Consider the following 71,537-nt stretch of genomic DNA (forward strand, 5'->3'; position numbering starts at 1 on the left):
TTTTTATTTGTTTACCAATATACTTATTGAACATATCTAAAAGTGGGTGTCACAATGCATTTTTTAAAGATGATATAGTTGTTGATAATGAGGAATTAAATCGGAAAGTACAGATGTGATTCGTGAAGGAGTGTGTGCTATGCGGTAGAGTATCATGGCTCAAGTGGTCTTTTTGTAGAATGGATGTGATTTATCTTTTATGTTTAACATTAAAAAAACTTTTTAAATTAATAAACGTAAGTACAATGTTACATGTGTTCTGGATGCGAACTAATATTTTTTATGGGATCAGTCGAATGACAGTTGGAAAGATGATAGAGCTTCTTGGAGGGAAAGCAGGGGTGTCATGTGGTAAATTTCATTATGGTAGTGCTTTTGGGGAAGAAAGTGGTCATGCTGACAAGGTTGAAACCATAAGGTATCATGTTTCTTTCTGGTAAGTTTTTTATGGTTTATCTATTTAGTGCGCTCATCGTTTTCTTGCTTTGGCAGTGAAACTCTTGTGAAACACGGCTTCAACTACAGTGGCAAAGACTTCATTTATTCAGGTATTCATTTCACTTAAGAATTCTCGGTTGTAGTTGCAAATGAAAGTATCTTTTCAATGAAGAGTATTATGTTATCAATGATAGATATTTTGTTTAGAGTGGTTATGGTAGTACCTAATATTGCAGAAGCTTTATGTTAGGATTCTTAGGAGTGTCAATAGGCATAACATTGATCAAGGTTGTATCCTCTTGAATTTCCATTGTACGCTTGCTGTAGGAAATTACTTTTAAACATTTTGTTTTAAAATGTTGATAATAATTTCGTAATTTTCGTTTTAATTTAATTGGGCATGCCCATGGTGTTGACTGTTTGTAACAACAATGTTGTCAATGTACACAACTAAGTATAAGTAAAACCAAGTAGTCATACTTACTCCTTATCTTAGCAAACTATTGAATCGAAGTGCTAAATCTACCCTACTAAGCCGTAGGGAATTGCTTGAGCCATATAGAGATTTGCAAAGATGAAAAAGTTGTCTTGTATCGACATGCTCTGTGCAACAAATCTAGGAGGTTGCTCCATATCAAATCTTGATTGAGATTATCATGGATGAATGCATTTTGTGGAAAAGGTGTACCGTAATACAATTCAAAAACCTGGGATAACCTTTAGCAACTAGTTGAGGCTTGAGCCGGTCATCAAGATTCACTCGAACTATGAAGATATGCCAACGGCCTATGACTGTCTTCCTTGGAGGAAGGGAAACATGGTTCTAATGTTCCACACCATTAAGTACACAACTTTGATCAAGTCATTCTAGAAGTGAAAAGGCTTAACCTATGGTCCCCGGAATGTTGATGTAACATGGATTTACAAAAGTGGCTAAGTAATGTTGAGCACATACGAGTGAAGAAAACAAAAAGAGAAAAAAGTCTCTTCTACCCTACTTCACTCTTCTCATTATCTCTGATAACAAACATAGGCTAAAGGTTACACTTCTTAGGATTGGTCCAAGTCATGCATACTTAACCTTGAATTTCCTATCTTACGGTTTTCAAAAAAGATTAATTTTTTTATGATATTGGCAGTACCAATCTATTCTTTTATGCTTTTCTCAACTAATCTCATCCGGGCGGTCTTAGTATCTCTCTTGTTCTGAGATGATATATGTTTATGCTTGTATTCCTCTGCCTAGAAGTCTGAATGGAGCTGCTAATTGTTTGTGTGTTCTGTTGTACCAACAATCAAACCCTGCCCTTGTCATTTTTTTAGGCTATGTTTGGGAGTTTGGAGGGGAAGGGAGGGGAGGGCTTTGGAAAATAGGAAGAATTGGGTGAAAAGGATAAAAAGATTTTGGGTAGGAGGGTTTTGGAGGGTTTGAGTTTATTCATAACACCAAAAACCCCATAAAATGGGGGAACTCAAAAATTGTATTGAAGGAGGGTTTTGGAGGGTTTTGAAGGGCTTACATAAATTTTTCAAATATCTTTTAGGTTGTTATAGTATTCTGAAAATTAAAAATTTAGCAATGATAATGACTCTTTTATCATTCTAAACAAAATCATTTTTTTAAAAAATGTCAAATATTTTTCTATATTTTTTTTAAATTTTCGTTTTTAGAAGCCTTCCCCTCCCCTCCCCTCCAAACTCCCAAACATAGCCTTAGTGTCCCAACTCACAAGTAGAGGGATTACAAAAAACAAATACCATTTTGAGGTTTGGCTTTGGAGGCAAGGTTTTTTATTGTCCTTAGACAATATGGAAAAAACTACCATAAACTCACACAAGGTGGAAGATCCTAGTATCAAACCTGGGACACCATAGAAAATATCCAGCTTAACTATGTTGGAATTGCTGGTTGACAAATAATATACGTAGGTTTAACTACTAATGAACAGTGACATTGTTTTTTTGAGATGAGGGTGAGGATATAAATAAGGGAATAAACTCAAAGAAGGTAACATCTACCTAGACAAAAGTTTAATTGAGTAGGAGAGTAACACCATAACTTTTTTGTTACTGTGTTATGTGAAATGAGCGAAAAAGAATTGTAAAGCTAACGTGGGCATTATTTGGTAATCTTTATTATACTAGCATTGTATTCCTAATCGACTAAGGAAGCAAATCAGGGGCCTTTTTGGTGCTCTGCTTATATGTGATTTTGACCAAATTCATGAATTATGACAGGTTTATGAAGCATAATTGGATTGATTAGATTTTACAGGCTTTGTCATGGGGCTATTCTGAATAGTATTGAATTGTTAATCTCTTATTTTCTGTTGACAATTAAATATTTAAGTGATACTTCAGCAGTATGGTATTCCTCTTTTGTATTTATCAATTTAAGAGGTGTTTTGGTTTATTTTTTTTAGGTATTACTGGTTGCCCATTACAAGCATATATTTTTATGGGGCCAATATACTATCAGAAATTAAAACATATGGTGAGTTTGAAATCATTTTATTAAAAATGAAGTTAGTATTATGTTTCACAGTAAAGGTTTGGTCATTTTAAAAATACTTAGTCCCTTTGCACTTAATATCCATTTATATTGCTGCTAGTATAGTGATCTAGATCAAAGTGAAAATATTTATTTTATTAATTATTAATACGATGGCATTCTAATATTGCTTAGGGAAGTTTATTATTCATCATAGTGGTAACTTACCTTATATTCATACCAATAAACTCACCAGCAAAACTTCTGTTGATGATCAGGTGCTCGATAAGATGCATGCTCGTGGTAGTGGCCCTCGTACCCTGCTAACTAGACAACCTACAGAAGGGAGAGCTAGAAATGGAGGTGTTCAATTTATGCTTTTGAAGTGTTTTTGAATTAATGAGGGACTTGTTCGAAGTATTATTTGAGAATTACCTCAACTTATTTATTGTTTCTTGTAAAACGGGATTTCTTGATCTCCTGGATTTTATTTTATCTTATTTATATCTTCCCTTAAAGTGGAATGCTTTGAGATCTCCATTATTAAAGATCGGTTAACTATTGAGTTTAACATCACTTTTTCCCTATATTTTTAGGTCTACGAGTCGGAGAAATGGAACGTGATTGCTTAATTGCGTACGGTGCTAGTATGTTGATTTTTGAGCGACTCATGTTATCGAGTGATCCTTATGAAGTTCAGGTGTGTGGAAAGTGTGGGTTGTTAGGATATTACAACCATAAGTTGAAAACTGGTGTTTGTTCATCTTGTAAGAATGGAGACCAGATTTCAACCATGAAGCTACCATATGCATGCAAACTCTTGATTCAGGTAATGAAAGTGTTGGATCATAGATATATACTAATTACTATATTTTATACCTTATGAATGTATGTTGATCAATTTAGTCTGAATTTCAAAATTCCAGGAACTCCAATCGATGAATATTGTTCCACGCTTAAAACTAGCAGATGCCTGAATTAACATAATGCATTCACCTCTCCAGTCAATACAATCCTGTTCGATATTAGAAGTCCTCCAAGCAATTAGTTTTTTTACTATTTATTAACAATTTTGTAAGGTTATTAGTTGATGCTGCACACTGTAAAAAGATAAGTTATTTTGACTTATCTTGTTTCATTTATATGTTTAAATTATATTTCATTTATATTTGTTTAAATTATTAGTTTCATTGATAAGTTATTCTGTCTAATTTATTGTAAGCTTCAGTTAAGGTATACATGTTTTTAAACTTCAATTTTAAACTTAATTTATTGAAATCTGAGCGCTGCTTTTATCTCCCAATCACTTTTAGAAAAACTGAATCCCTCACACATTCACCATTTTAGAAGGATAAAAAATACGCAATTATTTTCATGCATTGTTCTGGAAATGTAAAAAAATGTTCGTTACCTTTTCAGAATAGTGAATTCGAATGGTTCTTTCCATGGTTCATAAACGGTAGGGGGAGAGAAGTAGCTCTCTTGAGATTTTGGTGTCTTGATCACAATGTGGAATTTGGAATTTTAGTGTTGTCTTAAATGGAGTGTGTATTTTTGTACTTCTAAACCAATGCATATAATGTCCAAACATTTGGGGAAAAAAAGGTAAGGAAATGTGTGTTAACTCCATGAATTTTTTGATTTTTTTTTAATACTTGTGCATTTTACTAAGAGCAGTACCTTTTTTTTACTCTTAGTGCCACATCTTTGTGACAAATTCAAAATGCTTACTAAATACTAAATATGGAAATATATTTTTGGATGCACTAAAAACTCATGAAAAATTCAGAAGTTCAAATAGAAATAGAGAATGAAATTTAACATCAATCATTTATTGTAATGATATATATTAAAGATATAACATTATATAAATAATTGTTAATGTAATTTTAATATTATATTTCATCATCAAGTGATGGTTGATGATGTTTCAACATCTTTAGAATATTTTTGGTCAAATGTTACGACCTTTGCATCCACCTCGATCAGACCTTTTGTTTCATATTGATGAAATGTACGTTCAACTCATCCTTTCTGCTAAATCATTCAATTGAGGAGTTTTAGGAGGAGTATTTACATGTGCAATACCATGATGCTTGCAATAGGTATCAAATGGTCCACTATACTCACCACCATTATCAAAACGAATACATTTAAGCTTCTCTCTTGTATGCCTCTCTACCATAGTATGGAATTCTTCAAACTTCTCCAACACTTGGTCTTTTGTCTTCAAGGCATAAATTCATAGTTTCATGGAGCAGTCATTAATAAAGGTAACAAAATAATGTGCACCACTAAATTTTTTTTACCTTTAATGAACCACAAACATCAGAATGTACTAATTGAAGCAACTTTAACTTCTTTGAGGGAGGATGTCTCTTGAAAGATACTCCAATTTGTTTATCAGCCATGCAATGATAATACTTCTCTAAATCTTCATTCTTTAATTTTGGAAGAACATCTTTTTTGACCAAAACATTCAACCTTCTTTTCATTAATATGACTAAGTCTTTGGTGCCACAAAGATGCTTCCATGTTGATAGCATTCACATTGTCTCTAGCAACCAAAGCTTTTGTTCATATAGTTTAGAAAGCTTTTCTCCTCTTGCTACATTGAATTTCCACTTTCTAGAACTAAAGTGATTGTCATAACCACAATCATCAAGCATATGCACATAGATCCAATTAAAGCGGACATTTGGAGCATGTTTAACACCTCTAAGAAACAATTGCATTTCCAAGTTGGTTGGCAAGAAAGCATCACCAACACCAATTACCTTAGATACACCATCATTACTCATCTTCAACACTCCAAAGTAACAAGAAGTATTAGATGTGAAGAAATTCTTCCTTGGTGTAACATGTAATGTAGCACCACTGTTAACTATCCACATGCTCTCGCCTGATACGAGAGTAACAGGCTCATGATCACGTAGAATAACAAGATCATCACTAGTAGCAGTAGTAACGTGATCATCATTGTGATCTTCATGATCTCTTTGTTCAGACTTACATTTCTTGTTTTTTATCTCTTTTTCACTAATAACAATATTTTTGTATGTGTCCTATTTTGTGACAATAATGACGCTCCAGATTCTTGTATCTTGGCTTGGACTTGCTTATGTTATTCTCCTTACCACCCTTCGGTTCTTTTTCTGACTTCTCCCCTACTTTTAGTGGTAAGTACCTCTGATTGAAATGAAGAACCCTGTGCCTTCCTTCTCATCTCCTCATTTAGAATATCACCCTTAGCCATTTCTAAAGAAACAACACCTATAGGAGCAGAACTTGTGATTAAAATCCGAAACGTCTCCCAAGACTTTGATAAAAATAATAATAGAAATAGTCAAAAAGTTTATCTTCAAATTTGATACTCATTCCTGAAATCTGATCAAGGAGCCCTTGAAATTCACTCAAGTGATTTGAAATAGATGTCACCTCCTTATTATTCCCTGATTTTGAGGCATATAAGGACTTTATCTTCTCCCACACTTTTTTTCACGTGTCTCATTAGCAATCTGAATATAAACATTATCTTTTACATATTATCGCATAAAATTACATGTCTGTTGATGTTCAAACTTCCATTCTTCTTCAGATACAAAATCCGACTTTACGAAACTAAAAAACAGTAAATGTAATTTCTACACAAATAGTAAGTCTTTTATCTTTCCCTTCCACAAATGGTAATTAAAACTATTCAACAATATCATCTTCATATTTGTATTTGACTCAATTATTCAAACAAGTAAAATATCCCTTAACAAATAGCTTACCCTGATGGAAAATTAACACAATAATAGTCCAATACGAGCAAATATAAAATTCCCCTAATTTGTAAGAATTTATTAAGATCAACAAAAAAATATACGGCAGAAAATAAAACAAATAAAGGCACAAAAGAACACCAATATTTTAACGTGGAAATCCCTCAATATGAGAGTAAAAACCACGAGTTGTTCAAACCAAATAAATAGCTCCAATATAATCAAATAAGGGTACTAAAGAGTATTAAAGTGATTTAGAAACTAATGCTAAAAACTGTAAAATCACAAAGCAAACTAGCTTACAAATAAGAATAAAAAAGCTGAAAAATTGCCCATATATGCAGCTTCAGTGAGAAACAATTATCTCTCAACTCAAACTTCGTTTTAAAGATCCCAATATCAGAAAGTTAGATACAAGTGTTGCGAAACTTTCCTCCAAATTTGAGTTCATTCTAACTGTTAACTAATCCAGAATTGTCGATTTAGTGAGATTGATTGCAGTAAAACACAAATAGGTTTCCTCTTCTTTTCTCTCTTTTGAATCTTTATTTACTCTATAGCTCTCGATCCTAAACGGACGCTCTCCACTTTAATAAGTGAGACAAATGAGCTAATCATATTTAAGTCTTTCTCCACATAGGAAGGGAGATCAAACCAAACATTGTTAGAATCCAAAATGTGGGTAGTTTGGTAATAGCTTTGGTGGTATTTCGATAACTCTTTTCCTTACTTTTGATTCAATTATGTTTATAATCGTGTAAATAAATAAAATCGAGTTTTGATAGTAAATATGTAATTTACTAGTTTTCTTCTTTGTTTTGAAGGTTATTTTGCATTTTGGAAAACTTTGGATGAAAGTTATGAAAGATATCACTTTGGAGCAAGTTTGGAGCCATTTCGGAAAGTTTTGTTCAGCAAGTTCTGCTAAGCGGCCATCTAACGCGCTTTCCAGTGGTGAACCAAGCTTCCTGTTCCGCTAGGCGGCCGTCCAGCGAGCTTTCTGTAACACCCGTAAATGTGTTTTTCTGTTTAGTTGTGATGTTTGTTGTATTTTCCTAAATTTTACCGTTTTTGAGTCGTGTCAGTCGGTAAATATTAATTATGTTAATATTTTACTTATTACTTTCCATGTGTGTAATTATTATGTTTTGGTGTTAATTGGTTAGAATTAATGTTTAGTAACATTTGAGCCAAAATTGGAATTTATGAGAGTTGAGTGGGTGAAAATGAGAAGTAGAGAAATAGAAAGAGTTATAGAGAGGTAAAATATATGATGTCTTAGAATAGAAAAGATAAAGAGATATTTTAGAGAGAAAAGAGAGAAAACTTGTGAAGAGAAGAGAAAGAAGAGAAAAACAAAGAGAAGAAGAGAATTGTAGAAATCCAAACCAAGCTAGAATCAAGATTAACCAAGGTAAGGGGGTGAATCTAATTTATCTTGAATGTATGGTTCCTATAGTTTTGTTGTGTTTTTGTTCTTGTTCTTGTTCATCCTATGCTTGACTAACAATGATAGATTATGAGTTTTGTGAGCTTTGAAGTTATGAACATGATTTTGTGGTGTGTATGTGTAGTATGATGATAGATATCTTCATTGATCATGTTTGTTTTTCCATTTCTCCATGTTTTCTTGCATTAGAAGGAAAAACTAGGTTATGAGAAGTTTAATGATGTCAACCATGCAAAGTTGGTTGTTTATGTTGCATGATCACACTTTTATGTTGTGTTTGTGATTTGTGGATGTTTAGAATGATGTATATGTGTTAGAATAAGGTTTATAAGAGTCTGGGTGTTGAAAATGGTGATTTTTAGGTTTCTACGAAGCTTAGGTCGACCTACACAGAGGTTTGCGTCGACCTGTGCAACCTAAAAGGCAAAAATCTGGGTTTTCTGCTGAATGCGTCGACCTATTGGGTCAGCGTGCACATACCCGAGGGTGGAAGGACTTCAATGCGTCGACCTATGATTTCCATGCGTCGACCTACTGCTTTTTCCAATTTTTGACAGATTTTGTAACGGTCATAACTTTTGATCCGTAACTCCGTTTTTGACGCCGTTTGAAGCGTTATGAAGCTTATTGAGTATGCTTTATGATAAAGAAGAGTGTGTTGGTGGTTGAATGATTTTTCATAAATGTATTTTTGTGAAATGATATTTGCTAATCAAGTATGTTCTGACGGTATATGTATGCTGTGTGAATTTGAACGACTGAGTGGCAATTTTGGTGATGTATCCGTGTGGATTAATATGACCGGTTTGATGTGGATATGTGACCGAGTTATATTATTGTTGTTGTTGTTGTTGTTATGTAATCGAGTCGTTTGTGTGCACAACATAACATTTCAATACGTTAATGGCGGAATGCTGTTAACAGATGGCCTGCGGGCATTGGTTACCAGTAGGAGCTTAAAGCTCGGTAACGGTATATTAGCCTGAGTGGCAAGAGGTCATCAGTGGGAGCTACATGCTCGATGACAATAGCCTGCGGGCTTCCTGAGTGGAATAAAGTCCCAGCATAATGCTCGGCAAGGTGTATTTGTCATAATGACAAGGAGGAGTTTACTCCGGATTTGGTACCACATGCATATGCATAGTCGAGTCTCATTCATCATCGTCTGTCTTTATAATTTATGTTATCATTCATGTGTCGCATTACTTATATATTGATTGTGGTTGACTTAGTGGATTACTTTGTTGTATGATTCTTGATGATACTTGTTGACATTACTATGTTTATCATGCCTTTTCATTATAAATTATATTCTCACCCTTCTACTTTAATGTTACCTACTCGTGGGTAATATGCAGGTGATCCGCAAGTGTAGGTGCTCTTTTAGTAGTCGTCCGTTTTGGTGTCGTCCGCTCGTGATACGTAACACCTAGGGGGGATCGAACACTTATTTTGTAGATGATGCTTATAGGATCCTTTTGATGTATATTTGATCCTTTGGATGTATTCATATTATGTACTTTGGATACCTTATCATACGTAGTATTTTGGAGGAATGTTGTGGATATTCTGTTTACCGATGCATATATATATATAAGTATGAATATTATCAAGTGTTTATGAGAATCTTTCCTCTTTGATTATTTGTGTTACGCATCTTTTGCGAGTATGTTATATTTTTGTGATGTGGTTACTTAAGTGTAATGCCCTAATTGTTTATATGAATTTAATTTTTATACTCTGATATTTGTACCTATATGCTTGGGTAGAATTGGGGTGTTACACTTTCCAGTGGTGAACCAAGTTTCAGTTCCGCTTAGCGGCCTCATCCCGCTTAGCGGATCCTTCGTGATTCAAGATATTTTCTCTAGTCCGCTTAGCGGCCCTCTGTGCGCTAAGCGGGACTAATTTTTGAGAGATACTACTTTTAGGCACTTGGAGATATTTTTATGTAGAATCCTTATCTCTTTCTCATTCTACCAACCAACCGCATTCTAAGGCAAGAGAAGAAGAAAAAAACTCATAAGTTATTCAAGATTTCTCAAGCATATTTCTTCATCATCTTTGGATTCTTATGCTAGAAAAGCTTGCTTTGATGTTTGTTGTTGAAGCTATGGAGAGCTAAACTTCTCATGTGTCAAGATTAGAGGTAGTTAGATTGTAAAGTATGTATTTTGCTTAACCTTTTGTGTATGAATCTTGTTGATGATTAATATATGGTGAATATCTTTGTTATTCATGTTTATATGTTGTTTTGATGCACTATTGAGAGATATGTTTCAAATCTTGATCAAAAGATATTCATCTATCAATAATCAAACTCTAGAGATAGATTTGTGACTTGATAATCACTTGTATTGAGCTTTTAAAGATTATCATGTTGATTGTTGGCATGAGAGATCATCTAACGGTCGATATGATAACATTCACGATATTTCTTTAGAGATAAACGATATCGAGAGGATACATGGTTATATTAATCATTAACATGTTCATATGCGCGGTTAGCTACATATATACAAAGCAAGTTAACAAAAACTAATCTTGACACAGTTTTCTCAAATCGTTTTCAAACCATATTTTATTGTCTTTAATTACTTTTCATGTTTTTTTACATCTAATGTTACCAAACTATTACTCAACCTTGACTCAAAATACACTAAACTGTAGAATGACGGTAGTATCACATCAATCCCTGTGGAAACGATAAAGGAAATACTTACCCTTTTAACAAACATTAAGTACTCTCTCATTCACACTCTCAAACTACTTTTAACTAATTCACTAACTTAAGTATTAGAGTGCTAACCTTGTATATCCACCTCCGTTCCTTTCTATCAGAAGTGCGTTTCCATGACATTTAATTCATGTTTCACTCCACCATCACCTATTTTTGTTTCTTAAACGGAATAACGTCACCGTCTACGAGAAATTGATAACTAATTACCGAATTGCGCGATATGATAGAAAATGACTCAAACACATCTGAATCAAATGCGATTTTTTACAGTTTTAATTTGGTTTAGTTCGGTTTTGAACACCCCTAGTATATAATATATAATTAAACTTATTATTTTATATAATAATAAAAATAAAAGCACATGATCCCAAGAGCAACCCGCTTATTTTTCTGAAGTGCGCGCTTCATCATTTCCTAAACCAAGAAAAAGTTCAGCGCATACATCATAACAACCAACACCGCGCAATCAAAGAAAATTGGCACGCACTTCACCACCGCCACCTTCCTCCGTCGCCACCACCGCCACCACCGCCATATCAGATACTGCATTACACGGAGCGGCTTCCAAGAATCCGCATTATTAGAGTTCTTCAACTAAGCGCAATTCCATGGATAAAGAATTTCTAACCGCTCCAGTCAACACCGCTGTTGACAAGTTTCAACTCATTCCCGAATTTCTCAAAGTAACTAACAAAATAACTAACTAACTAACTCCTTCGTTCCCGAATTTCAGAAATAGTAACACTGTGATCGTTTTTCACTAACGGATGATTATCATCGAATTCGTTTTTTCAGGTTAGAGGATTGGTGAAGCAACATTTGGATTCTTTCAACTATTTTGTTCAAACTGATATCAAGAAAATTGTTCGTGCTAATGATCGCATTCAAGCTACTAAGTATCCACAAATATATATAAGGTTTGTAATGTGTTTGTTCAAATGCTTAGCTTATGAATGATAGTTAACTTGAATTGAATCCGATATTTTTTAATTGTTCTTTATTCTTGAGAAGTTGGCTCGAGCTTTTTAAGTTGTTTTACTGATGTGCTAATGAACAACATGACTCGTTATGCAGGTTTTTGAAGGTCAAAGTTGGGAGACCGTCGATAACGATAGATGGTATGAATGAGATGATTAGCCCACAAACATGCAGGCTATCTGATCGAACGTAAGAATCATGATCTAATGTTTTTAATTGGATACTGCGGAGCTTTTGATAGCATTCTAATAATGCTCGAAAGTATTTTCTTGATTTGCCTGTAAAGTTTTATCATGTTTCAATTTCTTTTAGTTTAGTTATACTACTATTTGGAAGTGGTAGTCAGACTAAATGTTATTTGTTTTTGTTGTGCTTGACCTGTTGTGAATTGTGCTTCGTTTTGTCTAATGAAAAGATATGCGGCTCCGATAAAGGTTAACGTTGAGTACACTCAAGGAAGTCCTCATAACCTAAGAATAGTGGAAGAGGTGATTGACACCTATTATTAGTAGGCTTAAATATGCAAAATATCAAGAGTTTTGGTTTGTCCATGAACATTTTGTTTTTGTTTATAGTCCTTGCAAATATACCATTTCTTTTTTCTTTGTTCCTTTTTGTTTTGTTTTAGTCCTTGCAAAATTTATAGATATTAAAATTGGTCCCTATGATCTATTAAATTGTTGATTTTAGTCTTTCAAAAGAAGGGCTAAAATGAATACTACAAGGACAAGTTTCAATATACAGAGGAGTAAAAACAAAGTATTGTATTTTTGCAAGGACTTAAAACAGGAAATATTTTTACAGGGGCTAAAACCCAAAGGTGGTATATTTGTGAGGACTAAATATATTTAAATCTTATAAGTTATATGATCTGAGTTTGACTAAGATATATTTTATTAACTGCAACAATATTTTTTCTTTCTGCAGAAAAATATTCTAATTGGAAGAATGCCCATTATGTTGCGTAGTTGTCGTTGTGTTTTGAACAATAGAGATGAAGCTGAGCTTGCAAGACTTGGTTTGTTTTATTCATTTAATTGTTCTATTTATCTTTTGCATTTCTCATCATTTTAAATAAAATCTTACCTTTAGTTTTTTCTTTGACTAGGCGAGTGTCCCCTTGATCCTGGAGGATATTTTGTAATCAAAGGGACTGAAAAGGTGTTATACTGTTATTCTGATTCTAAATACTTCTCGATGTTAGGGACTGACTTGGGAATGTTTTTTAATTCATGTTTTGAACGGTTAAAAAAATAGTGTCAGCAATAATTGATGAATATCATTATAAGAATAAACTGATAAGCATTTTTCATTGACTTGTAGTTGTCGAACTTGTGCAAAATCAGGTGTTTTACTAAATAATCCTTGATAGTAGCTTTTGTTTTTGTTTTTGTTTTCTAATCTTATCCAAATATGTCCCCCTTTATCTTTCTTCTAGATAGTTTTCATTTATTTTGTTTAAAGAAATATTCCACGGATCTGTTTCAGGTAATCCTAATACAAGAACAACTTTCGAAGAATAGAATAATTATAGACACCGACAAGAAAAAAAAGTAAGTAATTCTCTCTGGTACGATGAAGGCTTATTTTTCATCTTCCTATAATATACATAGATTAGGAATTTAGAGAACTGTAATATTTTGATTTATAACTGTGATGAATTTTTTTTACATACATGGAATATTGAGATGTTACTTATTTTCAAAGATTGTAGGTTTGATAAGAAGGCAGTTTAAGGAACTTTAAATGTTATTCTGATTGTCTGTTTAGTTAGGATTTATCTAGAATTTTAATTTATTTATGATTTTAATTTAGGTTGAACCGACGGGTACTTTTCTCCTCAATGGTAGTTTAGGTTTATAATCTTGTTTAAGAAGAGCACATTTGGGTTATTTGTTCTGAAACTGTTGAACTTGTTGGGTTTAGATAAAAGGATGATAGAAAATAATAAGAATGCTGAATATTATTGATAATTAACCAAGAATATCAATTCAAGAAAACAAATAGAATACCAAAAGCATATGACTAAGACGCATAATAGTGCCAATATATAAAGGGGTAAGGGTTGTTGTTTTCTGGAACCACGAGGTTGAGTCTAGCCAGACTCACCAAACAGTAACAATAAAAGGGGCTGCACGCACTGTCATGTGCAGGGAGATGGCGGGGCGTGAGCTCTACCTGCACGAGAATGGGAGGCACGTGGGGGCACATGATGATGAGTTTGGGCATGAGATTTGGGATAGGTCGGATCAAAGGAGGTGCGGCTTGTCGTGGGTTGACTTCACCAAGTTCGCCAGAAATATTAATATATTTTGAACCTTTTGAGAACTCGAACACAGCTCTAGCTATGATGTTTAAGTTGTGGGATTTTAGAGAAAAAGATAAGAGAAAATAATAAGAATGCTGAATATTATTGATAGTTAACTTAGGAATAGCTTGATACTCACTTGATATTTATAACCATGTGATCACAATCAAATATACATATCTACTGAACAAAAAATCTAGGAATAGCTTAGGAATAGCTTGATACTCACTTGATAAAAAGATAAGAGAAAATAATAAGAATGCTGAATATTATTGATAGTTAACTTAGGAATAGCTTGATACTCACTTGATATTATTGATAGTTAACTTAGGAATATTATTGATAGTTAAATCCCTTGATTATTGGGATAAGACCAAAGAATCTAATCATAGAGATATTTACTGAACAAACTATCATTTAAATCTAATACATATCTTAACAAAAACAATAGTCATGACAAGCAGCAGCTTCTAGCCACTTGTTCCATGTGTGTAGATCTACGTGTAATATTTTGCTGCCCCTTGAAATTTCATTTTTGTCATAGCTGTGCAAAATTAAATCCTTGTTGGTTGATATGAACTGTGGTTTTAACGGGATACATTCACGTTTTTGTTTATTTTGTTGGTGAATATGTTATTCTTCCTCAAGTGGTATTTCTCCACTTTTTTTCTCTATTAAGTTTTATTTTCTCTATCTAAAAAGCTGTTGTTTAAGTTACTGTTAGTTTTGTAAGTGTTGTGCATTTGTCCCTCCATGTTAGATTACCGATTGTCCTATTCCATATTGTTTTAAAGTATATTTTGTTTCCTATTTTGGCTTTCAGCATTACTGCATCTGTAACAAGCAGCACGGAGAAAATAAAAACAAAAACTACCATTTTGATGGAAAAAGAGAAGATATGGTTAGAATTGAATCAATTTCAAGAAAAGGTTTTTTTACTTTGCCTTTTTCATTGTCTTATTCACATTAAGCCTTTTGATTGCTTTATAACTAGGTGTTGGAAAGTATCAGAATCATATGATGATTATTACTCAGCTATTACAAAATTCTAATTGTGTACCATTTACAAATACTAATGTAGATAGAATTACTCTCGATTAATGTCATTTAGGTAGCATCACTTGTGGGAAATTATTTTCCTGATTTTTAGGCCCGATTAGTGTACATGTTCAGCTCCTTGTATTCTATTTATACCTCATTTCCATCAGTTCTAATATATAAAAATATACCACAAAATTCTACATTAGGGTTTGGTAATTTTTACTTGTTATATCCAATAGGTTCCTCTTATGGTTGTAATGAAAGCTATGGGTATGGAGAGTGATCAAGAAGTTGTACAATTGATTGGAAGAGATCCTCGTTACAGTTTGCTAATTTTGCCCTCCATTGAGGTAATTGACATGTATATTTTACTATGAATGCGTTTGGATAAACAACTTATTAAGGTCTCATTCACTCAACAACTTTGGGGAACTTACACTTGGCGCTTATTATTAAGCCATGGCAATTATTATAATAAGTTATAACAACTTATGGATAATAAGTTTTTTGACAAGATGGACATGTCATAAATTATTTTTCCAAGCAAATCCAAACATCAATACAAATACTTATGTTATGAGATAACTTCAAATGAATTATAGATAAGCTCTTCCAAATGCCTCTGTCAAATTTAAAATTTCCTCCGCATACACTAAATTGTAAAGGATGGTAGAAGCTAGAGGCTCGTATATTAATTGCATATTTATTTGCCCTTTCTTAGCATGACAAAGCATATTGTATTATTATTTGTGCTATGTGTGATCTGGTAAATATGTTTGCCCTCTAATCAGCAATGTACACAAAGTGGTGTATTTACACAAGCCCAAGCATTGGAGTACCTTGATTCAAGAGTGAGTTGTTCTTTCTTAATCCCATTCACAAAGTATTTGTAAGATTAGACCTCATATTAAAAATTATTAGAAATCGTAACTGAATGTGCCCGTTTCTATCCTATCAAACAACTATTTTAGGGCAATTATGTTTTATCTTTCTGTCATATATTGTATAAATTAATTAATTATCTGTGTAAGTTATATAGACTATTACAACAATAATAATCAAGCCTTATTCCACTAAGTGGAACCGACTACATGGATCAACTTCCGCCATAATATTATATCTAGAACCATACTTCTATCCAAATTATTGATCTTGAGATCTTTCTTAATAACTTCTTTTATAGTTTTTCTAGATCTTCTTCTACCTCTAGGTTTTTGGCTCCTTTCCATGTGATCTACTCTCCTTATCACATAATCTACATGTCTTCTCTCTACATGTCCAAACCACCTAATTCTATTTTTCACCATCTTTTCTACTATAGGTGCTACCCACACACTCTTGCTAATATTGTCATTTCTAATCTTATTCTTTCTAGTCTTACCACACATCCAATGCTATATCATCATCTTTGCTATAATTTATTCTCATTCTCCCGTTGATTCTTATCGGCTCAACATTATGTTTCGTACAACATCGCAAGTCTTACTGCATTCCGATAAAAAATTTCTTTCAACTTAACCGGTACCTTTGTGTCATACAAAATCCCTGAAACCCTCTTCCATTTCAGCCACCCAACTTGAATTCAATGGTTTACATCTTCTATTTCTCCATCGTTTTGTATTACGGACCCAAGATATTTGAACCGCGTGACTTGTGACATGATATGATCCCTAACTTTCAGCTCTCGGTTAGAAACACTTTCTCTTTTGCTGAACTTACATTCCATATACTTCGTCTTACTTTTGCTTAGGCGGAAGTCATGCGTTTCTAAAATTCGTCTCCAAGTCCCCAACCTCTCATTTAGATCCTCCTTCAACTCTCCAAGTATGACTATATCATCTGCAAAAAGCACGCATATCAGTGGTATCTCTTCGATGTGTTCTGTGAGTACATCCAAAAGTAAAGTGAATAGGTAGGGGCTTAGGGTTGAACCTTGATGCAAACTTATTGTAAAGGGGAAATTGTTCGTCTCTCCACACTCTGTCCGTACACTAGTCGATACCCATTCGTAGATATCTTAGATAGCTTGAATATATGCAATCCTAGTCTAACTTGAATATATCTTAGATAGCCCTAGTAGATATATTGGGCAACAGGTGCACAACCGTTACAATGTTGGAATCCTAGTCTAACCTGTCTACAACATTCTAGAACAATTTCAAACTAACTTATTGTTAGTTGAACTGATTCCTACACTTCCTTTGCAGAAGGTAAAAACATGTAAGATTTTCCTATTCCAGTTTCAGTAGAGCTCACTAACCAATTAATAACTAAGGAATTTTGAACTTCTAATGTTTGTAAACCAAAGAGTGGACAACTAACTCTCTTGAATCAAGGAGAAAAATGGAAATATCTAGAAGCACATAGATTGCTTAATTCTCTTTTGTGAATACTTCCTTTTAAAAAATTATTTTTCCAACAAAGATTGCTTATTCTATGGACTGTTTTCTTCTCTTATGTGAATATTTCCTTTTAAAATATTATTAGAAACTTTTAGTTAGTTTCCAAAATAAGTTATGTGCATACTTGGTGAGTAATGTAGTTTCCAATTTTAATTATATACTTCAGTTTCTAATTTTACTTACATATACTTAATATTTAGTTTTGTTTCTAACTTATTGCTAATGGCGTGTCTGCATATCAGGCAAAAAACACGCGAGCTGAAAAGGTTTTAATATCTCTCTCTCACTTTTTCTCATTCTATGTATAAAATAATGTATATATTTTTCTTTTTTCCTCAACAATTTTCTGACTTGTTATTTGAACCTCTTATGTAGGAAGGAAGAGCATTTTCTATCCTAAGAGATGTATTTCTTGCAAATGTACCGGTAGGTTTTCCTTGAAACATAAGTATATCTGGAATTTTAAGGATCTTTTTTCTGAAGTTTCATCATTGTACAACTTGAATTTATTCTACTGTAATACACGTAACTTGCCTCACCATAGTTAGGTTTCATCTGATTAGCCATTTCTTCTATTGTATTTAGATGCACGAAGATAATTTTCGGCCTAAATGTATATATGTTGCTGTTATGATGCGACGCTTAATGGATGCAATTCTAAATAAGGATGCGATGGATGACAAGGTAGTGTCGTATTTTTAACATTAGATCTTATGTAACTAGAATTCAATTTACTTAATAGCCATAAATTTTGGTTATAACTTATAGCCTATCACTATTGGTAGAAACTTTCAAATGGTTCAAAAGAAGTGTTGGCACGAAATAAGAGCAGCAAACAATTATGTGCTCTGTCAAAGGTCGGGCGTCTAGCCCCATCAAAATGACAATCCTAGGTTTGTTTTAGTTTCTTTATTCGTAAGGCATAAGCTAAGTCATTTCCAAATTAGCGATACTACCAATCAGATTGAAGAAATTAAAAAGAGGATATTTTTATGCTTTAGAATCTAGAGCAAGTATAAGTAGAATATCACATAAGGGAAATTCAATTGACTTATCGGTCATCTAAAAAATCTATCCAAGTTGCAAGAATTCAAAAGAAGTGTTGGCACGAAATAAGAGCAGCAAACAATTATGTGCTGTCAAAAGTCGGGCGTCTAGCCCCATCAAAATGACAATCCTAGGTTTGTTTTAGTTTCTTCATTCGTAAGGCATAAGCTAAGTCATTTCAAATTAGCAATACTACCAATCAGATTGAAGAAATTAAAAACAGGATATTTTTATGCTTTAGAATCTAGAGCAAGTAAAAATAGAATATCAAATAAGGGAAATTCAATTGACTTATCGGTAATCTAAAAAATCTATCCAAGTTGCAGGAATTTCATCACAAATGCAAATGAACTGTTAATCTGTGATGTTAAACAAATGATTAAATGTATTGATTTAAAAAAATGATTAAATGTATTAATTTTAATGATAAAATTAATATCAGTTACTAAATTGCCCATATTAATTATATTTAGTGGGGTAGTTTGATATAGTGAAAGTTAATAAATGAGGGTATAATAGTGGAAAGTAATAGTAAATATCGTATTGGTATTGTAAAAAAACATTTATTTTGAGACAGAGAAAAAGTGCAAATGAAATTAGACACTTTTTATGAGATTTTTATGAGATGGACTGACTAATAACTATTGGCTAACTGTTTCTTTCAACTCCTAGGATTATGTGGGGAACAAGCGATTGGAGTTATCTGGCCAGTTAATCTCTCTTCTTTTTGAGGTACTGTTTTGTTGAATTTAGTATACATATAACTTCTGAAAGTATATTTTGCACATTTTTCATGTTATAAGTTATTCTTCTTTATTTTTTAGGATCTTTTCAAATCAATGATAACTAAAATTAAGTTGGTGGCGGACAAATTCTTTGATAAGTCGGACAAGGATAGCGATTTTGACTTCCTTAGTGTAAGTTCTCTATTACAACTTTAATCAAATAACATGTGAATGAAATCAAAGCATTCTTGAATAAAAAAATCCAATTTCACGGAAGTTATTCTGAAGTCTTCGGCTGATCCTTCTTTAAGAGTTCTTCTTCCTCAATTCTCTTTCCATGCCATTCCTCATACTTATTTGGCCTTGTCTGTCCAAGATGATTTATTTATTTATTTATTTATTTTATTCTTATTATGCATGGGGTTTTCCTCCTGTGTCTTGTTAAAGTTGCTCCTCATAAAAAACCCACAAGGTACTGAATATTCTGTTTCGGATCATTAATTGTCTTCCGATTACGACATGCATCAAGTACAAATATACTTTAGTGGGATACCAGTAATGCGTAGCACAGTTGAAGTTGACAAAAACATTTGGACTGATTTACTTGCAAATCTCTGATCATGATATAGTCATTTTTCTTGGGAAGCTCTAAAATTTAGACGGCACTGGGAATTTGTTTATTCATGTTATTCTCATATTCATCAATATAAAATCTTTCAAATGCGGCTTGTATTTACATGTGAAATGCATACTTCACTGGTTTCATCATCTTGTGTTCATTTTTGGTGTCTTTGGTTTTTTAATCTAACCTGATTTTAGTGGCTTTGGATTTCAATTTACGAGTTTCTTTGGGTGTGTTCACAGAAACTTAAAAATCAAGATTTTATCTCTCCTGGTTTGGAATGGACTCTCTCGACTGGTAATTTTCATATTACAAGGTTCGGGATGCACAAACCTGGAGTGACACAGGTTGTTCATTGTTTCCTTTTCTAATGTTTCCTTTCTATCTGCAAATATTTCTTGTAATGAATTTTTTTTCCAGGTGCTACAGAGGTTGTCATTTATAAGTGCTTTGGGTCACATGACAAGAGTCCAGCCACAGTTTGAGAAGTCCAGGAAAGTAAGTGGCCCTAGAGCTTTGCAGCCAAGCCAGGTAAGCTGCAATTCACTTGAGAATCTTCTTGATATTATCATTCTGATGTTACATTGCTTTTCTTCTTGATATATCATTCTGATGTTGCATTGGTGTTTGGATAGAATACGATGATTTTGTTTGATCTATGAAGCTGACCTAAAGGCTTTATTGTTGTTGTGCTCTTATGTTGCACTGGCCTTTTATTCTAGATTTTAAAAAATTGTTTTCATTTATGAACTTATCATACCTTCTTTTCTAAATTATTCTTTGATACAGTGGGGCATGCTTTGTCCATGTGATACTCCTGAAGGTGAATCTTGTGGACTAGTAAAGAACCTGGCTTTAACGACTCATGTCACTACTGATGAAGAGGAAACCCCCCTGATAGCTCTGGTATGTTTTATTTGTTTGATGTTATTGGATGATGTAGTTTTCTCATTTATTGTTCCCCTGATATCTCTAGTACGTTTTATGTGTTTAATGTTACTGGATGAAGGAATTTTCTCATTTATTGTTTATTAGTATTGTGAAATCTGAATAATATATTTCAAGTATAAAAAATGCACAAACACTAATTTCTTTATATAGACTATTCTAATTTAATGGATCTAACTAATGGATTAAAGGTTCAAATATAAATTAACAATAGTAAAAAATAACTACAGTAAAAATATGTTATTTACAACACTTTGAATAGACTTCCTACTAAAGACCTTTTAAGATCTAGAAGAATTTCTCTTCCTTTAACATCATTAAATTGTGTCTTTTGTGATATTGAGGCGGAAAGTAGGAATCATTCTTTTTTCTCTTGCAAAGTAGTGAAGATTATTTGGGATGACATCGCTTTTTGGATAGGTAAACCGTTTGTTTTAGAGGAGGAGTTGGTCGGAAATTGCATGGATTGGTTTTTATTTTGTAAGAGCAAGAAGGTTAAGGAGGAGAAATGTGGGATTTTTTGGTTGGCAATTTCTTGGTCCATATGGTTAACCCGGAACGGAGTTTGTTTTAGAAGTGACGGATGGAATGTTCATAATACGGTTTGGAATGTAAAGAATTTAATTTGGAGATGGGCGTTATTGGGAGACATTACAAAACCCAATTTTAGCCTTTACGAATTTACTAAGGACCCATTGGGTTTTCTTTCGTAATTTCAATTGGTAGGTAATTTCTCGCCTATTTTGTACCTTTTGTTGGGATTTTCCCATTTCTATCGTGTAAAAAGATTGGAGAACCCTTAGTTCTCCCGTTAATATTATCTTGATTACACAAAAAAAAAAAAAACACAGTGCCTCAAGCTGGTGAATGAATATCTATCATTCTCAGCTTGAAAATAATCATTTTTAAGTTATTGATATTCAGCCCCTTAGTACTAACCAAGGAATCAGCAGTGAAAGTTATTGAACAATTTAAACTTTGGGTCAGACGACTAACATATTGTTGAAGAGTCCCACATTGAAAAGGATATGGTTTCTTTTACCAAAAAAAAAAAAAAAGATATGGTTTCAATAAATGTTTATAAGTGGGGGACAATCGTCTCCCTACAAGTCGGTTTTGTAGGAATGAATTAGGCCCAATATAAATCTAAGACAAATAAAATTAAATGGAAAATTAGAAATCAAAAAGAACATAGTCAAGAGATAAAGATGGGAGAAGGGTGGTTTGACCGATGCCGCTAGATTTAGCTTTTGATCCGTCTGCAAGGTAATGTGGGGTTTTAGGTTGGGATATTTTCGAAAACAGAGACGTATTACCAATAACACGGTCAGAAGTTTTGGAGTCCAACAAACCAAGGGCCAATAGACAAAGAGTAAGAGATACAGACTGTAGAATTATCATCATAAGCAATTGTTGATGACGAAGTTTGTGAAGCCTTAAATTGCAAATTTGATTAGTAGCATGAACCGCTGACAGAGGTGGTGGTGAAGGAGGAAGAGTTCATAAATCGAACATCAACACTATGATACAATATGAGATATGGGAAAAAGAGAGAAATTGATAGTGAATTTTCATTCTTTTATTTGATACTCAAAACTGAACTTGATAGCTCAGATTATAAGTAATTATGCAGAACTTAACCTTCACTTAAATTTGTACTGACCTTCACTCAATTTGGTACTAACCTTCACTCATTCTAACTATGAGACAATTTGTAAATTGTAGGTGTCAAAACTAACTAGTGCAGTGTAGCTCTTGACCCAATTCAGTGTTATTATCTACTGGGTTAATGAAAAGAGGGTCTTAGATAGCCTTTTATCTTTTAGCTATTTTGTTTTCCAGGTTTGCTTCCGATGCCTCATTGAACTTTCTCGTTGTGTTTGGAAAATATTTCTCCCCATTGGCAACAACCTCGGTATGGCAAGGAACGTGTAGATCGAATGGTACCTAGTAAGAGCGGAAAATATTTCACCCCATTGGCAACAACCTCTTGGTTGATTTATTTCCGCCAAACTTATATTTCATATAATTTACTTATAATTATTTTTAATTGAATAGTTATTGTGCTTCAATTTAACTTGTATTGTTCAAAATAGATGTAAGATAAAAACATGTTTCCATATGCATTCTGCGTTGCATAGGTACCGGTACGTACCCAGTACCCGGTACGGGTACTGGTACGGGGTACGGCATTTTTAGAAAAACTAAGGTACGGGTGCGTTAGTATAATGCTTTAAAAATATAATTATAAAAATAACTAAACAATTATATTATTTAAATAACGATAAAATAATAATTAAAAAATAATTTGCTTAAATAAATCACACTTAAAAGTATTAATAATTCATAAAATCATGGTCGAATATCAATATTTTCTTCTCCAATGAATGCGGCTTCTAGTTCAGGTTCATCGAGAGAAAGAGTAGCAATTTCAAGAATACCTGCTCCATCAAATAGATCCAATTCATCTTCACCAATATCCCACATTTTTGTTACTCCTTCATTATAAATCTTACTCTTTCTTGAAAGAAGACGAAGATTTGTATGAACAAAAACTAAATAATCGGTTCTTTTTGGATTGAGCCTATTCCTTTTCAATGAGTGAATGAATCCATATGTGCTCCAATTTCTTTTCAATGAGCCTATTTCTTAATTTTTCTTTCAGTTTATTATTTATAAATAGAATAAATAAATAATCTAATTTTTACTTAAGTCCAAATTATGTTATCCAAAAAAAATTAAAACCGGAGAAAGAAAATTTGGGTACGTGTACCAAATGTGTACCGGTTGGTGTACCAAAGAAAAAAAAGAAGAAAAAAAATTGGTACGGCTTCGGTGCGTACCGTACGCGTACGGTACGAGTACCGGTACCCGGTACGTACCCGGTACCGGTACTTTACCTAAAACGGAGTACCCATGCTTCACAGTATGCATTATTGATTACTTTAGGTGTCTTACATTTTTTTTTTTTGCATTATATTATTTCTGTTACAGTGCTATACTTTGGGTGTTGAAAACATGGAGCATCTCTCTGGAGAAGAGCTTCATACACCCGATTCCTTTCTTGTCATCTTTAATGGTTTGATCATTGGCAAACACAGGAGACCACGGGTATTGATCCACTTTTTATCATATTTATTTACTAGTTGTACTTATTGCATTCATAATTATCTCATTTATAGTAAACCTTAACATTTTATTGTTCTAGCATTTTGCTACTGCAATGAGAAAGTTGCGGAGAGCTTGTCTAATTGGTGAGTTTGTGAGTGTCTATGTCAATGAAAATCAGGTGAGCAGTTCTGTTACAGTTGATTTTTATTACATTTTATTCTCACTGTTTTGTACTTAATAGTTAATACTATTATTTGATTTCTAGCTCAGTCATTTTTTTGGGTTGGTGAATTCTCTTAATTGGTGGATATTTCACTTTTTCATTTTCATATTTAAAAATATGGTTATAGTGTTTGTGTTATTAAGTATTGTTATATTTAAGTTGTCTAAATTAAACTTTTGTATTCATGAGTGAATGCCAAGAATATACTATTTCACTTTTTCAAAAAAAGAAAAAGAAAAAAAGAATATACTATTTCACACTGGTTTCATTGCTGAGAGTGAAACTTAGAATATTATTGAATGTGTTGAAGTGTGCAGGCTCTGATATGAATATTACTGATAGAGTTGAAGTGTACAGGATCTAATATGAATATTTAGACTAATTATATTTAATGCGAAATCAAGAACTAGGGAAATAGTAAATACACTAATGCTGATTATTGCAAGTATTGTTCTCCTAATAATTACATATGCGATGTGACCCTATATTTAGAACAATTGCTTTCAATTTTTTCCAGTAGCTATGGGTTAGCTCAAAATCTATATTTATTGAGCTTCCTTCAACTATTGTAATGTTAAAAGGGTATGAGTTGAAACTGGTATTAACGGACAAAAACATGTTTTCAGTGTTGTGTTTACTTAGCTTCAGATGGTGGGAGAGTTTGCCGTCCTCTTGTCATTGCTGACAAAGGAATATCAAGAGTCAAATCTTATCATATGAAAGAGTTAAAGGTAGTCTTATAATATGATTTTATCTTGAAATAGAGAATGAAAGCTGTTTATGAGAATATTAACTCAAATGTGCTTTCAGGATGGAGTGTGCACATTTCATGACTTCTTACGTAATGGCTTGATTGAGTATCTTGATGTCAATGAGGAAAACAATGCTTTGGTGTGTTTTTCTCAAATCAAATCTAGCTTCTTTTGTCTTTGAAATCTTATTCTTGACAACCAGAGCCTCTTTTTTTATAGATTGCTTTATATGAAGGAGGTGCAACATTAGAAACTACTCATATTGAGATTGAGCCTTTCACTATCTTAGGAGTTTGTGCGGGGCTAATTCCATATCCTCATCATAATCAATCTCCCAGAAACACTTATCAGGTTGTTCCTCCTTGGCCCCCTTTGGTTTTAAGTTAGTAACTAAGATATTGTACTTATAAGAATAGATCGTGTTCATTTCCATGCTTGAAATAGCTTTTTTGTTCACTGTAGTGTGCAATGGGAAAGCAAGCTATGGGAAATATAGCATATAACCAGGCAAGTAAACTGTTTGTTGTTTATGTATCTTAAACACTACTATTGAATGATCTTCAAACTTGGTGAAAATATTATTCAAATACTTTTAAACAAATTTAGTAAATTTAGATTTCTTTTTAACTAGTCAATTTCTATTAGCTTTATTCTTTTGTGTGTATGGAATTAAATACAAACATATGTTTATGTCTGAGAATATTGTTTTTGAAATATACCTGAATCACATGGTCTCTTTTCAAAATGATATGCAGCATGAATTTCAATCGAGTTACTTCAATTTTGAAATGAGGACTTCTATGTTATTGTGCATTATTTTGCCTGGAATCTGAAGCTCTTAATTTTAATGCCCATAAATGTTTGTTAGGATATATGTGTCCCCCACATTAGAACTTATTTGTGTTTGAAGGTTTAACATGATTTATGTTCTATTGATTTTTATTTTGATTATTGTGAAGTTACTACAAGTTTGCATTCTATGCTAGTAGTGTGATTCTAGAGGTGTTGTAATGTATCAATCATGTTAATATTCTGTTTACGCGAGAATATCGAAAGTATATAGATGAATATATGTCTAAGAAAAATAGTTTACGCGAGAACCTAATATTAGGTTTTTATATTAGGCCTAACTCTTTACCGGTCTAGTCATTTTTCAATGTAGGACTTGAGTTTTTCTTAATACATATTGGGTTTAGTGTTCTGATAATTTGGGAGGTGGTCTAGATTGATAGGATATTATAAGATTTTTGGTTTTTATTTTGAATCTGATTCATCCTTACAAAATTGGTCTGTAAGGTATGGAGTGCCATTCTTTATACTGTTTCAATGCAGGCCTTATATTTTTTCCAATACCTGATGACCCGCAACTGTTTTTCTTCTTGCATTTCGTGTGTAGAGTAACTATGTTATTGCACTATGTTTTCTTTGTAGAGCATGTTTGTTCTGGTAGAGATAACTTCAATATTCCATGCTTAGTGATGAAGTTTTAATTTGATTTTTTAGCTCCGACGGATGGACGCCTTACTTTATCTATTGGTTTATCCTCAACGACCTTTGCTGACAACAAAATCAATTGAGCTGGTTAGTAATGCTTCCATTGTTTTATTTCTCAATGCGCTACTGCTAAGGGCTCTTATTAATCTTAAGTCTTTTAGGTTGGATATGATAAGCTTGGAGCAGGTCAGAATGCCACTGTAGCTGTAATGAGCTACAGCGGTTATGACATTGAGGATGCAATTGTCATGAACAAGTCATCTCTTGATCGAGGCTTTGGTCGTTGCATAGTTATGAAAAGGTATATACTGTTTATTTGGTGATTTCACTTCTCTCGTTGATATGTTTTTAAAGTAGCAGTGTCAAGCTTGATGTTCTTGAATGTTTAGGTATGTCACCATTAAACAAAAGTATCCAAATGGCACAGAAGATCAAATAATGAGACCAAATAGAGCTGCAGACCCAGGGGGAAATATGCAGGTGATATGCCTTCAGTCTGTATAGTTTCATTAATGTTACATAAGATGTATTGAATTAAAATTGAATATTTCGATACTTTTTAAAAGAAATGTGTATATATGTAAAAAAAAATTGTATAGGACTAATGTATTCTTACTACGATAAATTAGTAAATCGTTTTTACCCTATTTCTTGAGATATCATCAGTGCTCTCGAAACCTAAAAGCCGCTTGACTGTGCAACAAAAAATCCTTGACGGTACCCTTCATTACTGTCGCAATTGTTATGCGATGACAGCTTCACGCCATGTTTACGGTCTAATATTTACCACACTCCCCCTCAAGTTGGTGAATGGATATCAATCATTTCAAACTTGCAAGTAAGTTAGTTGAATCATTTTGTTGGTAAACCCTTTGTTAAAATATCTTTAGCTGATGCCCAGAGGTATGTAGGCGGTACTTATCAATCAAATATCCAACTTTTCTTTGATGAAATGTCGATCAAACTCACTGAGTTTTGTGGGAGACATGCTTATAATCTGTTAAACTTGCGCATAGATCTAAACTCTGCTTAAGCGCTTGATCGAGGAACCACGCTTTGCTTCTTACTCCTCCAAGCTACAAGGTTTCCATACAAGAAGTTACTATAGTCTAAAGTAGATCTTCTATCAATCATTGAACCTGCATAGTCAGCATCAATGTAAGCCTCCATACTCCATAGTAACACTTCCACCTCTGTTAAATCTGAATCCTCTCTCTGGAGTGAGTTTGAGATATTGTAGAATACAGTCTACAACCTGCAAGTGTCTCACCCTCAGATCATGCATGAATTCACTCACCACTTATTGCATATGCCAAATCCGTCCTAGGGTGTGCTAAGTAAATCAACTTTCCCACCAACTTGTGATACCTACCTTTGTCAACTTTGACCCTTTCCTCTTTGCACTTTAACTTTGACTGAAAGCTGTTTTCAAACTAGCCTTACAACTTAAAGGCGTTTTTTATGTTAGGAAACCATACTTTTATATGTTAGGAAGTTCTCACTTTTCATAAGTTGGGAAGTAGTTCTAAAAGGGACGCAGTCCTTTGTGATTTTCAAGATTCCTTATAGCCTAGAATCCTTATTTGCTTTATTTATTTACCAGTTTCCAGATTTCCTTGTAAAGTTCTTTTGGTATTAGTTTCCCCACTTCCTTGTATATTCACATATTCTGATTTTATTGCTGAGATTATACACATTGTATAATCTGTAAATATCTCGGGTAAGTAAATAATCTTCCCCCCTGTTTACTTGCTTGCTCTAGATACTTGATGATGATGGGATTGCTGCTCCTGGAGAAATTATTAGGCCAAATGACATTATGGTCAACAAGAAAACACCAATTGATACGCTGACTAAAGGATCTATGGCTAACTTGCCCGATAGGTTTGTTTTATTAACATTAGAATTTTACTGTGGTTAAGTTTGTCTTACATAGATTTTTCTTCATGTTTTCATTAAATGTTTTCTTTATATGCAGTGCATATCGGTCCAGCAATTCAACTTTCAATAAATGTCATGGAGGTGAAGTTGTTGATAGAGTAGTTCTTTGCAACGATAAGGATAGCAACATGTGTATCAAACTTCTTGTCCGTCACACAAGGAGGCCTGAGGTAAAGTTTTGTTCGGTTTATTGTGAGGTTCTGTTCTTGATTTGAAGCAGCTGATTGATTTCTCTGGCTGTATTTGTTTCCTTAGCTTGGTGATAAATTCAGTAGCAGGCATGGGCAGAAAGGTGTTTGTGGAACAATTGTCCAGCAGGAAGACTTCCCATTTTCTGAGAAAGGCATTTGTCCAGATCTGATTATGAATCCTCATGGGTTTCCAAGGTAATTCATATCATTTTCACTAGTTATATGTTGAAACAGTACAGGAAATCCCCATTTTCGATAAATAATTGATATCATTTGTTTTTTATTACACCAATGCTCCTCTATTTTCTCAATGACATCATTCTAATTTTTAAATAATATATGCTACTCCTATCTTTTAGCCTTTAAGGATACTTCATAGTTTTCCTCTAAACAAAAGGTACTTCGTAGCCCAGTGCCTTTACTATAACCAATAGCCCAGTAGTTGTGCAATATATCTTGACACTATAAAACGGAGCAGGATTCTGAACTTCAAATTAATGTTATATTCAAATAAGATTAATGTTCTTCAGATGGAGAAGAAAACAAACAGTAAAGTTAATGTTTTTTATTTCTTTAATGAAAGTTTGACAGTGCCAAAATGAGGGGGTGTTAATGTCAAAGATATGTACTTGTGCGAAAACACCGGATAGGAGTTTACTTAGGACAACTTTGAGGCACTTTCTTTTTTATTGGTTTACCAATATACTTATTGAACATATCTAAAAATGGTTGTCACAATGCATTTTTTAAAGATGATATAGTTGCCGATAACGAGGAATTAAATCAGAAGGTACAGAACATATCTAATTGGTTGTCAAGTGGTCTTTTTGTAGAATGGATGTATTAAATGTACTCTTAGATATGCTGCTATTATGTTGTATTAGTCTGCACTGACACCTGTCAGTTGCAGTACTTACCACCTGCTATTGCAGGTAAGAGGTAACTGGTGCTGCATATAAAAGCACCAGTTCTCTCTCCTTGTAACTAACTTTCACAATGAAATGAAAAGTTGTTAGATTTATGAAACTCTCTCTCTTAGCTTTCTATCAGGATGTGATTTCTCTTTTATGCTTAACATTGAAAAACTATTTTTAAATTAATAAATGTAAGTACAATGTTACATGTGTTCTGGATGCGAAGTAATATTTTTTATGGCATCAGTCGAATGACAGTTGGAAAGATGATAGAGCTTCTTGGAGGGAAAGCAGGGGTTTCATGTGGTAAATTTCATTATGGCAGTGCTTTTGGGGAAGAAAGTGGTCATGCTGACAAGGTTGAAACCATAAGGTATCATCTTTCTCTGGTAACTTTTTTATGGTTATCTATCTATTTAGTGTTCTCATGGCTTTCTTGCTCTGGCAGTGAAACTCTTGTGAAACATGGCTTCAACTACAGTGGGAAAGACTTCATTTATTCAGGTTTTCATTTCACTTAAGAATTATTGCTTATAGTTGCAAATGGAAGTATTTTTTTCAATGGAGAGTATTATCTTAGCAAGGATATATATTTTGTTTAGAATGGTTGTGATTCTACTTAATATTGGAGAAGCTTTGCATTAGGATTCATAGGAAATTCCTTCTAGACGTATTATTTTAAAATGTTGACAATAATTTCGTTTTAATTGGGCATGCCCATGGTGTTCACTGCCTGTAATGACAATGTTGTCAATGTGTACAACTAAGTATAAGTGAATTGAGTAGTCAGACTCACTCCTCACCTTACCAAACTAAGTGCTAAATATACCCTACTAAGACGTAAGGAATTGCTTGAGCCATTTAGTGATTTTCAAAGATGAAAAACTTGTCTTTAAACGACATGCTCTGCGCAACAAATCTAAGAGGTTGCTCCATATCAAATCTTAATTGAGATTACCATGGGTGAATGCATTTTTGCGGAAAAGGTGACACCATAATACAAGTCAAAAACCTGGGAGAACCTTTAGCAACTAGTTGGGGCTTAAACCGGTCATCAAGATTCACTCTAACTATGAAGATTTGTCAACATCCTACTACTATCTTCCTTGGAGGAAGGGGAACATGGTTCTAAGTTTCACACCATTCAGTGCACAACTTTGATCAGCCCTAGTCTATAGTCATTCTAGAACGTAAAGAGCTTGACCTATAGTCCTACGAACGTAGATGTAACATGGATTTATATAAAGGGAAAAATAATTTCTTCCTAGAAGTCTGATTGGAGCTGCTAATTGTTTGTGTTGGCTGTTGTACCAACAATCAAATCCCGCCCTCGTCATTTTTCTAGTGTCAATGTGTCACAACTCACAAGTAGAGGGATTACAAAGAACAAATACATTTTTGAGGATTGACTTAGGAGGGAGGCAAGGTATTTTTTTGTCCTTAGACAATATGGAAAAAACCACCATAAATCCTCACACACAAAGTGGAAGATCCTAGGCCGGGACACCATAGAAAATATCCAGCTTACCAATGTTGGAATTTCCGTTTGACAAATAATATACCTAGATAGAACTACTAATGAGAAGTAACATTGTTTCTTTGAGGTGGGAATGAGGATCTAAAGAAGGGAACAAACTCAAAGAAGGTAACATCTACTTAGACAAAACTTTAATAGAGTAGGAGAGAACACTGTAACTTTTTTGGTACTATGTGTTATGTGAAATAAGTGAAAAAGAAATGTAGAGGCTAATGAGGACGTAATTTGGTACAAAACATGGAGCACTAATCCTTATTTAAACAAACACTAGAATCGCAATACTAATTGTTACTCTCTTCTTTTCCGTTGACAATTAAATATGACAGGTTTATGAAGCACAATTGGATTGATTAGATTTTACAGGCTTTGTCATGGGGCTATTCTATATAGTATTGAATTGTTAATCTCTTATTTTCCGTTGACAATTAAATATTTAAGTGATACTTCAGCAGTATGGTATTCCTCTTTTGTATTTATCAATTTAAGAGGTGTTTTGGTTGATCTTTTTTCAGGTATTACGGGTTGCCCATTACAAGCATATATTTTTATGGGGCCAATATACTATCAGAAATTAAAACATATGGTGAGTTTGAAATCATTTTACTAAGAATGAAGTTAGTTTTATGTTTCTTTATGTTTCACAGTCAAGGTATGATCATCTTAAAAATACTTGGTCCTTTTGCACTTGATGTCCATTAATGTGGTGAAATATTGCTGTTAGTATAGTGATCTAGATGAAAGTGAAAATATTTATTTTATTAATTATGAATACCATGGCATTCTAATATTGCTTAGGGAAGTTTATTATTCATTGTAGTGGTAACTTACCTTGTATTCATACCAATAAACTCACCAGCAAAACTTCTGTTGATGATCAGGTGCTCGATAAGATGCACGCTCGTGGTAGTGGCCCTCGTGTTCTGCTAACTAGACAGCCTACGGAAGGGAGAGCTAGAAATGGAGGTGTTCAATTTATGCTTTTGATGTATTTTTGAATTTATACATGTTTGTATAAAATAGTTTCTGCTATTTTGTTAATTTCTATATTTAAATGATATTTATGGTAAAAGTCTTATTTTACTTTTAGCTGTTGAGGTTTTTTTATGATAACTAGCAATTAATAAGTGATTTGTTCGAAGTATTATTTGAGCCGTTAATGATTGGTTAATTATTGAGTTTAACATCACTTTTTCCCTATATTTTTAGGTCTACGCTTCGGAGAAATGGAACGTGATTGCTTAATTGCGTATGGTGCTAGTATGTTGATTTTTGAGCGACTCATGTTATCGAGTGATCCTTATGAAGTTCAAGTGTGTGGAAAGTGTGGGTTGTTAGGATATTACAACCATAAGTTGAAAACTGGTGTTTGTTCATCTTGTAAGAATGGAAACCGGATTTCAACCCTGAAGTTACCATATGCATGCAAACTCTTGATTCAGGTAATGAATGTGTTGGATCGTAGATATGTACCAATTACTATATTTTATACCTTATGAATGTATGTTGATCAATTTAGTCTGTATTTCAAAATTTCAGGAACTCCAATCAATGAATATTGTTCCACGCTTAAAACTAGCAGATGCTTGAATGCATGCAGCTCTCCGGTGAATACGAAGCTTTATTTTACCATTCAGAAACAATTTTGTACGGTTATTAGTTGATGCTGCACATTGTAAAAAGATAGGTTATTTTGGCTTATATGGTTTCATTTCTATGTTGAAATTGAATTTCACTATTCGTGAAAGTGATACAATTAAGTGTGAACAGCCAATGGTGCCAAACAGAGAAAATAATAATAAGATTTCACCTGTACATGTTTTTTAAACTTCATTTTATCCATTTAGATTGTGGAGGTTTGCTCTGTATTTAAATATTTTACTCGGCACAAATATTAAAATAGAGTTTTGTTTTCCTTCATCATTATAACTAATAAATCACCCGTGCAGTATTTGATATTATATATATAATTTATTTAGATATTTATAGTGTTAAATGATAAATATAATTGTATCAAAAATAATGATATTTATGAATTTGGATAGGTTAAAATAATTTGTATGATGGTTTTATACTCAAATACATACTAAAAGCATCACTTATAAAAAAAATGTGCGTGAATTTAACTAATCGTGTCTCGTTACAAATTTATTTATTATAATATAGATTTTATTTAAATAAACATGTAGATATTTTATTGATAGTGCCCCGTAAAAAAAAATAAAAATTTTGACATTTGAAAATAAGAATTTTGTGTCTCAAATAAAAACAATTGCTAAATAAAATATGTATTTTGTTGATAGTTTTCAATGAGAAAATAAAAATATTAACATTTGAAAATATTTTTTTGATAATTATGAATAATTTTGACATTTGAAAATAATATTTTTAATAATTATGTTAATTCAATTTATTCATTAATTTATGTTGAAAAAATAAAAAATAAAAGAGAAAATTGAGATAGAGAAAATTAAAATGAAAGTGAAAAATATTGGAGAGAGAAAAGGAAAATGATAATTTGAAAAGTGAAAAATTGGGGGACATGTGTTGCATTTTGGTTTGTTTGGAAGTTGAATAAAATAGTTGGATTATGAAAAGACAATTTAATCCTTTTTGTTTTATAAATTGTTGAAACAAAAAGGGTATTTTGGGTAGAATGGTGGACTTCTTTTTTAATAGCTTGATAGTAGATTAAAATATTTGATTTTTATAAGATGTTGTAAGATACTTTTATTACTAAAGTTAATGTTAAAGACCGGAGTTAGATATGTGCGTCGTGTTTTTGCCATTTTTTTATAAGAGTGATTATCTCTAAACCGAATGACTTCAAAAATAGAATAAGTTCTCTTTCTGTGGCAACTTGACAAATTTTATGACAACTTGGCAAGTCATGTTGTAAACTCTACTAAAGTATTAGCTGTCTTTTTTAAAGTCTTTTATATAAGAAAAAGGAATATAAAAAATAAATAAATAATTCAATATTAAAATTAAAAATTATTTTAATTTTGATAATAAAATAAAATTTATGAGTTATATAATTTAGTTCATTTAACATATTCATATTTCGATTTTTATATAAATTAGGAATTAAAAACTATTAAAATTAAAAATATATTTAATTTCAAAATTAAATATTTAGGTGGTATTATGATTTATAGATAATACTGTAATTGTTTTTTATTTAATAATAATTAATAAAAAGCGTTTTTTTCTCTTATAAGAAAAATTAGCAATATAAAACACATTAAATTTAGTGTCTATTTTCAACTATTTTCAATAGTGGTTGGGTGAGAATATGTAATAGAAACGGTCTAGAGAGGGGTAAATAGGACCTTTATAATAAAGATTATTCAACAAATTTTTTAAAAATGGATTATTGGAGATTTTTCAAAAGTGTGTGCAGAAGGTTTAAACCAAAAATATAAAGATTATATTTTAATTAAAATTTTGATCACGTCGACAAATACACAATTCACAAAATTCATACATTGTTAAACAATGAATAATTTAACGATTGTATATTACACGAGATGTGTCTTATACGATATTTCAATTATGATCGGATTCTAACAACACTACATTTTCATAATTTAATGAGCACTAAAGCTCAATTAGGTACTGTTCTGGACTAGGCGGGCTCCTGGCTCAATCATGGGAAAAGGCTCATTTCCCTCTTAGCCCAAGGGAAGGTTCGGCCTTCCTCCTCGTCTCTGGAGGACGTCACCCTTGCCCGTCAGACGGGCGTAAGTGACACTGTCTCACTTAACAGAACTATTAGCCTTCCGTCGAACAGCACCGCGCCCGAGCAAGGCTGCATGCCTGGCCTCGAGCATATGTTCCTTGCAAGCACCACCACGCACCCTTTTCGCCTAGGAGCCTCTTCCTCGTAAGGTTCCATCACTCACACAATCCTCCAAATAAGACAGAGTCCACGCACTCTCTAAAAGACCGCGTCTCCCCTCAAACTTCGGAGTGGTTGACTCAGGATGGAAATCACGTGCTGGTCTCCACTATACACGTAGGATCCTAGAAGTCTCCGAATTGGGCCTAGGGATCCATCCCAATTGCGAGATCTTGGCCCACCGGTGGGGGCTATAAATACCATCTTTCATTAGAGGATCATGTAACATTATTCATTCTCTTCTTACCTTGTACTTGCACTCTGATTGCTCTCTCATCTCATTTTGGTATCGGAGTACTTTGCAGGTACACCCCCCAGTTTCTAAGATCCAGTCTGTTACAGGCCACGAAGATTTGTATGATCAGGTATGATCGGGTACCAATTGTAACAAAACATAACCTTACGTGATAAATCACTACCAATTGAATAAACGATAAACTACGCTAAGAATTGAAAACATAAGCATGCAATATCTTACAAAAAATTAAATGAGAGAGAGAGAGAGAGAATATTCCTAATATTTTGTGGTTCGGCGTTCGTCCTTGCTTTTCCACTAGAACCTACTTTTGTTCCTTTTTATTTTGACAAATATTGCAAGAGCTCATACAATTACTAATCTACAATATTGTTGAGGAAAATAAATCTCATACCTGGATCTTGACTTGTATAAAACGTAATGTCAAACTCTTCTACGTAATCTTTACTCAATTTGCGCTTCTTGAATCTTCCAGCTTCAAAAATCAGCTCTCAATCTTCGTGTGTGGCAATCACCCCTTGTTCTCATTGATTTCTTAAGGGATGAACTGTTTGGAGAGAAGAACCTCCTTCTTTTCACTAGAATTTATCAACACCAATGTCAACAACCTCAATCTTGCAAGCTTCTAAAAATATTAACCATCCCTTCTAAAAAAATTAGTTTCAAGATATTGTCTCGCTCAATCAATTATGAATATCCCATGATCAAGATTTAAGATCAAAACTAGAGGTTGATGATAAAAGAATTTGTTTGCAAGAGTTTTTTACTTTAAAAATGAGAGGGTGTTGATTTCACAAAAATCACGATGTAGATTATGAAATTCGCTTCAAAGTTGTATATTTGGAAATGAGATGACAAAATAAATTTATATATGTTTGAGATTAAGCACAAAAATGGATGGAAAGTTTAGTTAAATCCGAGTCAAGAGCATTTCATGATATGAGTCAAATGAGCAAGTAGAGTGAAATAAGAAAACATCAAGAATTTGTCCCATTTCTCATGTGATTCTAATCAAGCAAAAAAGTGGGATTCGAGTTAGAAAGCTCGTGATTTGAATCAAGTGTAAAGTTTGATTCAAATCAATTTTGACATAGCCAAACAGAGAAATGTGAAAAATTGAGTGATTCGAGTTAGGTGTAAAGTTTGATGTCTGAGATATGTATAACTTGTGAACATTAGATAGGAGTTCACTGAGGCCAGCTTTGAGGCACTGTTCATTTTTCCTAATGAGCATGCATCTTTTCTCAACAAGAATATCCTTGCTTTACCATGAAGTAACTTAATCAAGCGAACTCTAAACCGTCAGATTTTGCCCAATGAGCATGCATCTTTTCCCAACGTGAATGCTCTTGTTTCACCATTAAGTAAGATATCTAAGTGGTGTTCTGAACCTCCTTATGTCGACCAGCGACCTAATAAGCTCGCCTAGAAAATAGTTCCTTTCTTCATCATGAAGTAATTTCTTAACTTCGCCCAATGATTCAATAAACTTTCCCTGCGAGCATTGTGTTGTTCTACAATTTTGTTTTGTAATCCATTTTTCCTTATAAGGTTGTTTAACATGCATTTGATAAAGGCATAGTCATAGTGTTCACAAAGATGTTAAATTTCAAATTTATCCACTATTTATACTAAATTGAAGCTTACTTGTTACACAACTTAACAAGTGTCCTTAAATGTATATGTCAAAATATGTAATTATGACATTTATCATTTCTCTCCAACTTAGCATTTTGTTTGCCATCAAACAAAAGTCATACAAAAAATCAAATTGTTATATATAATAAGTTCAACCATGTATAATTCACCTAAGGTTTGCTATCAATAATTTTTTTTTTTGGAATGAATCATTTCAAGTTTGTATGAAATGTAAATTCAAAATCAACTTCACGATCATCCACAAATTAAAGCATGAAGATGAAAATATTGTTTATTCCAACTCCAAGTATGATTTCAAGACAAGTTCAAATCTATAGCCAAATTAGTCAAAATCATAATTCTCACTGCATATTAGTCAAACGAGTGGTGTCTCTTTCATTTTAGACAAGGTACACCGAACAAATCAATTTTGAAATACATTCAAGCAATATCACATAATATGCAATTAATCATGAGTCACTAAGATCTTTATTAAGGTTGTAATAAGGTCGAGCTACGAGAAACTTGTTTTCTTTTGAAATCAAAGATGTCTTGAATATAAGAGATCATTTATTTATCTATATCCAAATGTTTGTATTAAAAACTCTTTTTTTATCCCACTTACAACTTCTATTGGTTGTCAATTTTGAATTAATAACTTAATAAAATAACCTTTCATTCATCACAAACCTAGATTTCAAATTATTTAAACTTGGTGGTTATTCGGGAGTTTTTCTTAAAAGAAAACTATTATTTGAATAAAAAAGTTCATTATGGTGAGGTAATTAGTCATTTCATTTTTCAACAACCGACACATTCTCCGTAGCTTCTACTCAACTACGCACATTCTTCATCAAATCACTGACTCGCTCGCACTCCCACTCACCTTCTCCAACCGAGTCTCCTCAACCGAGTCGTCACCAACTCAGTTACTTTCATAGTTATTATTGTTTCTCTACCACCACCACCGGGTTACTCACTCACTAACCTCCTCGCTCAACTCAATTTCCGCCGTGGCTCACAAACCGATACCGATGGATTCCTCCTCCGACGAGGACGACGACCACCACACCCTCATCCACCAGAACTCCACAAAACCCCGAACTCCTCCCTCCGCCACCGCCACTTCCGCCGCAGCATTCCACGTCGAAGATCTCAACTCACGGTTCCGGCGAGCCAATTGCAAGCTCCAGATGAGGTACATTATCGCCATTGTTATTCTCCTCCTCGTCGTTTTACTCCTCTTCTCAATTCCCAATCTCCGGCAACAATTCTCCACTGCCACATTCATCTCCGATTCCGTTTCCGATCGAATGAAGGAATCGGAATTACGCGCCATTTACCTCTTGCGCCAACAACAACTATCTCTCTCAACCGCCTTCAATCGCACTCTCCAAACCAATTCGGATCCGAATCATAACCCGAAGCTATTGGAAGATCTGAAATCTGCACTGTTCAAGCAAATTTCAATCAACAACGAGATTCAGCAGATTCTGTTGAATCCGCATAAGACAGGGAACGTGATTGATCCTGAATTCAATTTCGGAAATTTTGATTTTGATATTGGAAATTATGATAGATGTAGAACAGTTGATCGGAATTTAACAGAGAGAAAAACCATTGAATGGAACCCTAAAGAAGGGAAATTTTTGGTTGCTATTTGTGTTTCTGGTCAAATGTCGAACCATTTGATTTGTTTAGAAAAGCACATGTTTTTCGCCGCTCTTCTTAATAGGGTTTTGGTGATTCCGAGTTCGAAAGTTGATTTTCAGTATGATAGAGTTGTGGACATTGATCACATAAACAAATGCTTAGGGAAAAAAGTTGTTATTTCTTTTGATGAATTTTCTAATGTTAAGAAGGATCACTTGCACATTGATAAGTTTCTTTGTTATTTCGCTTTGCCTCAACCTTGTTATTTGGATGATGAAAAGTTGAAGAAGTTGAGTGGGTTGGGTTTGTCTATGAGTAAACCTAAGGCTGTTTGGGATGATGAGGATACTCGGAAGCCGAAGAAGAAGACTGTTCAAGATATAATGGCTAAGTTTTCTTATGAGGATGATGTTATGGCGATTGGGGATGTGTTTTATGCTGATGTGGAGCATGAATGGGTTATGCAACCGGGTGGACCGATTGCTCACAAATGCAAGACTCTGATTGAACCTAGTCGGCTTATTTTGCTTACTGCTCAGCGTTTTATTCAGACATTCTTGGGAAGGAACTTCGTTGCGTTGCATTTTCGGAGGCATGGGTTTTTGAAATTCTGGTGTGAACTTTATTCCTTTTCTCTTATAATCTTTCATAAGATGACGGGCTGAATAAATTGATAGCCTGAATTTGATGTGTTAGAGCAAACTATTACTTGATTATGCATTTATTTTGGAAAATGAATTGAATTCAAATTCCATGTAACCGGAGATTCCTTGCATTTACGTAGCCAGCAGCTCAAAGTTGTTGGATCGAGATCAACTCTGATTTTAAGCTTAATGAATCAACTATAAAAGCAAACTTGAAATTGACGTGGTCCACTCTTGACCCAACACTTTTGAGCTGCTGACTGCTTGAACTGTCGAATTTCTGACTGCAGGGATCCAAGTTGGATGAATTCCTGACTGCATTTTCATGGTTCATGAATCATGACTATTTTATTTTGTTTTTTGTGTCATGCCCAGCGTGATCCCCTTGAAATTATTTTCTCTCTTGTTCCTGCTATCTTATTACCTTACTTCTCCATTTTCATGTTTACAGTAATGCTAAAAAACCAAGTTGCTTTTACTCCATCCCTCAAGCAGCAGATTGCATCTCAAGGGTGGTTGAGAGGGTCGATGCACCCATCATATATCTTTCTACGGATGCAGCTGTAAGTGAAACTGGTCTGCTTCAGTCACTGGTTGTGGTGAATGGCAAGTCTGTTCCACTTGTAATTCGGCCAGCTCGTAATGTAGCCGAAAAATGGGATGCTTTGTTATATAGGCACCATATTGAGGGAGATTCACAGGTGAGATGACAGCATTTTCTCATTTCTTTTCATGTGGTTTATACTTAAATAGTGTAACTGACATAAAATCATCATCGACATCTGATCAATTAGGATTACAATTTACAATTTCCAGATGAAAAATGGTAACTTGGTACTTCAAAGATAAAGCTTTTACCATTTCTTAGAGAGGAGTCGGATTCGTTGTAATGTGTAATCTCTCACCATTCAAATTTGTCTAAACTAATTTTTTGTATGTTGCTCTCATTTTGAATGGTGGGAGATTACGCATTATTCTCTCAGGTGTAAATCAAACATGAGAGGTTCCATTCCCGTGTCTATTCTAGTTAGTCTTATCTTGTATTTACAAAAGACTGATTTCTTGACTCAAGCTCGTGACCTTGTGCTTAGGCCCCTCATCTATTACAATGTTCAAAATATGTCAAAAAACTAAAACCGTCAAGAAGACTACTACCCATATCGTTGTTCACGCCTCCCGTTTTTGCTTGCATTTATTGTTGCATGTTTTGGAAAGATTTGCCCCCCGTCCCTCCTCTTAAAATACCGTTTTAAGTCTGAAGCGCAGTAATTATGGTGCTATTAAACATTTTACTAGGAAAATGAAACTGTAAGAACTGTAGGTCCTAAGGGGTTCAACTTTGTTGCCTTTAGTTGTCTGACTTGTCTTGCAATGTTGGCTTCAGCCGGGAATAGGTTTCAGAATCTTGCCATATCTGGGTTGATTTGGTGTAGTCACCAATTTTATTTTGTAGGCTCATCTTTTTTTCTCTCTCTGTCTCTCTTATTTTAGCACAGAAAATGCAAAAAAGTTAAGTGGCCAAATTTCACCCATATGTGATTTCTGCCAAACCACTAGTTGCTATTTTATGCTAAACTATACATAGGAAATAGCAAAACCACTCTCTTTCAATTTATCTTGTTGATGTTCATTATGAATTATTTTACATTGAAGGTGGAAGCTATGTTGGACAAGACTATTTGTGCCATGTCTAGCGTGTTCATCGGAGCACCTGGTTCTACTTTCACCGAAGACATCTTGCGGCTGAGAAAGGATTGGGGATCAGCATCACAGTGTGATGAGTACCTTTGCCAAGGTGAAGAACCAAATTTTGTTGCGGAAAATGAATGAAGATCGAAGATAATGACAGTTTCCTTGTGCCTTGGCTCAGGACCAAACACAACTGTCCTACCATAGGTTTGAGTGTAATTTGGCCAATTTGAGTAGTCATGTATGATAATAGCATTAGCAATTGTATTGATGAGTTTTACTTGTTCTACATAATTCTTTTCTAACAGTGATTGTAATTTGTAAAATATATATACACATTGATCCTGAATTTTTTCACACAACAGTTTTGGCATTTCAACGCCCCATTCTCATTTGAAATGGAACCTACCCATATCGCTTTCAACTGGTTTATCAAATGGTGGTTGTAGGTAAATGTGGAGGTTTAAAGCATCCACATGGTGTTGGAAAACAGAGGTTCAATCAGCATTTCTAGTGTTGTTGTGGTTAAAAAGAGGTTCATGATTATTAGTTAGTTTCTCCAATAATAGGGACATAAGAAATAAAATAAAATATTTTACATATATTTGTAAGATCAATTGTAATATAAGATAGTTTTGTAGAAATAAAAAAGAAAAATATCGAAAAATAAAATAAAAATATTTATAAGTATTAAAGTCAAATAAAAATTGATTGAGACTAAAATTAAAAAGTGTTATATTTACATATTTAAGTATATTGTTTATTATGAATGTAGAGCATCACAACCACACTTACACCCTTAAAAAACTTAAATGCATATTTTTGAGAAAGAAAAACAAATTTTAGATAGGACTAACACCCCACTACATCAAACTAAAATTTTGATAATAAAATTTTGATAATAAGTGATAGTTGTGTTGTACTCCTCCATTTCTTATTATAAATAAAATTTCACTTTTTAAATTTATTGTGAACTTTTTAAATTTATTGAATAATTAATTATCTAGACAAGGAATGGAGAGGGAGTAGTCAATAGTTGTGCAGCATTGTTGATAGTTGTGCAGCATTGTTGATAGTTGTGCACCAAAATTAAAATATTAGTCAAAAATTATACACTAATTTATGGATTTAATCAAAATACATCGATAATGTAAATAAGTTTTACACTAAATCATAACCGTTAAATTATAGTAGATGTTTAATTTTTTCTTTAATCACATATAAAATATTATTGAGAATATCTCAATCCACCCCATAATATTCTTGGACATTCGACGCAATTATATTTATGCTCTTTGTTTCCGTAGATACACCTTTTGAAACATCTTTTTTTCCAAAATTTAGATTTTTCCGAAGTTTTAATTTGAGAAAACTCCAAAAAAAACTCCCAAATAATTCAGTTAGGAAAAGATTTCGTAGATGCATTTACGGTTAAAATAAAAAAAGGTGCTTCTGGAGATATACCTCCTAAAACAGAATGACAAATTTGACAACGCACAGCGTATGAAAACTTCATAGAGTGAGGTAAGATATTCTCATATTATTTATGAATAGTTGTGATATGACAATTAATCTTCTAATTTATATATTTTACTCAATTTCACACAAAACACATCTCATTAATTCTTCAAAAAAAAAAAAACATCTTTTACAGTAGGAATTTACACCATCGATAATCATTTATTAATGTTACTTTAATTTAAATGTGATTAAAGTAAAATCTTAAATTAGTATAAACTATCATGACATATCAATTAAATTTTAATTTTTTTCAAAATAATTAATTATATTTATAATTTTAAAATATATTTTTATTTTTAATTAACACAGTATTCTATAGAGGTATTTGCGGTGCGGTTTTGGCGGTTTTAAAAATCATCTGAACCGTGAAAAAAAAGTGTACGGTTCGATTTGGTTCGGTTGACTTTTAAAAATAAAATCGAACTAAACCAATGCGTTTTTGGTTGATTCGGTTTTCTTACAAAAATTTATTGAACCATACATACACATATAGATGACAATATAAATTTGTATTTACTCATTTATGTGTTATCAAATAATAACAAAAATCATCATATTTGGATAACTTTTCATTTAATATACAAAAATCAAATAAAAATGAAATAAAAAACATAAAATAGTAACATAAAACAATATGAAAAAATTATAATAAAATAGGAAAAAAAATAGGCGATGAAAGATTAGAAACCATGAAAAAGAAAGAGCATAAGAGAGAAGAGATTTGATAAGAAGAGAAACATTAAAAAATGTAATTGAAAGAGATAACAGTAGAATAAAAATAATAGATGAAAAAAAAGAAGTTAAGAGATGATAGGCTATACAATAAGAGGTGATATCTACTTAGAAAAGAAGATGAGAAGAAGGCACAATATTGCTAGCAGAGATTTGAGAAGACTTAAACTGAAACCTTAAAGTGTGAGAAAGAGAAAATCATTTGTAATCGTAAGACTAAGGCATAATAAGTTTGAGTTGGATATAGGTTAAGTGAAGTTTGAGGGTTGTAACATAATGCGGTTGGGTTCGGTTTGTAATTTACAAACTACAAACCGAACCGAACTGAACCATGCGGTTTGTTAAAAAAATTGCCCATACATATCCGAACTAAATGCAGTTTTTTTTCAATTTTGATTTGGTTTGGTTTAGTTTTGTGGTTTCCTATTGTACATGTTTGATTTTGAACACTCCTAATACTCTATGTTTAGAACATTCTAGATTCTAGAAATAGAAAAAAAATCAAAAAGTAGTGTTTTAAAAATCGGACCGAATCGGCCGGTCTGACCGCGAACTGGAGGGATCATCGGCCTGGTTAGATTGTTAGATCAGATATGCTATTTTAATATTCGGTAGGTATTGTGATATTTTTTAGAGACTGAGTTATTCAATTTGACTGATTTAATTAATATATAGTATTATAATAGAGACTATTTTATTCAACCGAATTATTTAGTTTTATTCAATTTAATCATGCAGTTGATCAGTGACCCAACACTCTTACCAATTTGATGACCACTCCGATTTTTAAAATATTGTCGAAAAGAAAATAAGCAATAGCAATAGCAATAGACTAACGATTGAGAGCAAAGGCTTTTTTTTTTTTTAACTCAAATGGTGTGTGCTGACTGCTGACTACAACCGCAAAGCCCGCGCGGCTTTTCACATTCCTTTCCATTTCAATTTTAACTTAACTTTTTTTTCTTCCTCACACTTTCCACTCCCTCTCTTTCATTTATTTGCTAACATTATTTAGGGTTTATCACGATGAGAGCAAAATTGATCGTATTCCCCATTCGCGGCAGAAACTGGTGCTTCACCAGATCCGTTGATCACTCTCTCCCTCCTCCTTCTTCAACTGCTTCCTCTCAATCCCCTTCCTCCTTCAAAGAATTGTGGAACAATATTAACAATGCTGAGAAATCGTTCAATGCTAAAGCTGAACTCTGTACCGATTACGCAGCTGATAAGGTCGAATTATCTTCATTCATTTCTCTATCTGATCGTTGTTTTCTGTATCTCGTTTTCTTGGCATTGTTGCTGTTGTGTGATTGTGTGATATTGTTACAGATGAATAACGGCTGGGTTACTCTTGAAAGAGCACCTGATGGATCTCTGAAAAAGAAGATTCACGGGTGAGTTTTCTCATTTGCTTCGTGATTTTCAAGTTTTGTTTCTTCTTTTTAGGATAATTATTGTTCTTGGTCTTGAAATGTGATTGGGTTTTTTAGGTTGGGGCTGTGGCTTTTGTCACGGGTGAAGCCGTCGGAGATTTTTCTGAAAACGATTTCGAAGGAAGTTACTGGCGTTGAAATTGTTTACCCGACGAGGTTGGTGATCAATCGTAATGTGTTATTCTGTTTGATTTTTTGTTTTGCTGTTAGCAATTTTCCTCTCACATTAGGTTTTTTAATGTCTTTATTTGTGGTTGATCGGAGTTTTACTCATTCAGTTTTATCATGTTATTCTGCTGTTGTTTCACTTCTCTGATGTTTAACATGAAGTGGAATTGTATGTATTTTTCATATTGCTGTTAATAATTTTCCTCTCCCATTATGGTTTTCATATTGCTGTTAATAATTTTCCTCTCCCATTATGGTTTTCAATTCGAGTGATCATAGTTTTACTCGTTCAGTCATTGGGTTTTATCATGTTATTCTGTTCTTGTTCACTTCTTTGATGTTTAGCATGGAACTGGAACTGTATGTATTTTCAAATGAGATTCATGATTGAATGTGGCAGCTGTCTTCTTTTTCTGAAAGCATCGGCTTTAATTTTATGAACTTGTGGATTCTGTTTAAATTGTGAAGTCAATGGGATAGTTTTGATTCGAATGAGACATATTGGAACATAATGTGGATGCAACACTAAATTTGTCGTTATATTTTTGCTTCTTTTTTTTTTATGTTATGGTAATGGTGTTTTTTTCCAGTGTGAATGCTCAACTTGTTCGTCGTAGACTAAGACATATTGCTATGAGGTAATACTTCTCTTTTTCCTCACACATTGACAGTTTCGGAACCAATTTGTTTATGTTGTTAAGCTGAAATGTGTTACTGCAGCTTGTGATTTAAACTTAGAGGCTAATATGTATTTCTTATGATATGAACTATTATCTGTTGACAGGGGCACAGTTGTACACAGGAAATTCTTTTATGGTTCAGTTTCATTGATTCCATTGTCCTCTGCACTTAGTGTAAGTATGTGTTCTATGAATGTTAATTATGGCTTTTTGCAAAGATTTTCAGGATTGTGTTTCTGCTCTTTAGTCTAATGCTTATTCATTCTTTGCTTCAGTAGATATTAATTCGTATTATTCTACATTACAGGTTTTACCTTTGCCTAATGTCGCATTCTTCTGGATTTTATACCGATCGTACTCTCATTGGAGAGCCCTCCAGGTTTGAATTGAACCAATTGATTAATTTACCTGGCACTTGCTTTTCCCTCTCCTCTCACTCGTGTTAGTCTGTTTTTGTAGCCTCAATGATAGACTTTCCTTTTGCCTGTCTCAACTTTCTAATTTTCAATTAAGACTCCAAATCTGTTGAAGGTTGCAGGTTATTCCTTGAAATAATGAGGGATTCTTCTATATACTGAAGCTTAGTGTTCTCTTAATCTTCACTAGATGTTTATTTGTAAATCCAGATAACTTACTTGCATATACTTTAAATTTAGGGTGATGGTACTGAAAATCAAAAAATTAAAAATGCTAAATAAACGTAGTTAAAATTTGCCGAAATTAAATTACACTGTTCTTGGATTGTGTTATCCATTTGTTATTGAGAAAAGTTTGTTTGATGTTGGCCTTACATTAGAGGATGATGTCATTTTTTATATTGGGTTTTTCATATACTATTTGGAGTCCTTTTATCTTGAAATTTACATAAGAATCTGCTCAGTTTTATCTTCAATTCTCAGGGAAGTGAGAAACTGTTTCAACTAGTCTCAAATAACTCCAAGTCTTCAATTACTTTCACTGATGAGAAGGGAACCAAGCATAGTGACTCCAAAAGTGAAAGCCTTATCTCAGATGAACCACATTGCGTAAGTGTACATATTCTTCTCTATTATTAATTGAAAACAAAGTGAATTCAAAGTCTTCAATTAATCTTTTTTTTTTTTTTAAATATGAATTGATTATATCCTGGATTAGTGAATTTATAGTGCCCGCCTTCATTACTCAATTTGAATCATTCCATGCATAAGTTAAAAACATTTTTTTAAGCATTTGGCCTATTCACTCATTGTTAATTTACAAGATTTTTTAATTTGCTGCAGACCAATTTAAAATTATGTATGTCACCATACTAGTTATTTGGGTGCGTGCATTAGATGTGCAATCATCTTTCTTTTTAGTTAATCGCCTTGTTATTCTCGAAGCTTTAGGTGTTGGGCAATATGGTTCTTGAAATCTCTCGATAACGTCAGTCCCTTAGGTGTTTAGAATCTATAAGGACTAATCTGATCAGCGATTTTCAGCTTTAGAAATCATTTTGGAATTTGGTTAATTTTAAGGATCAAACTAGCGAGACAATATTAGTGATTGATTTACTCTTTTTTGAAAGGAGGATCAAACCCTCTATGTCGACATCATCATCATCATCATCATCATCATCATCATCATCATCATCATCATCATCATCACCATCAAGTCTTAGAATAGGGATGCCAATTTAGTTACTAGTTTATAAACCATGTCAATGCATTTTCAAGTTTATTGTCGGACTTGATTCTTGCTCATCCGTTGGAGTAAGAATCAGATCCACAATTTTGTCCCCTTTATTTAACAATCCAATTCTTGATGAATATGATATTATCATTTCTCTTTTTCCTAAGATCATCCGAATTAGTTATAATAAATTAATAATGCTATTTTATGTGATGGAATTCATTCTCTGCTAGCTAATATATTTTATTTTTATTTTGAAATGATGTATCAATTAGATATTGAGTCCATCCGAAGAGCTTGAGAAGCTTGTTCGTCAAGAAGATGGAAATGATGGCCTTAGTAGAGACACCATCGCAGAAATTTGCAAGCTGTACGATTTGAACACCAAAGATGTGATTAAATATGAAAAGTCTATTTTCTGATTACCACTTGTTTCAAGTTTTTGCATAGACATTTTTTGACTCATTTTTAGGGAGACACCAATTTACTCAGATGTGTCTATGAATTTAGTCAATAATGAATCTGTGATAGTGAAAGTTGAACGGTATGAATTTGTACAGAAAATTCTTTTAATATGGTTGGTTTCTGAATTGTTAGTTTTATTTAATTTTGAGACAAGGTTTATATTATTTCCGTTTCAAAATGAGTGTCGATTTAGGAGAAAAATTATTTTTAAAATGAATATTATTCTCACTTTTTAATGTAAAACTGATTGCTATTTTTTTAGTTGTGTCCTTTAATTACTAGTACTACTCTGTACACTACTTCTAATACATTAATATGATTGATTTAGTAAAAGTGCAATATTTTAGAACAATATATTGCATTTGTTAATCTGTGTGCAAAAACTTTAAATGATACTCATTTTAAAATGGATGGAATATATACTTGGTATAAAATATTTAGTTAATGATATAGCAAACCGATATAGAGTTTAATCATATCCTATTTTTCGCAATGAGAAACAAAAGTATAAATCATATTCTGCGAACAAAAAGTCTAAGGTATCATCCCATTCTTTCAACCATATAGCCATAGATCTATGGAAAATCTAGGACTCTCTTTGAGCTATGGAGGCCAGCATCCTACACCTTGTTGTCAAGAGACCTAATCTCGTCAATTAATAAGATCATTTACAATGAAGTTGTTAAAAAAATTATTAAATAGTTGAATGGTTGTAATGGAGTGTTGAAAGTGAGGTGAATTAATTGACGTTAAAATGAAGTGTTGAAAGTGAAGCCAGCAACCAGGGAAATTTTTCATTGCACTTTTGTACTATGAGGCGCACATCTGAAAACCTAAAAATACTCTTTAATAAATTCAGAGATACACCACAATTCTTACAATACTTTCTGGGTGTTAAATGATTAGTTGTTCATTAATAATTTGTACACAAATTTTAAAATATTAATAATGACACTGTTCATTAATAATATGAACATAATTTTAAAATTAACTATAAACATTGGAAAAAACTTAATTAACGCTCTAAGTGTCTATCAAATACTACATCAGAGATGTCTCATACCACACAATGACCTACATTTTGGCGTTTGAATAATTTTTCTGTGTGTGTCGTTCTTGTATAAAAATCTATGGGATGATGCTAAGGTCGGGCCTTATGTTAGTGTGATATATGGTGTTTAGGAAGAACCACTTCCATCTTTAAAGAAGTTACTCTTAAAATAAAACAATTTAGAGATGCCTCAATTTCCACACCACATGTTGTTGAGTAAATCACTTTTTAATTTAAAATATATATATATATATATATATATATATATATATATATATATATATATATATATATATATATATATATATATAAATGATCAAACAATAGATTCACTTAAGTGTTATTAAAATTTAAATCATTCTTTAATGTGAATCTGTGGTGGCTATTTAATGGAATGTGTGCCTGAAGAGTTGATTGTAGAGTTTTGACGTTTGTTGAATGTTGATGAATATAGTGTTAGAGTAGGCACATGGTTGAGGGTGTTGGCCTCTAAACTTAGGTTGAGAAGTTGTGGAAGTTGAGTATTGTGAAAAATGAGGGTTAAAGTGAACATGTGTTTGGGGTGTTGGCTTGTAATAGATAGGTTCAAGAGTTGTGATTGTTGTTGAGTATTGAGAGAATAGGAGGATAACTATGACACATGTTTGGCGTTTGGTATCTAGGAATTAGGCCGAGGATGTTAGCTTATGATGGACATAGGTTCATGAAAATATTATCGGGGTAGTGTGTGATTGAAATGGGTTATCTTTTCGGATTTGTTTGGTTGGTGTAAATGGAGGGAAGGGGACCACCCTTATGAGCCACTTTTTACTTCCCCCGACTCGAGGGATTTGGAAAGGAGGAGAAGTGTTCCATTTTAATCATAATTATATTTACATATTTACCCTTAATTATTTATTTAAATATAAATTCAATTTATTAAAATATTAAAAGTTTTATTTTAAATAAATTTTATCTTTTTTATATTTCTTGTATTTTTATATCTTTATCTTATTATCATCATATTCATTTAAATGATTTTATTTTTTTTATATTTTAATGTTACTTTTTAATTATCGTAATATTTTTGTTTCTAATAATTTTTGTTATATTTTATTGTATTCGATATTGTTTTGAAAATTATATATTATAAACGTTACATTTTAATAAAAACTTTCACGATGTTTTTTTATTGAAGACTTATATTTTACCAATAAACTTGTATTTGAATTATAAGTGATAAATATCACGAGTCTTATATGGTAAAATTAATTAATTTTAAAATACTTCTCCCCCCTTACGATCCAAACATATTTATAAATAAAATTTCTCCCCTCCCCTCCAATTTCATATTTTAAACCAAACATATATGTAATTAAAATCTCCCCCCTATCTTCCTTTCACCTGCCATTTTCTTGATAAAAATATCCCCTCCTCTCTCCTCGATTGAACCAAACAGATCCTTCATGTGAGTCAATTAGTTGAATTAACTAAAAAACCAAACCATATGAAACTGTGTGATGATGACATTACTTCAACTCTTCGTTCTTTTATTTGAAGATAGATGTCCATGATACATCTCATTAGGCTCGTAAGTTTATTTTATGGTGTCTTGTTGAACACCTTGGTAGGCCTGATATATTTTATAGTTATCCTATTAATATTTTACTCGGTCTATTTGGTGCGCTTCTACTATTTAGAAGTAGACACAAAAAGTCGTTGCACTTCATCCCCGACTATTTATTGCAACTTTGTTTTTAATATTAAGATAAGGCCTCCAAATAAACTAGTATGTAAAAGGTTTGATATGTTAGATACTACTGGTTTTTAGCACTTCAATTGGCGTAACTGGTTATGTAACCGGTTACAGCCCCGATACCAAAAACAGAAGTGACATTGTAGTGGTGTAACCGGTTACGCTGTTTGCTGTAATCGGTTACACTGAAACTGAATTGTTTTATTTCTGTTTTATTAAGTGTTTTTGGTGATTGTGATCACTTGTAATTTTGTACTATAAAAGGGCTCACTACTCCTCATTGTTGTTAATGTCAATTTGTTCACTCACCCTCAATTACTCTCTCTCTCTCTCTCTCTCTCTCTCTCTCTCTCTCTCTCTCTCTCTCTCTCTCTCTCTCTCTCTCTCTCTCTCTCTCTCTCTCTCTCTCTCTCTCTCTCTCTCTCTCTCTCTCTCTCTTAATTTCTTTAAACTTCATCTTCTTTAATTGAACATTTTCTCCATTGATACACCTTGATTGTTTTGTATGTTCTAACATGAAAATGTATACATATTGAATAAAAATATTTGATACATTATATCATTTGGGTCCAAGTATTCGATATTTGAATGGTATTTAGGGGTGAAAATAAACCAGACCAAATTGTAGAAGTCTTAGCCTACACAGGCCAAGGTCAGAGCACAAATTTTTTAAGTTAAAAAGGCCTAGACTTTTTTTATAAATTTGTTTAGTTAAATAAGGAAAATTATACCCCGTACCCCTACATTTATCCCAATACCCCTACAATTTTAAAAAAATCTCAATTTTGTCCTTATTAAATTTTTAACTTTTCTTTTTTATTTTTTATTTTTGCATTTTTACTGTATGTACGGACGAAAAGATGGAGAATTCTGGTGAGTAAAATCCAAAACCGGACAACCCAGGGTTGGGTTTTCCGTTTCTTTTTTTTTTCAATTTTACTGAACCGGATATCCCAGAATTGGGTGTTCCGGTTTGTTAATTTTTACTAACCGGATATCCCCTATGTGGGTATTCCGGTACCTTTTTTTTTCAATTTTTTTTTTCAATTTTTTTAATTTTTTTTTACATTTTTCGGCAGACCAGCTGGTTTTCTCACAATCGTTACTCTCTCAGCGAATTCAATTAACCTCAACAATTAGCGCGTGATTAGTTTAGCTAATTTTAATTTGTTATTATTAATTCTCGCAGTGGACACTTTGAAATTTAGAGGAGTGAGGACTGCGAAACGGGTGCGAGGCGGAGGAGCGATCGGTGCCAGCATGAACCTATTTGATAGGTTTGCTAGAGTCGTGAAGGTGAAGAAATCACTCTAGAAGTTGTTTTTGAGATTTTCGGTTTAGGTTTAATTTTTCTCATTTGTCATCTTAGTAATGCAGTCTTATGCAAATGCTCTTGTGAGTTCGTTTGAAGATCCGGAGAAAATCTTGGAGCAAGTTGTGCTTGAAATGAACGATGATTTGACTAAAAAAAATGTAAAAAAAATGAAAAAAAATTGAAAAAAAAAAGGAACCGGAATACCCACATAAGGGATATCCGGTTAGTAAAAATTAACAAACCGGAACACCCAATTCTGGGATATCCGGTTCAGTAAAATTGAAAAAAAAAAGGAACCGGAACACCCACCCCTGGGTTGTCCGGTTTTGGATTTTACTCACCAGAATTCTCCATCTTTTCGTCCGTACATACAGTTAAAATGTAAAAATAAAAAATAAAAAAGAAAAGTTAAAAATTTAATAAGGACAAAATTGGAATTTTTTTAAAATTGTAGGGGTAATGGGATAAATGTAGGGGTACGGGGTATAATTTTCTTAAATAAGCTAGGCCACAGGCCTTAAAAAAAGTCTTTTACACCTATCAGGCCGAGCTATTTTAATAAATATAAATAAATATATTATTTTTATATTGTATTTTGTATAGTTTATATTAAAATACAAAAATAAAGTATAATTATCTTGAAAAACTTGTGAAAAGAAGTTGAATTTTTTTTATAAATAATGTCATAAGTTTTCCCAAACAAATAATATCACAAAACTTATGCTACTAAGTGGGTTCAAATAAGTCAATATAAACAACCATTTAATCTCATTGTATTTTTTATTCTCTAGTATATTTAAACATGAGTTGAATTGCTGATTTACATATGTTCAAATGATATAGACTTTTTAAACAAACTAATGAGCTAATCAAATCTTCGAAAAGGTCAGACTTAAACTGAAAAATAAGCCTACGATAGGCCGCATGTCAGGCTAAAACTTTGAATTTTTTAGCAGACCAGACGCAAGTTTGACAAAGCCTAACTCGATCCAATTTATTTCTACCTTAATGGTATTCCCTTAATGGTAATTCAATGACATCATGCAAAAGATTGTATAATACTTCATCCTTGGTCCAAACCCTCTAACAAATATATTTAAATATTATTAACCTAATAAATACATATTTATAGATATAATCAAATGTAAATAATTGTATATTTACTTTCCCCGTGAATGAATAAGTTTGCGTGAATGAATAAGTTTGCGTGATTGACTTTTTCTTTAATTATATATAAAATATTATTTGTGAATGGTTGTGATGCACCGATCGTGTAAAATATTTTACAACGACACTGCGTAACAATCTAAATTACTATGACCTAGGGGTGATCAAAACCAAACCAACCCAATAGAAAACCGCAAACCAAACCAACCCAAACCGAAACCGCAAAAAACCGCATTTGGTTCGGATTAGTTTGGGTCAGTTTTTACAAAACCGCACGGTTCGGTTCGGTTTGCGGTTTGTATTTTGTAAACCGAACCAAACCGAATCAAACCACACTATGTTACAACCTAAATTTTACTAACTCACATCCAACCCAAACTTAAACTTATTATACATTAGCATTATGACTACGAACAATTTTTTCATCCTTACACATATAATTTCAGTCCCGATCTTCTAAAATCTCTAATACAATTATCGCACCTTCTTTGCCACATACATCTTTCCTCTTCTTCTATAATCTCTACTCTCTTATATTCTTTCTTTTTCACCTTCTCATTTTTATGTAAATGTTCCGTATTTCAGTTTCGTTTTTATCGCATATCTTCTTCTCTAATCTCTCAACACTTTTTTTCTTTTTCACTTTCACTAATCTTTCGTCTCTTCTTTGTTTTTTGTTTCGTTATAATAATTTTTATATTGTTTTATGCTATTATTTTATGTTTAATATTCCAATTTTGTCTAATTTAATTTTTTCATATTAAATGGAAAATTATTGTCAAAATATGACGAGTTTTGTTGTTATTTGATAGTGTATGAATGTATAAATACAAAATTATATTATCATCTATATGTGTATGTGTGACTCAATAAAATATTTGTAAAAAACCGAACCAACCGAACCGAACCAAACCGCATTAGTTTGGTTTGGTTTGGTTCGGACTTTTTTAAAAGCCAACCGAACCAAACCAAACCGCACTATTTTTTCTCTTGCGGTTCGGATGATTTTTTTCGTCAAAACCGCCCAAACCGCACCGCGAGCACCCCTACTATGACCCATATTGTAGACTGAAAGTGCTTAACAATTATTCTCATTAGAAGTTAAAGGTATATGAAAAATATAATTTAACAACTAAAATAATATTTAGATTTTTTTACTAGAAGAAATTTAATGTATTTTTATTTCAATTTCTTGTTCAAGTTGCTAACCTTGTTTGTTGTTAGCATTGACATAAAATAAAAAGGCTACAAAAACCAAATCTCAAGTTTAACACCGATACTCCTTTTGCAAGGTTTTCGACTAACGCATTCAACACACACACACATCACAAAAATCGTAAACAGAAAAACCATCAATGGCGATTGAACATGAAGACGAACTCAAGGACGAGAAGAACCCTCGCCCCCTCGACGAAGATGATATCGCCCTCCTCAAAACCTATGTAATCATCTTTCTCTCACTAAAACCCTAATTTCTTAATTTCTCTTTTAGGTTTACCAGATCTTCTATTTTTGTAACAATCGTTGATTGTTTTGCTTGTGTTTGTTCTATTTCTTGGGTTGTATCAATTGAATCGTAGTCTAATTAGTTCTCAATTTTCAACTTAGTGTTATTGAATGGAATTTCTGATTCTGGATCTAGGGTTAGTTAAAATATGTTACTGGGTATTTTTTGTGTGTGTGTTAGTTATGTAACTCAATATCGCTGAAGATATATATAATCGGAAGAATGAAAGAAATTAGTTTCCTTTTGGTTGATCCTCTTTTCAGATTTTGATTGGGTCTGTAGTTGTCAAGAGTTGAGGTTGTGGGGTTTATGTAAATTGGGACTTGTGGTAATTGTTACTATATCATGATGTGGATAAGCAAAGCTTTTCATATAAGTGCAGTTTGTGTGGTTATGTGATGTAAAGTTGAAATTTTTTTTATGGCTGTACAAAGAATGAGTGTAACTGATTAATAGGTTGAATTGAGAGTTGCTGATGTGCTAATAGTGTGTATAGAATTGTATATAGGGCTGATGATGTGGAGTCTGTTTAGTCTTTAATATAGAAAGCAAGTGATATTTATGGAGATGTTTTTGTTCGTATGTTGATTCTTGATTTTCCCAGCTAGGCTTCTCAGTTGGCCATATGTATTTTGGGCATTTGATTTTGAATAGTTTTTAAGCAATATTTTGTTGATCTGTTCCACTTTATGCAGGGTTTGGGACCTTATTCCACAAGCATTAAAAAAGTGGAGAAGGAAATTAAAGATATGGCGAAGAAAGTGAATGACTTATGTGGTATGTGAAAATATTTAGTTTGTTTGTGCTTTTCGTGATTGCTTTTTAGGTGGTTGCCTGTGTTTAAACCAAAGTAAAATAATATATTTTTTTCTTTCTTTGTTGTTGTTGTGGTGTATGCAATACCCCTTTGCTCTCTTTCATTTTGATTGTAACTAGTGATTTGTTAATTGGGTTTATTTTTATTTCTAAATTTATTTCAAACTGAACGAAGGACTCAATAGTTAGTATTGTATAGGTGTTTTATTTCGTTGCATTCATAGTGGTTTGTCTTAATTGCTTGAATTGGATGCTGTCAACACTGTACACTTCCTTAAATGTTAGCTTCCTGTTGTAATAATAGGTATCAAGGAGTCTGATACTGGTTTAGCAGCACCTAGCCAGTGGGATCTTGTTTCTGATAAGCAAATGATGCAGGAAGAGCAGCCTCTTCAGGTAATTTTTGGCCCGTTTGTTTTGACTTTTTTTAAAAATGATTTTTTTAGTGTTACAAAATTTTGTGAAAAAAATTTTTGCAAAGAAACTTTTTGTAAAAGCTTCAAATAAAAATTTTGTTTGAATAGTTATTCTTAAAATGTGATTTTAGGTATTTCATATATTTGTGGAGAAAAAATTTGGATATCAAAATTTCAAAAAAATTACTTAATTTTGAAGCTATTTCAAATAGATTTTCATAAAAATCATTTTTGAAATACAACTTTTTGAAAAAATTGCGATTTTGACTAAGTTTTGGTCTTCAATAATCCATGTTTATGTTCTAGGATGTCAAAATTAGTGTTTCATTTTAGAAAAAACAAATATAAAAAAACTTGTAATATTTTGAAAAACGGTTTTGCAAAATCTATTTTCAAAAATATGAAGAAAAAATCCATTTTTTTAAAGCTGAAACAAACGGGCCCTTTTTGTCTCTCATTTTGTAGAAATTGTTCAAAGTGCTTTTATTATTTGTAGGATAAGGCTAACTTTGATTATTCATTGAACAGGTTGCAAGATGCACAAAAATTATAAACCCAAACTCTGAAGATGCCAAATATGTCATCAATGTGAAGCAGATTGCAAAGGTGCCTCTACTTCACAACAAATTTTCCATTTCCCTTTATATATTGGATAGATATTTGTTTGCAAGTGTCAGGAATCACTTGTTTAAGAAGACAGCTCTTGACTGATTAATTATTTTATATGCCAAATATTTGCATTTCTTTATGAAGTTTGTTCTAATATACCTTTTGGTTTGGTGATAATAGTTTGTTGTTGGGCTAGGAGACAAGGTTTCCCCTACCGACATAGAGGAAGGAATGCGTGTTGGGTATGTATCTGATGAATTCCTCTCATAATAAAGTATCACCCAGGGGAAGAAGAGTAACATCATTATTACATTGTGTTCATGTTTGGTTGACCTTTATTTAATCATTGCAGTGTTGATAGAAACAAATATCAGATTCAGATTCCATTGCCTCCAAAAATTGATCCAAGTGTTACCATGATGACAGTTGAAGAGAAACCAGATGTGACATATAATGATGTTGGTGGCTGTAAGGAGCAGATTGAAAAGATGCGTGAAGTAAGTTTTTTTTTAATTTTTATATCCACATTACAATGGAAATAAGTCAGGTGTAACTAAATTTTTAATTTCCCTCCTAGGTTGTTGAACTCCCCATGCTTCATCCTGAAAAATTTGTCAAGCTCGGAATTGATCCTCCAAAGGGTGTGCTTTGTTATGGTCCACCAGGAACTGGCAAAACTCTATTAGCCAGGGCTGTTGCTAACAGGACTGATGCTTGTTTTATTAGAGTCATTGGAAGTGAACTTGTTCAGAAGTATGTTGGTGAGGGGGCTCGGATGGTTCGTGAACTATTTCAGGTAAATGTTCGAGTCTTTTAGATTTGTTTTGATCATCGTTTCCATAATCCGGTATCATTTTTATTGAACTTGTTACCTCGTGTAGATGGCCCGTTCAAAGAAGGCATGCATTGTGTTTTTTGATGAAGTTGATGCAATTGGAGGTGCGCGATTTGATGATGGTGTTGGTGGTGATAACGAGGTTCAGCGTACTATGCTTGAAATTGTGAATCAGCTTGATGGGTTTGATGCCCGAGGAAACATCAAAGTTTTGATGGCAACAAACAGGTCAGTTGATCTTACTATTATTTGGTTTCCCTTTGTTCTCTATTTTACTGTAGATTATTTTTAAGTGCTTCTCAGGATTAAGTCATTTTCCCCATAAATAATGTTTGCACTCCAAATGCTTTTTTCTCCTTTTATGTCATATGATGTCTGTCCATCCTCTTGTGATAAAGAAAGATAAAATCAAAGGTTGCATCGCTAGTTTGCAACTTCATTTTTTTTGGCGTTTCATGGCACCATGAGTGCATTTCTTCAATTTGAAAGTTTTACCTCTGCAATGCATGCCTTAATTGCCTGCTAATGGGTTTTGTCCATAATTTCTAGGCCCGACACGTTGGATCCAGCACTATTGCGGCCTGGGCGATTGGACCGTAAAGTTGAATTTGGCCTTCCTGATTTAGAGAGTAGGACACAAATATTCAAGATACACACAAGAACCATGAACTGTGAAAGAGATATCCGTTTTGAACTTCTAGCTCGGCTTTGCCCAAACTCCACTGGTAAGAACATCTTAACAACTGGACCATTGTTAATTTAGCTTATACCTTCTGACCATCAGTCTTTTAAGTACTTCAGTATTCTAGCTTATATCCTTCTATTAAAAACTTGTTCTGGTTTTGAGGAAGTTTTGCAACTTGCTTTCTTTGTTATGAAAGATTAGCTTTCTTTTCTGACCAAGACAGTTTTGGTTCTCTCCAGGAGCTGATATAAGGAGTGTGTGCACTGAAGCTGGTATGTATGCTATCCGTGCCCGAAGGAAGACAGTAACAGAGAAGGATTTCCTTGATGCAGTGAATAAAGTCATCAAAGGATACCAGAAGTTCAGTGCAACTCCCAAATATATGGTCTACAATTGAGTTATTTTTTCAGAGACCATGATTTGCTCGGACAATATTTATTTTCATTTGTGAAAATTATTCCAAGGGCATATGGTTCCTCAATGAGCAGTTTGTGAAACTAGTCTGTTTGAATGCATATTTCATGATTGACTCTTAAAAGGTCTCTGTCTGTAGCTAACGTTTTCGTAATGTTACTTCCAAAATTGTTCAGAGATTTTTTCTTCTATTTTTAACTTTGTTATTGTCCCTTTCATTGCATCCTTTCTGCAAAAGAACTAGAATGTGTTTGAACAATAGCTAGAATCTTTTGAAATACAGTGAAGTGTTGGTGAAATTGCGATGGGATTCATTTTCCACCTTCCAAAGCATTCGCCGGCTTCATGTGTTTCATGTTAGAGGAAACACGTTTTGATAGTGAGCAATATAAAGGATCAATTGAAAAACAATCTTCAATTTTGAGTAGTTATTGAATAACAAATTTTGAGATATTTGTTGGTGGACAAGATTAGAAGATTGCTTGAAGTTAATTGAAAAATGAAGTTATAATTTCTTTTGTGAATCTGATTCATGCATTCATGCTTTAGCTAAATTGGAATGTAAGAATAACCAGCAATTGGGTTCGAGTGGGAAACGAGCTCCTGCTAAGGATGAAGTGTGGAGAATATCAAGTTCGATTCTTGGTGGGAACAATACTTGGCTAGTGCCATGACCTCTCGGTACGAACTCTCGATTACTAAGGCTCATCCCTCTAGGAACCATAGTGCATAAAGCAAAAAAAAAATGGAATGTAAAAATGATTTTTTTTTTTTAATTTATGAACCGGCCGCGAAAGTGTCAGGCGACATAATGTGGCTTGGTTCGGCCCTAGTCTGGTTCTTTAGTCACTGCTTGCTTGATCTAAGGGCCAACTTTATAAAATCTTAGCTACATGTTTGGAAAATAGACCATTTACATAATTATAATACAAAAAGGTCTTTTTGCACTCCATAATACGAGCAAAGTTTCGACTATTATATTTATATTTAGTATATTTGGTGTCATAGTGGGATTCGATAAACCTGACTAGGATCACACACTCATCTGAAACACAAGTTGCCCAAATCACCTTTCTGCAATGGTGAGGCAAGGCAATGCCAACAACAACAATGGTGATGATGATGAGGCCATAATAGAGAAGCAGATCACTATAGACAACGACGAAGCTCTGCAAATCATCGCATTGTCTTTTCAACAACAACATGATAATGATCCACTAGAGGGTGATGAAAATCTCCATCCCTTCTCTGACAGAATTTGGGATGCTTATGTTCTAGAAAACTTTAAATCACAGTCCTTGATAGTTTTCGATGGAAATAGTGATTCACAAGAACACATCACTTCCATTAGCCTTCAAATGGCGATAATATGTGTTATTGTCTTCTTGAAATGCAAGCTTTTATTTGGCACGTTCAAGGAGGCAACATTGAGGCGATACATGAACCTCCGTAGACATTCTGTTATTAGCTATTAGGAGCTATCAAGAAAGTTGATCCACAAGTTTTTGATAAACAAACAACGAAAGATCTCAACCACTAGCCTATTCAATATCCATTAGGTGAACTTTGAGTTTTCGAGAGAGTATCTCGCCGGGTTCAAAGTTTAATGAGACAGCTTTGCTTGATTTTTGATAAGGAATCATTGTCACCTTATAAGGCAACTTTTTGAGATCTTTGATAAGAAATCATTGTCGCCGCCGTATGAGGCAAAATTCTTCATCCCTGATAAGGAATCACCGATGACCTATTGTACAATAATTTGTTCCTTATGAAGTATCATCGCCACCTTGACGGATGTGTACCTTGGGATAGAAAATGAACGTTTATGCGATCTAGAAAAGGCAGTGAGAATTATCTATTGCACAAGAATTGATAAACATATCGCCCAAATGCATAAATATTTCACTTAAGACCACAAAGGGCGAATAAAAAAAACCTTTAAAGGGCGATAATACTAGTGATTTAAACAATACAAAAGGCGTTCAAAGGGTAACATTAAAATAAAAACTTGACGAAAGAAAAATCTAAGTGTTAGGCATGGTGGACTCTTCATCATGAACATATTCCTCCCTTTCGTCATTAATTAAAGCGGTCTCGGGCGTAGTGTTGTTCTCTTTCTCAGGGGAGGAAACCTCCTCTTTGCCGGAATCAACCTTTTTATTTACTAACTGCCCATCCCAAAATATCCTAAATAGGTCTAATTCACCCAAGTCCGGGTCAGAGTAAGATGTGCCACTTGCTCCTGGCCTTTTCAAATTCCTTATCAACAACATTGATTATCTCTTCTTTGGCGTCATCCAGATCTAATTCCAGCTTGCTTTTTTTAAGGATTTCTTTATGCGTAGAATTCTACAGGGATTTGATCTCAGCTCGATCCTGGATCAACTATCTCCCAACTTCTTATAAGCTTCATCCTTCTCTTTGTGTCTCCTTTAACTTGTCAACAAAAAGTCATGCCTCATCGAGGTCCTTATTGACTAAGGTCAATAACTTCTGAATTTGGGTGAGATCTTCCTTCTAAGTATTTAGCCATGTGTAAAGGCTCACCATATATTTGTGTGGATGGTTGTATCCGTCAAACATTATCCTCTTTAGAAAGAGGCTTCTCATAAGATGATCCTCCTCTAAACTTGCCATTTCTTGGCTCCTAGATGGCTCACTATTTTTTGGTTATTAGGGGTTGGTAAAGGAAATTGATGTGTTCCCTTACGAAACCTATGGCGTTAAAATCCTCATTTTAGAGAGAGGGCATCGCCTTACTCCTTGAAGGAGTTGATGAAGTGGTTCCATGGGAAAATACTCCCTCAAGATCAATGGGGGTTTCAACATCCACGTCTATTGTATTTTTGTATTTAGAGGACTTGTTCTTCTTAGTTCGAATTGAAAAGGGTGTCACTTCGTCCGCCCCGACTCAACAACTTTAAGAGACTATAGCCGCCTCTTTTTGTATTTTCCTTTTGCCCTAGGTTACCAACCCATGTAATTTGTCTTAGGGTCATTGGACCACGCCTTACCTCGTTCATCTGTTTTCCGCATGAAGAACTCTCTTCTAGAAAATGATCATATGGGTCATCCTCCCTACAAAATAGACAAAAAGGTCAGACAAAGTAATCACACTAAGCATCACATTCAACTGCGCGTGATACTTACTTAAATAATCATCAATATTCATATCACCATCATCGCTCTCTCCTTGTACTCTACCACCTCCCTTGTACTCATGACATGACGTATAACTTCTCAGAAGCTCAACAACCTCTCTTTTCATCTCGATTAGGAACTTACAACAATAACAATTTATTGGCACATGCTTACTTGTCCAATGCAAAGGGAACCAATGCTTTATAGTATTTTCAAATATGATCTTAAAGCGTTCACCTTTCCTTCACACCTTCACAATTCTATCTTTCTAGTTCTTATATTTAGATGTATGTAGGGTGAGAAGAACCCTTTTAGCTAGAGCGCCTATAGATACCCAACAATATTTATCTATGTTTTTGGTACTGTAGAACAAAAAAAATATTTCTTCTATAGCGCAATATCTAAATGCCTACATATGATCTCAAATCCTTGATGAAAGCCCATTCGTTTAGTTGTATTTGAGAAGGGGCATCTTTCATGGTCCTAAGGACCACATATTTGAACACAGTGAATAAAATCAACACCCCAAATCATAGATCACTGGGAGATACACATGAAAGAACTCGCTCCCTGATCCAAGACGCGCCTCCATATTGACCCTTTCATTTTTTTTAGTACAAGGATCTAATATGCATCTCCTTCTTCATTAATGGTAGACAGATCTAAGCCATTGTGAAATGAGGCCAATTTATCCTAAGGAATGTAGAGGGTTTCAAAGTCTTCAACACTCCCACAATTTGGATTATTAACCGCCATTGAGGATCATGCTTGTCTTGGAAAAGAATAGGGCTAAAGAGGGTCATTATTACTATAACTATGGTAGCTGGAATCATAATTACTATCATAACTCTCAAACATTCCTAACTTAAAGAGTATCCAATCAACCTTCCCATCCGAGTGCTTCACATTCTCTACGCAATGCCTCCACATCTCCCAAACCCCTTCATGAGTGCTTTGTTCTATTACATAATCGTTTTTCGTCTAACTCCCTAATAATAGCCATTTCTAAACAATGAAAGACAAAATATGAAACAATTGTGGATTATGAATATGAACTTGAAGAGGAATTTTCCTAAAGAAGTGTAGAAGATGAACTCAAAAAAGGACAACAAAGAAAGAAACCCATGACTCAACTATTTATAAAGTTGTGAAGCCCTTAGGCCAAACATGCCATCATCACCAAAGAGCAGAGATGCACGTACTGATGTAGGAGTAAAACATCAACGAGCGATGTTGTTAGCATGCAAACATATCAATGAACTACATCGTTTGGACCATTACGAGGAAGATCCATCATTATGTAGCATTAAATGCATCATGTGCCTTAGGAAATCCAACAGTGACACTCCCTTCAAGCCTCGCCTGAGGTACTCACCCATGAAAGTCTCGCCTCAGGGAATCACCTTCTTAGGTCTCGCATGAAGGACTCGTCTTTCCAGGTTTCACACGAAAGACTCATTTTCCCATGTCTTGCTTGAGGGACTTGCCTTTCCCAGTCTTGTTGGCAAGGGAATGTGGTTACTTAGCTTAAATCACATTGCCCATTTAGACCTCGTGCTTAAGAGACTATGAATCGACATGCCTTGGCATAATTATATCGATCCTCCAAACCTCTTGTTTGAGGGAACTGCAATAACCTTGCTTGGTCTTAGAGGCTGATTAATAGCATGTCGGACTCAGGAGTAACACGAGAGGAGATTAGGCGTGGAAAGACGACATGACATAGAGAGTTTGTGAACTCACCCGGTCTGGCCCAATGAGGATGGATTGGTTGGTACAACCCAATTGCATAAAGACGTGTCAACACACGTACGGAGAAAAGTGACCGCAACACCACTTGTCTAATAGTGAAATCGCACCCTCTACTAAGTGGAAAGATATGTTCCTCATATTACAATATTGTCAAGCAAGTGAATATTATGCCCAATCCTTTAGCAACTAATTGATCTAAGGTACAAACCTATAAATATCTCAACTACATGATTAGAAAAGAGATCACTTTCTACATCATTAACATTGAAAAAATCATCTTGCACTTCATAACGCAAAAAGTGTTTACACTATTGTATTTACCAAATTTACAATTTATTACAAGAATTGTGATACTTAAGCACTCCATAATGCGAGAAGCGTTTACACTATTATACTTACCATAAATACAATTTATTACGAAAAATTGTGATACTTAAGCTACTTTATGTTTTCTTTGCTAAAAATTGTCATACAAGTTAGTTTTTTTTAGCTAATCAAGCTGAAGTTGCTTCGCATCAATTAGTTTGTCCTTCCTTCCCTTTCCCTTCAACGCTCTTTTTAATTTAAAAATTGAGCTTCGAGTTTGCAAACAATTAAATTATTGAGATTTATACAATCAATAAAATAAATAGTCGTGTAAAATACATGAATAATTTGTCTAGCCTCAATGATCAATGGTACAAATCAATCTCACTCAAAGAAACTGGTTAAAAAGAAATAGTGAAAAATGATATGCAAATTATATAATATCCCTTTTAAGCCATTCTATCAACACATAGATTTTGTTTCCATTTACATGTCTAGGATTTCTTGATCATCACGGTTGGGTCCTCCTTGATCAGTTCCAAATGTCCGTTTGCTCATGTTGGTTCGCTGCACTAACCGAACCAATGCTTGAACCACTTCTGACATAGGTGGTCGGAATTCAGGTTCCGGCTGCACCAAAGCAAAACAAAAATTAGAACAATGCGTCAGTGTTAATCATTCAAATGGATATAGTGCAGGATCAATGGTACATTACCTGAACACAAAGTGCAATGACATCGGCGAATCGAGAAAGAGACTTGACAGGGTAGAGTCCTTCTAGTGCAGGATCAACCATTTTAGCCAATGCATCAATATCATGGAGTTGAGGTGTCGCCCATCGAACCAACGACTGTTCAAACCTCGACCTTGAGCTGCAGAGAGAATAATTCAACAATCAGAAAACGAAAAGACAGAACATTATATCAATGCATACTTTCAAAAACAGTTAGAAATGGTTTGGAAGCATGCTTCAGTGTAAAAGCTGTTACTTAAGGCTAAAGGTATTCCAATGTTTCACCTATCAAATGGTTTGCGTCCGCTTAAAAGCTCCAACATGATGACTCCAAAGCTGTAGACGTCACTCTTAAGAGTATACTGACCAGACAATCCAACTTCTGGAGCATCGTTTCCGGATCCAGTATTATTGTTCAATACCTGAACATGAGGCAAAAGTTAGAACTTCTGATAATTATAGAAATGGCAAGACTAAAATCGTGAATCAGCTAAGACCAAAACTGCATTTAAGCCAAAATTATAGAATCACCTGGTTTGCGTTTGGAATATAGCTGGCCAATCCACTGTCTGAAAGATGAGGATTCAGATCAGCATCAAGTAATATGTTTGCTGCCTTTATATTCTTATGAACAACTGACGGTGAACAAACTTCGTGTAGGTACCTAAGAGATAAGTTAGTAGAGTTAGGTCACTATTTATGAGGGAATTTTTTCAAATTGAGAACTTCTATTAGCACTAACAAACAACTTACTCTAATGCGCGTGCGATTCCCAAAGCAATCTTGACACGTGAATTCCATATCAATGGTTTAATGTAATCATCAGGGAGGTGAAGGAAGTCATGCAGGGATCCATTTTTGTGAAACTCGTAGACTAAGAGGTGTTGTCCATGCTCAGAACAATAACCTTCAAGCTCCGTCACATTGGGATGATGCAAACGGGAGAGGTTTGAAACTATTTCCATGAAATCATCTGACAGATTATTGGGAAGGACAGATGAATCTATCTTCTTCACGGCAAGAACCTACAATATTTTCAGAAATGAATAAAAGAATCAAAACCAATAACATGCAGATGCATATGTTCAAGACATGGACAGCTATAAGAAATACCTTTCCGTCGTCAAATTGAGCACGGTATACACGTCCAAAAGACCCCTCGCCGAGAAGATGATCCACGCTGAAGCTTCCGGTAGCAATCTGCAGGTCAGCTATTGAATATGATTTCAAATTTGCAGGAGGTGCTACGGTCTTCTTAACTACAGCGAGCTTCTTTGGAAACTCATCTTCATCAAACGATTTAGGAGGGGGTTTAAGGCTTATTGCAGCCGCAGAAGTATCAAATGCCTTCAAGTCAATCACCGAAGGAGTTTGCGTCGAATTCATTCCTACATTATGAAAGATACTAATAAGTTAATTTGACTAAAAATATTGTGAAATTCTACAAAATCGTATATACAAGTTAGAGTTTCTCAAAAAAGATCGAAAAACAATTTCTCAACAGTATGCAAGATTCTGACCATGAACTTCATTTGAAGGAGCCAAGGGCTGATTGTCTAGCTTTTCCACATCCGGATACGACTTCTTCTTCTTTGATCTTTTCTTCAACAAAAAGAATGCTACTATTGCCCCAATGACTACGATAGAGATCACTATTCCAGCAATGGCACCACCTCCTATACCTGAATTTTTGCTTCCGTCACTTGAGCCAGAATCTGACGGGCTGTTATGTCCACCCGACTTGTGATGACTACCTTTGTCTTTTGGTAATGGAGGTGTACCAGGAGGAGGCGGGGGTGCAGGTCCAGAGCTCCATGAATTACCGCTCTTTCTGTGTCATTAAATTCAACACTTTAAAGTTCATAAAACATAGCTGAAAAAACATATTCTTAAAGAATTTACCGACAATGGCAATGCTTACTGTAGGTTTATGTTTTTCAACTGTTCTGGTATCCATCCTGTAAAATGATTGTTTTCCACATTCCTAAGAAACATTTTAGAATGGAAAAATAATTAAATACAACGGATAACATAATTAGGTCGAAACAATAGGAAAGGATATTCCAAAGTTGTTATACAAAACAACCAAAAAAGACGTACAAATTATCAAGAGGTAGATCCGCAAGGACATCAATGGTTCCTGAAAATTGATTGTTTTGTAGATACCTACACACATGTAAACGAGTCAACTTTGAATGCAATCAAAACAACGTGATTACTAACAACGAAAAAAACAAATAGGATTGAAGATTTACATGGTGTTTATGCTTGAAAGTGAGTTCATCGTCTGAGGAAGGTCTCCGGTTAAAGAATTGAAAGAAACATCCCTGAAACCGATAATAGATGTTATAATCGAGTGGCCATGACTTGTCACATAAACTTGATATAGATTTACCACACTACTTTAACATGTTTGAAGTGTTGGGAAGAAATCTCACAATGTAGAAAGGGAAGTAAGCTTTTGAAAGCTCAAAGACAGTCCTTGTTGGAATTGATTGTGACCGAGATTCCTACATTATCGAGAATAATGTTAAAAAGGAACCCAGATAACTTGTAAAAGGTTTATACAATGAGAAGTAGAAGAAGTCAAGATGATTACACACAGGGTTATAAGAGAAGCAAGATCGGAAAAAGAATAAGGTATCCCGCCGTTGAAACCATTATTAGCAAGATTTCTGCAATAGATCGTAACAAGAACGTTAGAATTTCAATACCAGAACAAAAAAAAACCGAAGTAACAATATATATAAATATTGAAACATACATGTGCTGCAAACTTTGAGGAAACTGGTACGGCAAAGTTCCAGCGAGATTGTTGTTACTCATGTCTCTGAAAAAAAGTTGCAAGGTCTCAATAATAGTAATCAAATATGGAAAACCGGATAATATATAATGATCGGTACGATTAACTTACAGGTTTGTCAGAGCTGAAAAGGATTGTATCTGGTAAGCCAAAGTTCCGGTTAGTCCATGACCAGGTAACTTACTGATGAAAAGTAAACAAACAAAAAAATCATCAGACATTAATAGAATAACAAAAACCAATAACAATGAAGTCGTATAACGCAACATAAGCGAATGTACATTTCTGTGATTCGGTTGCCTGAGCAAGTGATGCCAGTCCATGACTGTCCACAAGGATCGTTGTTGCCGTTGTTGCCATTGACCGGCCAATTTAGCTGAGCCGGTGAGTTCATACTTTGATATAAACCCATTAAAGCAGAGGCTGCATTGAACATTCACAACAAATCACAAATATGGATAATGAAAATTCCTATCCTAATATCATCTGAAACACTGGCACGCCAATACCGGTAATAATTTAAGAAAACACAATAACTGAAAATCAACCATGAATGAAAAAGTTTCATATATTGAAATTCAAATCAATAGCAAATGAATAAACCATATGGAATAACATCATGAAATCAATTTGAATAAATAAACAGTAGACAACAGATCAGTTGAGAAACTTCACATTAATCCAACAAGACAAGAACCAATAAAAAACAAAAACAAAAAGTAAACCTTAGCCAAATAAAATTAATCTCCTAAGAAAAAGACAAAGAGATAAACTAGTACTAACAACCATCACTACAGAACAATGCAACCACTGAGTAAGATCAAAGAAAAAGACACTTACCATCATTTGGATCTGTGTCACCATTGATGACAAGAGTAGAGATACTGATGAAAACCAGCATCAGCATCAACCATGGATCCGCCGACATCTGAGTCAATCTTTACTTCCAAAAAATCTGCCTACCCAGAAAGCAAAAACAATGTGCAACCAATCAATTTTGAATTTTTCTTAAGATTTAACTAATGGGTTTCATTCCATTTGTTTATATATGTTGCCTCCATAACCGAGTATAATAGTAAAGCTGGCAAGCACGATTTAGCTACAAGAATACAAGACACGTATGTTGTTTTTTTTTAATCTTACCTTATCACTGTCGAAATTTTGTGTGCACTAATGTTGTTGTTATTGTTTTTTTATTTTTAAAGTATTTTTTTCTTTTAAAATAAATGAATTATATGCTTTATTAGGAAATAAAAAAAATTAGACTAGTTAGGTATGAAAGTTTTACCATGCTGGTTTAGAGAAAAGTTTTAAGACTAAAACCCTAAATTAAGTAATTATATATTAATCATATCACTAAATTTGTTATAACTTTAGAAAAGAAATAATTTTTTTATTTGTATTTTGGGAAATACTTTATATGATTTTTTAAAATAGAAGATTTTTTTTTTATAAATTAGAAATTTTATTTTGACATATAGTAATATAAATATTTATATTAAAGAGTAAAATATGGTCAAAAAGCATATTATTTTCTAAAAATATATATTTAAAAAATCAATTTTGTAAAAAAATATTCAAAATGATTTTAAACTTTATTAATTTTTAAATTTTAATTAAAATAATGTAATACTTAGAATAATATTATATGACAAATTATTTTAATCAATTTTTTTTTTTTGAAATATTGTGAACATTTTTAACAAAATAATATAATATCATAAAAATAAACTTTTAAAATAATTGAAAAACTTTAAGTTCTTAGAATTCAAAATCAACTTTTGAAAGAAGTAGACTAAATCACTAAACTCTTATTAGGTAGGTAATTTTCAAAATGAAAAATATTAATTCAATATTTTTATTAATTTAATTTACAGCTTAAAAGTAATCAATAGTTAATTGGTATAGTGATAATTGACATTGAACTTAGTAGAGGGGGTCACAGTTTGATCCTTGCAACTGCAATCGAGAAGATACTGAAACTACTTGATGTCAGAACTAATCTTAAACTAGAATAGAAGATCCAATGGGTCAGATACTAATGCTGAAAAACCAAAAAAAGCTCGTGGCAAGTAAAGAATTATTTTCAAATCAAAGTTGAATTCATCCTCGCCTTAAAAACTTGCTTTATACAACTTGAAAAGAGATCGGGAGAATGCACCTAAGTAGAGGTGATCAACGAATCACAAAAAAAACTCTATACAAGTCCTAAGTTCATTATTTTCTCAGTTGTAAAATTGAAATGTTTAATCACACCAAAAATAATAAAAATAATTCTCAATGCAATTAGAGATAAATTTTTTTATGGAAAGAATAATTCATTCAAAGAGAATAAGGACCAAAGAGATTCCTACTAGATAGAGAACTATGAAAATTATACCTCATACCCCTACTATTATTCCTCTATCCCTACATTTTTTAAAATATTCCAATTATACCCTTTTAATTTATAAAATAATTTTATTATTTAATATTTACCATTTTACACCCCTACCAAAGTGCACCGGATAACTTGCAGTCAAGTTTTCTGGTTTATAATTTTTCTTCACCGGATAACTTGCAGTCAAGTTTTCCGATATTTAATTTTTCTTCACCAGATAACTTGCAGTCAAGTTATCCGGTTTGTAATTTTTCTTCACCGGATAACTTGCAGTCAAGTTATTCGGGTTGTAATTTTTCTTCACCGGATAACTTGCAGTAAAGTTTTCCGGTTTGTAATAATGCAGATAACGATTTTATTTACATTTGGCCATGATTTTTTCTTGTTGCCTAAACTTTATTTACTTTTGGCCACAGTTTTTCCTTTTTGCCTAAACTTTTTTTAATTTTTTTTAATTTTCGGGTTAGTTAAAAGCTATACACCATAATTATTCTAAATGGTTTTATATCTTTTTTCTAACAACCCTTTTCATGTTTCCATCACATTTTGACTTCATCAAGATTAAATGTAGTGTCTGTAATGCCCCAAACTACTTTCAGGATTACCGACTAACCCCATAAACCAACACGAGTCTTTTCATCATACTTTTTCCTCACTCACATGTGGTTGTGGGGTCAGTCAGTAATCTTAAAAGTAGTTTGGGGGTGTTACATACACTACATTTAATCTTGATGAAGTCAAAATGTGATGGAAACATGAAAAGGGTTGTTAGGAAAAAGATCTAAAACCATTTAGAAATGATGATAGTGCATAATTTTTAACTAACCCGATTTTTTTTTTAAAAGTTTAGACAACAAGAAAAACCGTGGCTAAAATTAATAAAATAGTTATCTACAATATTAGACAACGGTTCTCAAGTGTGGGATATACAAATTTTCATAAGTTACAAAAACCATTTTATTAGAATAGGTAAGGGTTTTATTTACTTTTGGACTTGGTTTTTCATTGTTGCATAAGTTATTCGGAAAAAATTACATACCGAAAAACTTGATTGAAAGTTATCTGGTGAAAAACATTGCATACCATAAAACTTGACTGCAAGTTATCCAGTGAAGAAAGATTACAAACCGGAAAACACAATTGCAAGTTATCCGGTTCACTTTAATAGAGGTGTGAAATGGTAAATATTAAATAATAAGACTATTTGATTAATTAAAAGGATAAAATTGGAATATTTAAAAAAATGTAGGGGTAGAGAGATAATAGTAGGGTATGAGGTAAAAATTTTGAGAATTATCAATGAGATACAATGCCATCCAAGTTTTTGAGTCCATCGCATTCTCCTAAAAGCTTGCTTTATAGTCGGATGATATTTGTGAGTTTAACTTGAAAAGAGATCGGGAGAATGCATCTAAGTAGATGCCCAACGAATAAAAAAAACTCTACACAAGTTCTAAGTTTATTATTCTCTCTGTTATAAAATTGAAATATTCAATCACACCAAAAAAATAGTAAAAATAACTCACAGTGCAATTAGACCTAAACTTTTTGTTATGGAAAGAATAATTCATTTAAAGAGAACAAGGATTAAAGAGATTCCTACCAAATAGAGAATTATCAATGGGATACAATCCCAACTAAGTTTTTGAGCTCATTGCATAGCGCAAACCAATAAGAGAGTGGGTACGAGCGTCACAACTCCTGTTAAGATACATGGGATTATAGTCCCTATAGCTATTACAAATCAAAAGACAGACTGAGATTATAGAACTCGGAAGAAGATAATTACATAGAAACTTAATTTAACAGAAGAATATAAAAGATAAGAAACACAATAAATTTTTTATCCATTTTGATCAAACGACCTACTTTGAAAGAGAGAGTAACTCTATAATTCAATATATTTTCAAGAGTTGTTACAAAATACTACAAATGAGTTATGATAAAATAGTCACTAAAATTCTCAATAACAAACTCTATTTTATATTCATGTGTTTTTCAATCTCTCCAATTCCTTATATATAAATCACACGCAACTCTCTGATTCAATATACTTTCAAGAGTTATTACAAAATATTACAAATGAGCTATGATAAAATAGTCACTAAGATTCTCAAGAACAAACTTTATTTTATACTCATGTTTTTCCAATCTCTCCAACTCTTTATACATAAATCACACAGATTCAAAATGTTTATAAATATTTCTCAATCCTCCTTAGATATCTCTAAGAATTTCTCAAATTTCAAGAACACGCTCTTAAGAATTTACCCTTGCCTCTCTGAGATTACTACAAAGATTCTCAAACCCAAGAGAAGAATGATG

The 71,537-nt window shown here is 33.3% G+C and overlaps 6 protein-coding genes across 6 annotated transcripts in view; 5 read left to right on the forward strand and 1 right to left on the reverse strand.

The window, feature by feature from the left end:
* The window catches only part of LOC131616479 (DNA-directed RNA polymerase III subunit 2-like), a 19,494-nt gene extending 15,410 nt beyond the window's left edge, over window positions 1-4,084 (forward strand). Inside the window, exons 31-36 of the mRNA XM_058887814.1 lie at window positions 293-418; window positions 493-548; window positions 2,862-2,932; window positions 3,208-3,292; window positions 3,526-3,758; window positions 3,856-4,084. Of these exons, the coding sequence (XP_058743797.1) occupies window positions 293-418; window positions 493-548; window positions 2,862-2,932; window positions 3,208-3,292; window positions 3,526-3,758; window positions 3,856-3,906 (622 nt within the window). The 3' untranslated portion in view covers window positions 3,907-4,084. The remainder of the gene's footprint in view (window positions 1-292; window positions 419-492; window positions 549-2,861; window positions 2,933-3,207; window positions 3,293-3,525; window positions 3,759-3,855) is intronic.
* Window positions 4,085-11,294: 7,210 nt separating this feature from the next.
* LOC131616480 (DNA-directed RNA polymerase III subunit 2-like) lies at window positions 11,295-32,945 on the forward strand. Its single transcript, XM_058887815.1, has 36 exons — window positions 11,295-11,569; window positions 11,682-11,803; window positions 11,961-12,053; window positions 12,280-12,352; window positions 12,792-12,882; window positions 12,973-13,025; window positions 13,353-13,417; window positions 14,996-15,101; window positions 15,453-15,563; window positions 16,005-16,064; window positions 17,858-17,881; window positions 17,991-18,041; window positions 18,201-18,299; window positions 19,335-19,394; window positions 19,487-19,579; window positions 20,252-20,356; window positions 20,430-20,540; window positions 20,799-20,915; window positions 23,952-24,068; window positions 24,166-24,246; window positions 24,918-25,022; window positions 25,102-25,182; window positions 25,263-25,394; window positions 25,506-25,550; window positions 26,547-26,624; window positions 26,699-26,838; window positions 26,927-27,017; window positions 28,300-28,421; window positions 28,516-28,648; window positions 28,734-28,864; window positions 29,831-29,956; window positions 30,032-30,087; window positions 31,633-31,703; window positions 31,999-32,083; window positions 32,327-32,559; window positions 32,657-32,945. The coding sequence occupies exons 1-36, from the start codon at window positions 11,495-11,497 to the stop codon at window positions 32,705-32,707; spliced, it is 3,387 nt and encodes a 1,128-aa protein (XP_058743798.1). The 5' UTR covers window positions 11,295-11,494; the 3' UTR covers window positions 32,708-32,945.
* A 4,729-nt stretch (window positions 32,946-37,674) lies between these two features.
* On the forward strand, window positions 37,675-41,260 carry LOC131616481 (O-fucosyltransferase 36-like). Its single transcript, XM_058887816.1, has 3 exons — window positions 37,675-39,178; window positions 39,661-39,910; window positions 40,863-41,260. Exons 1-3 carry the CDS (start codon window positions 37,947-37,949, stop codon window positions 41,037-41,039), a joined length of 1,659 nt encoding a protein of 552 aa, XP_058743799.1. The 5' UTR covers window positions 37,675-37,946; the 3' UTR covers window positions 41,040-41,260.
* Window positions 41,261-44,015: 2,755 nt separating this feature from the next.
* Window positions 44,016-47,655, forward strand: LOC131618228 (uncharacterized). Its single transcript, XM_058889492.1, has 8 exons — window positions 44,016-44,381; window positions 44,481-44,545; window positions 44,642-44,740; window positions 45,343-45,390; window positions 45,537-45,606; window positions 45,740-45,811; window positions 46,332-46,457; window positions 47,358-47,655. Exons 1-8 carry the CDS (start codon window positions 44,178-44,180, stop codon window positions 47,502-47,504), a joined length of 831 nt encoding a protein of 276 aa, XP_058745475.1. The 5' UTR covers window positions 44,016-44,177; the 3' UTR covers window positions 47,505-47,655.
* Window positions 47,656-54,046: 6,391 nt separating this feature from the next.
* LOC131616482 (26S proteasome regulatory subunit 7) lies at window positions 54,047-58,288 on the forward strand. Its single transcript, XM_058887817.1, has 10 exons — window positions 54,047-54,257; window positions 55,018-55,099; window positions 55,443-55,534; window positions 56,083-56,160; window positions 56,344-56,405; window positions 56,516-56,660; window positions 56,741-56,959; window positions 57,045-57,226; window positions 57,548-57,723; window positions 57,923-58,288. The coding sequence occupies exons 1-10, from the start codon at window positions 54,171-54,173 to the stop codon at window positions 58,078-58,080; spliced, it is 1,281 nt and encodes a 426-aa protein (XP_058743800.1). The 5' UTR covers window positions 54,047-54,170; the 3' UTR covers window positions 58,081-58,288.
* Window positions 58,289-63,572: 5,284 nt separating this feature from the next.
* Window positions 63,573-67,935, reverse strand: LOC131616483 (protein STRUBBELIG-RECEPTOR FAMILY 6-like). The gene is made up of 16 exons (XM_058887818.1): window positions 67,673-67,935; window positions 67,114-67,255; window positions 66,944-67,015; window positions 66,794-66,859; window positions 66,633-66,704; window positions 66,468-66,539; window positions 66,285-66,356; window positions 66,130-66,195; window positions 65,951-66,013; window positions 65,550-65,860; window positions 65,143-65,417; window positions 64,783-65,054; window positions 64,561-64,693; window positions 64,315-64,451; window positions 64,012-64,168; window positions 63,573-63,926 (listed from the first exon to the last, which is right to left on the reverse strand). Exons 1-16 carry the CDS (start codon window positions 67,758-67,760, stop codon window positions 63,783-63,785), a joined length of 2,142 nt encoding a protein of 713 aa, XP_058743801.1. The 5' UTR covers window positions 67,761-67,935; the 3' UTR covers window positions 63,573-63,782.
* Between the last annotated feature and the right edge of the window lie 3,602 nt (window positions 67,936-71,537).

The sequence above is a fragment of the Vicia villosa genome, linkage group LG7 (genome assembly GCF_029867415.1).
Source record: "Vicia villosa cultivar HV-30 ecotype Madison, WI linkage group LG7, Vvil1.0, whole genome shotgun sequence".
NCBI classification, from domain to species: Eukaryota; Viridiplantae; Streptophyta; class Magnoliopsida; order Fabales; family Fabaceae; genus Vicia; species Vicia villosa.

Coding starts and splice junctions, on each gene's coding strand:
- LOC131616480 (XM_058887815.1), top strand. CDS start 11,495: ATGGATAAAGAATTTCTAACCGCTCCAGTCAACACCGCTGTTGACAAG. Junction 13,026..13,352: donor TAATCAAAGGGACTGAAAAG/GTGTTATACTGT, acceptor GATCTGTTTCAG/GTAATCCTAATACAAGAACA. Junction 25,023..25,101: donor ATCATATGAAAGAGTTAAAG/GTAGTCTTATAA, acceptor ATGTGCTTTCAG/GATGGAGTGTGCACATTTCA.
- LOC131616481 (XM_058887816.1), top strand. CDS start 37,947: ATGGATTCCTCCTCCGACGAGGACGACGACCACCACACCCTCATCCAC. Junction 39,179..39,660: donor CATGGGTTTTTGAAATTCTG/GTGTGAACTTTA, acceptor TCATGTTTACAG/TAATGCTAAAAAACCAAGTT. Junction 39,911..40,862: donor ATATTGAGGGAGATTCACAG/GTGAGATGACAG, acceptor TTTACATTGAAG/GTGGAAGCTATGTTGGACAA.
- LOC131618228 (XM_058889492.1), top strand. CDS start 44,178: ATGAGAGCAAAATTGATCGTATTCCCCATTCGCGGCAGAAACTGGTGC. Junction 44,741..45,342: donor GAAATTGTTTACCCGACGAG/GTTGGTGATCAA, acceptor GTTTTTTTCCAG/TGTGAATGCTCAACTTGTTC. Junction 45,391..45,536: donor CTAAGACATATTGCTATGAG/GTAATACTTCTC, acceptor ATCTGTTGACAG/GGGCACAGTTGTACACAGGA.
- LOC131616482 (XM_058887817.1), top strand. CDS start 54,171: ATGGCGATTGAACATGAAGACGAACTCAAGGACGAGAAGAACCCTCGC. Junction 54,258..55,017: donor TCGCCCTCCTCAAAACCTAT/GTAATCATCTTT, acceptor CACTTTATGCAG/GGTTTGGGACCTTATTCCAC. Junction 56,161..56,343: donor ATGTGAAGCAGATTGCAAAG/GTGCCTCTACTT, acceptor TGGTGATAATAG/TTTGTTGTTGGGCTAGGAGA.
- LOC131616483 (XM_058887818.1), bottom strand. CDS start 67,760: ATGTCGGCGGATCCATGGTTGATGCTGATGCTGGTTTTCATCAGTATC. Junction 66,705..66,793: donor CCTCAAAGTTTGCAGCACAT/GTATGTTTCAAT, acceptor GATCTATTGCAG/AAATCTTGCTAATAATGGTT. Junction 65,861..65,950: donor TTGAAAAACATAAACCTACA/GTAAGCATTGCC, acceptor TTAATGACACAG/AAAGAGCGGTAATTCATGGA.